The sequence below is a fragment of the Solanum dulcamara genome, chromosome 12 (genome assembly GCF_947179165.1).
Source record: "Solanum dulcamara chromosome 12, daSolDulc1.2, whole genome shotgun sequence".
NCBI classification, from domain to species: domain Eukaryota; kingdom Viridiplantae; phylum Streptophyta; class Magnoliopsida; order Solanales; family Solanaceae; genus Solanum; species Solanum dulcamara.
In genome coordinates, this window is record NC_077248.1 from 55,980,662 (window position 1) to 56,041,609 (window position 60,948).

Below are 60,948 nucleotides of genomic sequence, written 5' to 3' on the forward strand. Positions count from 1 at the left end.
AATATATGTTTGATAAAGATTTTAAGCATGATGCTTCAAAATTAATATTTGCAAGATGGCAGGCTCAGTTGGCCCCATTCGACTTTGATATTCAGTATAAAAAGGGTAGTGATAACTCCTTACCAGACTTCTTATCTAGAGAATATTTAACCAATTAACCATACATTATTTCGCAGCTTTCTTTGAAGACAAAACTCTTATAACAATCTTAAAAGTTCTCCCTTTAGGAGAAGAGATTCAAACCAAGATTTTGGACAAAATCATAGAAAACATTATAGAAGAAGAAATGGAAGCATTTCATTTCTCTATTCACTCTTATGAAGACAATGAAGGTCCCTATTATCTAGATACAGATGATTTCTTTGAATATCACTAATCAGTTTATGTTTGTGGTAAAATCTTTACCGTAGGACCATGGAATGTCCACCATCTAATAAACCAATTTGGAATTGTTCCTTCAAAAATCTTTGAACAAACCTTTATGAACCAGGTGTGTTTATGGTTATCATTATTGTAATAAAAAACTTTGTGAAAAGCTTGGATATAATCCCAATAAGTAAGGTTGATGTTCATATTATTAACCAGAACCTGCCGTTCATTCATTGTGGAGATTCCCCAATCTTCAACAGATATAATCTGTCTGATAATGACTTTTGAGAAGTTATAAACATTCTCTTCAGTGGTAAAGTGTTGGAAGTCAGCACTTCCTGTTTTGATTAAGATTGTTTCATAATAGGTTCGAGTTTTGTACGATTCTCCTGGGAAATATAATCCTCGTACCAAATATCTCTGAAAAATCTTCCAAGGTTCATCTTGCCTCTGAATATCAGAATTTTCTAAAAGAAATATAATTTCTCTTATAGGTACTTCTTCATAGTTTTTATTATCATCGATTTCCTTTGTAATCGAAGCAAAAGTATCTTTTTGCTTTTGTGATCCAAAATATGATTTTAATTGTCCATATAATGGACTGTCTTCTAGAATATCTTCCAGGTTCACTGAAGGAGTATTTTCCTTCTGACATGAAGATGATTCTCCAATCTTTGAGTTTATCAAACTCTTGTTTCCCATTCGTAAGACTGGAAAATTATTAGATGATTAGGATGAAGATCCAAGTGAAGGCCTTTGTGATGGGGCTGATCTTCCCCTGCCTCTAGTACGGTTATTATTTCGTCTTTTGATTATAGACCACGATGGGTCTGCCATATCTGCAAACATAAACTGATTAGTGATATTCAAAGAAATCATCTGTATCTAGATAATAGGGACCTTCATTGTCTTCATAAGAGTGAATAGAGAAATGAAATGCTTCCATTTCTTCTTCTATAATGTTTTCTATGATTTTGTCCAAAATCTTGGTTTGATTATCTTCTCCTAAAGGGAGAACTTTTAAGATTGTTATAAGAGTTTTGTCTTCAAAGAAAGCTGCGAAATAATGCATGGTTAATTGGTTAAATATTCTCTAGATAAGAAGTCTGGTAAGGAGTTATCACTACCCTTTTTATACTGAATATCAAAGTCGAATGGGGCCAACTGAGCCTGCCATCTTGCAAATATTAATTTTGAAGCATCATGCTTAAAATCTTTATCAAACATATATTTTACTGATTGGGCGTCTGTTTTAATCAAAATTATTTGATTATATAGATCATCTTGAAACTTTAAAACACATTTAACAATGCATAACATTTCATGGTCCACTGTTGCATATTTGCGTTGGGCCTCAGTCCATTTTCCTGAATGAAATCTTATAAGATATTCTTTTTTATCATTGGGATTTATTTGTTTAAGAATTCCTCCAAAGCCAATATTAGAAGCATTTGTTTCAATAATTTTTGGCCAAGCTGGGTTAGCCAATGTTAAACAAGGTAAAGATTTTACCCGTTGTTTAACTGATCGAACGAGTTCTGTTAGACTATTAGTCCAAGGAAGTTTATGATAATTCCCCGTTAAAAGAAAAGAAAGGGGCATATGTTTACACTGTTAGAACTGCTAGTTGCCGGATTAATAATAGTAGGTATCGGAATATCTGACAGGCCCTTTGCTCAGGTAAAAGTTTCCATACATTCATAAATTAAATAAAATTTTCTTCTATTTTGGTTTTGATCTTGCTAATTACAAACTCAACGATATAGTTTCAAGCAAGATCTGAATGACCGCGCGGACTACCGCCAGTCTTTTAGATCCTGGTTGCGATGGTATTATTAACATTATTATTATCATCATTATTATTATTATCATTATTATTATTATTATTATTATTATTATCATTATTATTATCATTATTATCATTATTATTATTATCATTATTATTGTTATTATCATTATTATCATTATCAATATCATTATTATTATTATTATTATTATTATTACTATTATTATTATTACTATTATTATTATTATTATTATTATTATTATTATTATTATTATTATTATTATTATTATTATTATTATTATTATTACTAGTACTACTACTACTACTACTACTACTATTACTATTATTATTATTATCATTACTATTATTATTATTACTAGTACTTCTACTACTATTATTATTATTATTATTACTAGTACTAGTACTAGTACTACTACTACTACTACTACTAGGACTACTACTACTACTAATACTAGTACTACTAGCCAGAGTTTCTCCCTGAGAAATCTATTCAAATTAAATTCGAATAATATTTTAATTCATTATTATATATTTTATTGACGTTAGGCAAATATTAGGCCATTTCTCATATTGTTGTTTTATTTAATTTTTTGTGTATACTTTATGTTTATACTTATGTATTATTTTTATCTATTCCTTAATTTGAAAAAAAAATGAGTTCAGAAGGAACACACAATTGTGGATTTTGAAGCGTGCTAATACCTTTCCTTCGGAATAACATGGACCCTTATCTAGAATCTATTGGGTTTTTTCGACATTTTTGTTAAATATTAATTTGTTTCCTAATTATCCTAAAATTAGGTGGCGACTCCCTAAAATTAAGTTTTTTTTCTTTAAATTCTTTTTAAAATAATTAAATGGATTTTTTCGAGTCACTACGACGTTGCTCCCTATTTTGTAAAAATAGATATGTTAACAAAATGATGACTCCACTGGGGATATAGAGGTTCTAACCATTATGGATTTATTTTTTCAAATTGAGGAGATTTTGCTTTTATTATATCATACATTGTATCTTGTATATTTTGTTGATTATTTGTATATTGTATTTATTATTTATTCATTATTTGTTTAATTATTTGTATACTTTCATTTGTATTCATGGCATATTCTGTCAATCGACTCTGATTTTTCTATATTTTAAAGGACGATTTTGCGAATCACAGCCGGTCTTTCTTATATATAACTCATTTTAAAATACGTGACAATTTATGGGTTCACCATGTTGCCAATGATTGCCATAGTTACAACCCAAGTTGTTCGCTTGGGTCCCAGTCTTTTAAAAGCTCACTCTAGTCCACCTAGCACAGAGCTGAAGTCAAATCCCTCATTTAGGTGCATTAACCTAAGATGGTCCATTACCCATGCGTACTGGATCCATTAGAAGACCAACTTGTTTCTAATTGGCCTGTGGTCAATAAAACACAATCATCCCAATTATTTATTGAATTTAATGGTTTTGTATGTCGAGTTGTATGTGCCATTGTCCCTTGGGGTTTGAAATTTTATCATAATTGGAATTGTCTGGAAGTTGCAGTAATCAACTGATAAAATTTGGTTCTCTTCGATGGTAATTGCTTTAATTATTTGAAGCAGAATGTGTTCTTTCTCTTCTCCATCTGTCCACTCGTGGATTTATGCTCTTACGAGAAAATTAAACAAAAATAGCAAAATTATTAAACTAAAATCTAACCGAACCAAATTTACAAAAGCCGAACCGAATCGAATTAATTCAGTTCAGTTTTCGGTACACATAATCTTAAAATCGAAAATCAAAAACACCGAAATAAAAAAATGAACTGAATTACCAAACGCTCATCCCTAATTAAAATTGTAAAAATGCACTTTTTAACAATTTAACATATAAAATACTTAAAAGTATGAGTTTTGAAAATATCAGGCCAAAATTTGGTGCCAACAGTCGGCTCGATCATAAGGTTACTAAAGCAATGGCTTGGGCCTTCCATTTTTTGATAGAAAAAATAATAAATTTTACTTTATTTAATGTGAGTATTGTTGTAATAATTGAGAAATTGAATAGTTTTTAGGTAATTTTAGCATTCTATTGTTATTTGACTTTCTATTTTGTTGCCTCATTTATATTTTGACGATTGATATAAATTCACATTATTGTTTCTATATTTATCTTTTTCATTCCCGTTTCACTATTTTTATTCTCTTATTATTAAATATTTTAAAATATCTCAAATGATCAAATTTTCTGCATTCCGCAAAATCTATTGTTGTATGTTTTCAAGAAGATCAAATTTACTTTTTGGTGTCTTTTCAAATTTCAAGAATGGAAACAAGTCAACACTATTTCAGTATCATTATATCAACTTATCAATTTAGCGCAACACTATTTCGATATCATTATTTCAACTTCTCAACTTCTTGAACCTGGTTTTATTATTCTAATATTGTATTATATTTTTTTAATTAAAAATTAGCATTGTTTACGTTCTCACTTCATAAGGTCTGTGTCACTTCTACACTCTCCAAACTTCACTTATAGGATTGTATTGTGTACATTATATTGTTAAATGAGAAAATTACTATTACTATTATAATTATTATTATTATTATTATTATTATAATAATAGTAGTAATAATAATAATAGTAATAATAATAATAATAATAATAATAGTAATAATAGTAATAATAATAATAATAGTAGTAGTAGTAATAATAATAATTATAATAATAATAATAATAATAATAGTAATAATAGTAATAATAATAATAGTAATAATAGTAATAATAGTAATAATAGTAATAATAGTAATAATAATAGTGATAATAGTAATAATAGTAATAATAGTAATAATAGTAATTCAAGATCCTGAAATTTCTACGATTCATAGCTTTTTCCTATGATTCATAACTCAAGATCCTGAAATTTCTGATCTGGCAGTCTATGGTAACAAGGTCATATCTTTTCACTCAGAACTCCAAATAAGGAAAACTTGGTGGAGTTGGAAAAAAGACTCAAATACCTTTAGTTTTATAGTTACAGGCCACGTAATTCTTTAAATTCTAGGAGATATGATCATTTAAAGTTGACCCAAGTAAAATCTTTGACCAAAACTCAATCGGTAATGAAGCTTTCAACTCGACTTTGTGCTAGAGGATTCTTGTGACCTTAAAACATCTCCAAATCTATTCCCACACTGAAGAATTGACCTTAAAATCTATGCACAATTAACAATCACCTAGTACGACTTTATAGATGGTCCTCTATGGATCATTATTTCCTCCACGGGACATAGACCCAAATCATAAACCAAGGTGCATGAAACATTAGCTACTAGAAAGCACCTTTGTCTTCTACGACTCACCCTTACGAGTCATCGACTCTCCTACAATTCATACAAATGACTCGTCAGCTTCCCCCTTCACTTAGTCAAAAATAAACTCAGGACCCAATCCTATGAGTCTATCTACGACTCGTCAAACTTTCTAAGACTCATCTTATTGAGTCGTTTCAAAAGTACTGAGGCTTGTTATTTTTTAGAAATCAGACATTGACCTTACGACTCATTTCTACGAGTCATCAACTCTTTTATGGGTCGTAACTAGACTTATAGACCTTTTTTACACTTAACCAAATTTTTAGTCCTCAGTGCCAATCTTATGAATCTGTCCTACGATTCATAGAATCCTCTACGAGTCATAGGTCGATTCGTGGGAATTGGCACACTCTAATGTTTTTTCCATATCTCCCTCGTTTCGACATTTCAACTCTCAGGGTTTTATAATAGACCTTAAGATGGGTCATCCTTCTAACTCGTAGGAAAAGTTCTAGGGCCTTTTAGAGAGTAGGGTGTACGAGTCCATCTCTAGGTTCCACTTGTGGACACTGGTCAGTCCATTTTTCTTATTCTGAGGTTTTCTCTTAGTTCTTGAACCTGATCTAGGCTAAAATAGTACGGGGTGTTACAATATCTCCCCCTTGGGATCATTCATTCTTTAATGATGATCAAGCTAAGAATTTACTCAAGGCACGAATACAATGCAAGGACTTAAAACACCAACTCAAGAATAACTCAGTCAATTACTAAAACTCAAGAAGGTACTAACTCAAAGATAGGAATAGGAATATTACCTTCAACATCGATACTAGGAGGAATGAATCGATCCGGGTACTTGTCTTTCATGTCCTCTTCGACTTCCTATGTAGCCTCTTCAACAAACTGTTTCCTCCATAAGACTTTGACTTAAGCGACCTCTTTGGTCCTCAACTTACGAACCTGATGATTAAAAATTTGGACAGGAATCTCCTCATAGCACAAGCTATCTTTCACTCCAATGTTTTTTATAGGAACAATGAGTTAAGGATCTCCCAAGCCTTTCATAAGCATGGAGATATGGAACACTTGACCAACAACATCGAACTCTGAGGAAAGCTCTCATATGTGACATTGCCAACTCTCTTAATATCAACTAACGACTAATATATCGAGGACTCAACTTTTCTTTCTTTCCAAATCTCATAACTCCCTTCATGGGAGAAACTTTCATATACACCCAATCATTGACCTCAACTCCAAATATCTTCTCCTAACATCAGTGTAGGATATTTGATGACTTTATGCAGTTTTTAATCTTTCTTGAATAATCTTTACCTTCTCTATATCTTGATGAACTAAGTTTGGCCCTATGAACTCAGCTTCACCAACTTCGAACCAACCAATTCGCGATCTATATCTCCTCCCATAAAGAGCCTCATATGGAGTCATTTGAATGCTCAAATGAAAGTTATTATTGTAAGCAAACTTAATAAGTGGCAAGTGGTCATCCCAATTACCTTTGAAGTCGATAACATAGTCTCTTAACAAATCTTTAAGAGTCTGAATTATATGGTTTACCTGACTATTTGTCTGCGGATGGAAAGCGACACTAAGATTTACCTTTGAACCCAAACCTTTCTAAAACAACTTTTAAAGTGAGCAGTGAATTAAGTACCTGTGTATGAGATGATTGACAAGGGATCTCCATGCAAAATTACTATCTCTCAATTATATAATCTGGCATAATCCTCTACTGAAACTGTTTTCTTAATGGGTAAGAAGTGGGCTGATTTTGTCATTCTATCCACAATTACCTAAATAGAGTCATGCTGTCTGCGAGACCATGGTAAACCTGCTTTGAAATGCATATTGTTTATCTCCCATTTCCAATTTGGAAACTCTATATTTTGAGCTACACCACAAGGCCTTTGATGCTCAACTTTGAGGTGTTGGAAATTCGGGCACTTGGATACAAACTCTGTTATATCTCTCTTCATTCCATTCCACCAATAAACTTCTCTCAAGTCATGATACATCTTTGTAGAGCTCAGATGAACTGAATATCTTGATCTAAGAGCCTCGACCATAATTCTATCTTGAAGACCATTAATACTTCTAACACATAATCTACCTTGATACCTCAACACCCTATCTCCTCCTTTGGAAAAAGACATCACTTTCTGTTTATGAACATCTTCTTTTAGTTGAAAGAGAATAAGATGTTGATCTAATTTTCCTTTAATTCAATAACTAATGAAAACTCATCCCCATTTTGAACAATCACACCTCCCTCATTAGAGTCTACAAGACGAACTCCCAATCATGCAAGTCTATGCACTTTTTTGGCCAACTCCTACTTTTCTTCATCCACATAAGCAGTACTTACCATGGATAACTTTCTACGAGCATCGAAAACAATATTAGCTTTACCTGAGTGGTAGGGAATGCTCATGTCATAGTCCATAAGGAACTCAAGCCACCTCTTCTACCTCAAGTTCAGCTCTTTCTGACTAAACACGTACTGTAATCTCTTGTGATCAATGAACACATTCACATGCATGCCGTAAAGATAATGACACTAAATCTTGAGAGCAAATACTACTGCTGCCAACTCTAGATCATGATTGGATAATTTCTCGAGTGGATCTTAAACTGTTTTGAAGCATAAGCTAATAATTTTCCTTTATTGCATCAACTGACATCCCATTCCAACTCTTGACGTATCACAACAGATTATGAAACCATATATTCCCTTGGGTAGGGACAAAACTGTTGCAGTAGTAACCTTGTTTTCAACTCTTGAAAACTTTTCTCACATGCATCAGATTATTGAAACTTAGTCTTCTTCTAAGTCAATTTAGTCAATTTAGACAATATGGAAAAAATCCTTCAACAAACCTCCTATAGTTACCAGCCAAACCCAAGAATTGCTTATATCAGTCGGAGATGTGGGTCTGGAGAAGTTCTTAAAAACTTCAATTTTCTATGAATCAACTCGAATACCATCACTAGAAATAATGTGTCCTAAGAATACCATAGATGCAAGACAAAACTTACATTTCAAAAACTTAGCATATAACTCCTTTTCGTTGAGAGTTTGGATAACAATTCTGAGATGGTTAGCATGATCCTCCTCACTTCTTGAATAGATCAGAATCTCATCGATAAACACAATAACAAACATGTCTATATACTGCTTGAACACTCTATTCATGAGGTCTATAAATGCTATAGGAACATTAGTCAAACCAAAGGACATAACTAGGAACTCATACTGACCATATCTGGTTCTGAAGGCTGTCTCTAGAATTTCACTTTTTCTCACATTCAACTTATGATAGCATGATCTGAGATCTATCTTTGAGAAACAAGTGGCAACCCGAAGTTAGTCGAATAAGTCATTGATTCTCGAAAGAGGGTACTTATTCTTTATGGTACCTTATTTAGTTTGCAATAGTCAATACACATTTTAAAGGAATCTCCAATAGTCACAACACATTCTTAAGGAATAATCTTTTTTCGCACAAATAAGACATGAGCGCCCCAAGATGATACACTCAGCCTAATGACCCTCTTATCTAGAAGATCTTTCAACTGCTCTTTCAACTCTTTTAAATCTTTGAGAGTCATTCTATATGGCATACTAGGAATAGGTTGAGTATTAGGAAGAACATCTATTCCGAATTCAACCACCCTATTAGGAGGGACTCCAGGTAAATCCTCAGGAAACATTCTTGGAAACACATTTACGATTAGAACTTACTGAAGATGTGGTGTCTACACAGTATCATCTCTAACTCAGATAATGTGATAGATACACCTCTTGGCAACTAACTTTCTAACCTTAACATATAAAATGAATCGACCCTTAGGTAAAGCTGTACTACCTTTCCACTCTATAACTAGATCATTCAGAAACTAGAACTTGACTACTTGGGTTCTAAAATCAACTGAGGCATAACCAGAATAAATCTAGTCCATGCCAAGAATGACATCAAAGTCAACCATGTCTAACTTAACTAAGTCTGCAGAAGTCTCTTTATGATAGATGAAGACTATACAATCATGCTAGATTCTCTTAGCTAGAATAGACTTGCCAGTAGGAGTCGAAACATAAATGGTTCTATGAATCATTACGGAAGAATTCCAAACTTAACGAATACATAAGGAGTCATAAAAGATAACTTAGCATCTGGATCTAGTAATGCATAAAAATTATGAGAAAAGACTCGAAGGATACCAGTGACAATATCTGGCGAGTTCTCTTGGTCTTGCCAATTAGCCATATCATACAGACGGTTTAGACATCCGCCTGTTCTTGAAGTAGCCCCTCTCTGATTACCTCTGTTGGGCGGTGTTGCCGAAGAAGATTGGGCTCTGTTTCCCCATTACTCTTCTTGTTCGATGGGTAATCTCTTATGAAGTGACCCATCTGGACACATTTATAACAACCACTAGTGCAATTTTAATACTCTCCCAAGTGGAGTCTACCACACTTACCATAAGGTGGTCTACATAAAGAAATCTAGACCATACTTCCCTAGGATTGAGAGCCTTGAGTTCTGAAATTCGTGTTACCTTAAGACCTCAGGTGATTCTTGTTATTAGATACATGTTCAATAGTTGAAGATGGTGCATTACCAGAAGAATTCTTCTGAAGGAAAGAGTGATTTTCATTCTCACCCTTCTTATGGTTGCCTTCATTACCTGCGAACTTAACTTTCTTGCTTTGGTGCTCCTCTCTGTCCTTCTTCTTATTCTCCTCAACTTGTTGGGCATACACCATGAGTCTAGAGGTGTCCATAACTGAGATCAACAAGGCTGCCTATAACTCCTTCTTCACATGTTTGTGCAAGCATGAAATAAACTTTCTCATTTTGGTTTTCACATCGTGAACCATCTCTAGAGCATGTACAGAAAATTGAATGAAAGTGAGGCTGTACTTCTTGACTGTCATACCTTCCTGCTTCAAATTCACAAACTCTTCTACCTTTGCCTACCTCATCTATCGCGAAAAGAAGTGGTTTAGGAATGCACTCTCAAACTCATCCCAGACTGTAGGCTTGGCATCCTTGCTTCTACTTTCCTCCCACTGATTGTACCAGATGTTCAAATTATCCCTTAAACTAATATAAGTCAAGTTCAACTCCCTCTATATCAGTGGCATGCATTGCCTTCAAGATTTTCCACATGTCATCAATAAAATTTTGAGGATCTTCCTCAACCTTGGACCTAATGAAGACTGGTGGGTTTATTCTCAAAAAAATCTCCAATTCGATTAGTTGTAGATGGCTTTTAAGAACTAGAGCGGGACACTAGAGTATGCTGATGTCCAGACTAGGCAACTGTGAACTGGGTGAGCATAGAGATAACTCCCCTAAATTATATTTTGAAGGTCATGGAAGGCCGAGCAGTCCGTGGAACTTTTTGAGTCCCATCCTCAACCTCATTCTCATACTCAGTAGCTCGTCCTCGGCAATGATCTTATGACTCAAGGTTTTTTTGAAAGGAATAATTTAAAATCGTGAAACACATGAATTAGAAGGAGATTTCATAGATTTAAACTCTATAAAATGATATGGAGTATGAAATAAGTAAAACAATTCTTAAAAGTATTGTAGCCTCTCTATTATAGATGTGACACTCTTCACACAGATAAGAAGGACTCTAGAAGACATGACTTCATAGACGCCCTAGGACTCTTGAAAACTTTGCTCTGATACTAAGTTTGCCACACCCCAAGTCTATACCCTAGGCATAGCTGACCCTTAAAAACCATTGCTGGTTCTCTGGTGAACCCTTGACCTAGATGACTCACTAAGCAAAAGACATCCGCTCATAGTAATACTCAGATGGGCATAATCAAAGTGAAGAATTTAACTTTCTCAATCAAATTATCAATACTCAATATATTTATATATATATTTTTATGCCCCGTACTTTTGTACTTCGGAAAGCCTTCTTAAACTTCTTAAAAGTTTCCACGTGACCCAGATTAGCTACAACTCTATCAAGTAACTCTAAGGAAAGGAGAATGAGATACCCCATAATAGAGAAGACTGGAAGTAGGGTTATAAGAATCCGGAAGGAGTTGAAGGCCAAGTAGTGAGTCGTAGGATTCGACTTACTCGCATAAGCTACCAACTTGGATATCTTACCTACTTAAGCTACTCGAGCACACGTCGAGCTTAAGTAGCAAGGAATACACCGGCTCTCAAAGTAAGACAAGATTACAAATCCACGAAAATGAATCAAGTAGGTGACAAGTAGGTGACGCACCTATTTGGGCTAAGTAGGTGACTCACCTACTTGGGGTGGACCCATGCTGCCACGTGGTAGCGTATGATTGGGTGTATACATGAGGTGGCGACCTAGGGGGATTCCACGTGTCACTCTTATATATACATATCTTGATGACTAAGGATTCATTTCCTTAGTCTTTTACTTAGAAAAAAAAGAGAGAAAAATATGAGAGCAAGAGCAAGGCAGCCACGAGTTTCTCCAATTCAAGGTAAGCCTTCGACTTTCATTCTGTGAATTAATTATTTAAGATATCCCACGGATATATGATGGTGTTTAATAGTGTAAAATTTTTATTTGGGGCAGCGAAGAAGGGACGCGAATAGCCCATCAATTCTCAGCATGTTAAGAGAACTTTTAAGGCAAGTTTTAGCGAGTTTTGGCAAGGTATGGCTTGTTTTTCTTCTCCCACATTTTGGTAAGGGTTTGGAAATGTTATAAAGGTATAAATATGGGTTGGAAACATGAAAATATTCATGTTATGACTAAAGAACGTTGCAGGTCATGTAGGGATGATTTGATGGGATTTTAACGGGTTAAAGTTTGGCTAGAGTCGTTGTTATTATGGTGTTGTGTTGGGCATTGTTTTGTAGTGTTCAGGGATGGAACATGACTAAAAATGACTTTATACTAACCTGTGATTTCAGCAGAAGGATAACATCGATAGAAGAAAGTGACTGATGATATTGAAAGTTACAAAGCACGCAGGTAAGGTATTGAAATACAATAGACTTGCAAAGTTGAAGATTGAAAGGAAACGTAGATAGGGCAGTGCAACAGGTGCAGTTCGAGTGGATATACGAGGTAATTCCATTTTCATACTGCTAATATTGGGTACCCTGTGTGGATGCGATATGATATGAATATATGTGTTGGCCCTATGAGGCATTGTTGGCATTTTCTGCGTGCAGGTTTGAGATAGTAAGAAATACAGAGGAAACTCTACCCAAATTTTCCTAAAAATAAAAGAAGAATAAGATACAGGGTTGTAATATGCCTTGCCCATAATAAGAATGAGATTTGACCAAACTACGAGTAGGGCTGACCTCAAGAAATAAGGTAGTTGCTGAAGTAATGACAATAGTAACGAGGAGGTCAATATTGGTATGGAAAACGAATCTGGAGAAGACTGGTAGATCTTGATAGGTTGAGATTTAAGGCACCGACTGAAGTGATACACAGAGGTAAGTTGTGACAAGTTATAGTTAAAAGAAGTATTATACTATGGGATTGAATGCGAACATGATACCATGTGAATATAATGAAGATCGTTATGAGAATAAGGAAAGCCTAGTAAAGAAGTAATTGAAGGATACAATGTGGTTTATGGAGAATAGAATGGCAAATAGTGAACAAATAAGAAGGACCTGCACAAATTTATAGGGAGAGTTTAGAATAAAAGGTCAAGTGGTAGCAAAAGTGAAGACGAGCAACAGGACAGGATGAATGCCATAAATGACTGGTATGCTAAGAAAAGATAGGAGTGAATAGAAGATGTTTTGAAAATGAGAAAGGGAGGTTATGTAAAACTAGTATTTTTCGAAGTACATAGGAGTAACGTGGAATTCCTTGAGAACAAAAAACAAAAAGACATAGACAAGAGGAATGAAAGGAATACTAAAGGGAGCACTTAAGATGGACATGATTAATTAAGTATGAGTACCAAAAAAAAGGGAAGGAATAGATAGCTACGAACTGAAGGTGCGGTACAATGAAAAGGTAAGAAGACAAGACCGCTATTAAAGTGAATTTGATATAATGTTGAGAAAGTAAGCATCGGGTACACAAAAAGGGTGAAAGCTCATGAGGTATAAAGAATTATTGTGTATATGTCACTCCACCTTGGAGAATAATGAGATCCTTCGAGGATAGGGAAGGTAGATTTGAAAACCAACCATTGCATTGCGAAGTTATTAGAAGAATAAATGGTATCCCTTGGGATTAATATAATATGATAACAAAGCTTGAGACACGTATCCTCAGAGTATAAGTGCTCCTCAATGGAGAATTTGAAACAATTAAAAGCACTAGCTAATTACAGATTGGGATGAGTGGAATATGGGTTTGAATAAATTGTTGCATGACTCGAGTACCAATAATTAGACTAGATTGTGTACTATATATCGAGAATTCTAAGCACCTAACGATTGTGTTAAGGTTGTGTACATGGGTAACCTAAAGTACAAGGGATATAAAGGAAGACATGGATATGGTGCAGTATACCAAATATGTGGGGAAAAAGACTCATATGCATCTGAAAAGTTGAAAATAAACAGACAATGTAATGGATACACCCTAAAGAGGGGAAGTGGATATGAGAAATACAGGCGTGAGATGAAATCAACTGACATTACAACATGTTAATGTGAATAGTTAAACTTCAAGTGAGACCCCATACTGGCATGAGCTAACAAGATCTAAAAGCCAGCAATAAATGGATAGAAGCCAAGGTGATATCTGACACAGTGTTGGGAAATTATTAGTAAAGACCTTGAACAATATGACATCATAGAATGGGTACATACAAAGGGGATGAATACGATAAGAGAATCATAATGAGAACTTAAAGACATTGTAAGGGATAGCCAGGATATACTGGACCAAAAGTTAAGATGTGGGTAACAAAGTTACTGGCTACTGATATTGTGATGTATAAGTAACAAAAAAGAAAGGATGAAAAATCTCTTTTATAGTGGAATAGGAGACAACTTAAGGGTAAGTTAGAGAAGCGAAAGCAAGTGTGACAAACTAGACTGCGAATGTGTGTCAGTACAAGGAAATATGTAAAGCAGAATAAGTTAAGAGGAAGAAAGACTATGATTAGAATGGAACGTACTTGGTACAAATTATACAAGAATAGTTCTGCAACCTATGAATGTTGGTATGTTAAAGGTGAGATCAAGTGCTTACTTGATAAAAACAATAAGAGACAATGTAGGATCTACATAAAGACTAATATGAAAATGTTAAGGCATCTTCGAAACTGACTAAGTACCTACACATGCTCGTGTAAGTATTTCAATATGACGCGGGGTAAGAGAACTAGAAAGGAAATCCGAGTAAAGGCAGATTGGAATATTCTTAGAATATTATAAGTTGGCATAAGAGAAATTGTGAAATAGCTTAAACAAGATCAAGCATCAAAAGCCTGATAATATATTATAGGAGATAGGAATCCCAACTTGGAAATGGACAGGCCCATATGTGATCCAGCAAGTTATTGATAAAGTGAAGTTTATTCGAGGAAAACCTAATAATAGCTCAGAGTCAACAAAAGTCATACACAGATAATTGACGTCGACCCGTAGAGTTTGAAGTTAGATATTGGGAGTTCATGAAAGCCTCACCAATAAAAGGAGTAGTGAGATGCGGCAAGAGAGGGAAACTTATCTCAAGATACATTGGCCCTTATTAAATTATTTATAAGGTAGGCAAGATTACTTATGAAGCGGACCTACCATCTGATTTGTAAGCGATATATCCAGGCGTTCACATGTCGGTGCTCCACAAATATATAGGCGACCCTTCAAGAATATTCCCCATGGAGGATGCCCACGTAGTAAAGGAGCAATCCTATAAGGGGAAACCTATCGCCATCATAGATCGGTAGAATAGAAGGTTGCGAACTAAGGGCGTGACTTCCATCAAAGTGTTATAGCGAAATAAGAACGGAAAAGAGGTGACCTGGGAAGAAAAAAGGGAGATAGAGAAGAAATATCCGTACGTGTCCCCTATGTCTACAGGAAGTGTAAACTCCTAGATTAGTTGAGTTGATGAATAAAAGGACTATGGATGACAACTATTACGAAGAATTCCTAAAGTCCTCTCAAGACCTTATGAGACTAGTTAACATTCGAGGACGAATGTTCTAAAGGGGGAAAGGATGTTATGCTGCGTACTTTTATACTTCGAAAAGCCTTCTTAAACTTCTTAAAAGTTACCACATGACCCAAATTAGCTACAACACTATCAAGTAACTCTAAAAAAGGAGAATGAGATACCCCATAATAGGGAAGACTAGAAGTAGGGTTATAAGAATCCAGAAGGACTTGGATGCCAAGTAGTGAGTCGTAGAATTCGACTTACTCGCGTAAGCTACCAACTTGGATATCTTACCTACTTAATCTACTGGAGCACATATCGAGCTTAAATAGCAAGGAATGCATTGGCTCTCAAAGTAAGACGAGATTAGGAACCCACAAAAATGAAGCAAGTAGGTGACAAGTAGGTGACGCACCTACTTGGGCTAAGTAGGTGACTCACCTACTTGGGGTAGACCCCATGCTCAGCGTATGATTGGGTACATGGATGAGGTGGAGCCCTAGGGGGCTGCCACATGTCACCCCTAGTGGCTTCCACATGTCACTCTCCAAGGGAGTGTATATATACATGTCTTGATGACTAAGGATTCATTTCCTTAATCTTTTACTTAGAAATAAAAGAGAGAAAAACGTGAGAGCAAAAGCAAGGCAGCCACGGGTTGCTCCAATTCAAGGTAAGCCTCCGACTTTTATTCTGTGAATTAATTATTTTAGGTATTCCACGGATACATGATAGTTTTTAATAGTGTAAAATTACTATTTGGGGCAGAGAAGAAGGGACGCGAACAACCCGTCAATTTTCAGCATATTAAGAGAACTTTTGAGGTATGTTTTAGCAAGGTATGGCTTGGTTCTCTTCTCCCACATTTTGGTAAGGGTTTGGAAATGTTATGAAGGTATAAATACGGGTTGGAAACATGAAAATATACATGTTATGACTAAAGAACATTGCAGGTCATATAGGGCTGATTTGATACAATTTTAACTGGTTAAAGTTTGGCTAGAGTTGTTGTTATTGTAGTGTTGTGTTGGGCATTGTTTTTTAGTGTTGAAGGGATGGAAAATGACTAAAAATGACTGTATATGCTTCTGGTTTCAACCACATGACACCCTAGTTCTAATCGAGTTGTTTGGACTTTGTGTTGTGTAATGTTGAAGTGGTTTACTTGTATATATGCTGCTAATTGTTGTTGTTGGTTGGATGTAGTAATTAAGGAGGTAATTAGAGGTTTGGATAGGGCGAGTTATAGAGGAGATGCTGCCCGAATTCCCTTAACTCCTTAACTAATTAATAGACTAGTCGAGAAGTGTGATCAATAAAGTAATTCCTATGGATAATGGGTGGTAGTTTTAGGAGATGAAAAGTCGAAAGTCACTAACCTTAGAATTGCTTTCGTGTCAAATAGGTTAAAGGAGTAACAAAGTGAGTCTGGATACGATTAACCCATAACAGGTATGTGACGCTATTCCTTCTTTTCTTTGGCATGTCTTAGATATAAGTTACGATTGATATGCATATGAAATGTGAGGATAATTCCACTCATAAAACTCCAAGTATGATTCATAAGTCTTATCTACTTCTTGATGTTAGAAATCCTGCAATAGCTGAGTTGTTTCCTTTAAGTCTTCTATGTGATGAAAATTAGTACATGTAAAGCCTATATCTTCTTTCCTTTAGAAAGGCTTAATTGTAAGTGAAATGATATATGATATGGGTTTAGAGGTAATTCCAATTATGACCTACAAGTATAACTCGTGACCTGTAGTCACTTCTAAACATTAAAAGCCTGAAAGTAGTTAAACTACTATTCTTGATCCTTTTATATAGTGAATAGTAAGTGAAGATGCCAACTCCTCTTCCTAAAGGCTCTACAATGATAAATGTTTCTGATTGCATAAGTTGTGTCTTTGCTTGCAAAAGCTATGCGGTATTGTCTTGATGCACATTTGTGATTCCTAAGGCCCCAATTGATATAATTCCTAGTGACATCTAAAAGGCACTTCGGATAATTACTTCCCTGGTCTTTAGGTGATGGTTCACTTGACTGTTTCATTGAGTCTCAGAGGGTGAATTAATTGCATGTGGTTTCTCACTACTCTACTCGTGCATGCTGTAACCCTTCTTTCTTTGCGTCCTACAATGGGCTGGATATTATATTGGGTGCAGTTTTACTACTTTTTTTACTGCATCCCAGGCCGGATGTGTAAAATTCCACGTGTGAGGAGACTATTTCCTTATATGAGGTATGGTATATGTTATGACGATATGATTATTCACCTTGTCTTGGGCCGACTGTAATATGATGGTATGTGTTGTAATATGATGGTACGTGTGTGATGGTATGTATGGCAAAATAAGGAAAGAATATCGAGTCCCTCACTATAGGGTTGGGTACGTATGTATATAATGCTGGTACGCTAAAGATGTACCCAACTCCCTTTATCGAGTCCTTTACTAAAGGGTTAAAAACCTTATATAGGCATGCATATGAAAATATAGTGATACATTTATGACCGCGAGCCCCGTAATGAACCGGAGGTAATATAATGACATATACGATAAGATTATACCGTATATGATGAAATGATGACGTATACGATGATATGATGAAGTAATATATATGATGATATGATGACATGTTAAGATGATGAAATGATTATGACACCGAGTTCACTAGAGGGCCGGGTACAATGTATGAGAATGTATATGACTACATGTCCTAAGATGCAGGTACAGTGAGTTGTTAAATGTTATATTAGTTTCCTACATCCCTATTTTAGTTGTTATCTCAGTTATGATGTGTTATGGTTTACATACTTAGTACATATATCGTACTTACCCCCCGTTCTTCAGGGGTTGCATTTCATGACCGCAGGTACAGATGTTCATTTTGGAGATCCTCTAGCGTAGGATTTCCTATCACGACCCAACCCCGTAGGCCATGACTAGGGTCTGACCTGGACCCCGTATACATACCTATAAGCTGTAGTCAAATCAAACTATAAACAAAGTGATACTACTCATAAAAATCCTAATAAATTAAAACTTTTTCTTGTACGTGTGGCCTCTTTCATTCATACTATATCATAAAAGGGCATGCAAGCCGACAAGGCTGCCATAACACAATAACATTTACAACATGTCGTATAGGCACAACCAAAATAAACTCACAAACAACCCACATACATATGTCTACAGACCTCTAAGAATAGTAATAGCAACATATGGAGGGACAGGGCACCCACCGTACCCCTGAATAAATAATTATGTACATTAAACGACCAGTATCAAAAGTTAGGCTCCGGAACAGTAGAACACTTCCAACATAGCTGGGTGGAAGCCCTAAGCTAGCGGATCTCCAAAATGAACGTCTTTACCTACGGACATGAAACGCAGCCCCTCGGAGAATGGAGGGTCAGTACAACATATGTACTGAGTATATAAAGCATAACGTATCACAACTGAAACAAAAACTGAAATGGGGATGCAAGAAACAAGTATGACAGTTAACAATTCACTATACTTGCACCTTATGAAAAGAGGGTATGTACATTATCCTCATATACCGTACTCGGCCCGCTTTAAGACTTAGAGTTGCAAATGTATCGACATATCATTATGTGCAAGCCTATCTATTATACCCGACCCTTTAGTGAGGGACTCGGTGAACAATCATTTTATCATTTATCATGCCCGGCCCTTCATAGGATGCGGTGAATTTATCATGCCCATCCCTTCATGGGACGCGGTGAATTTATCATGCCCGACCCTTCATGGGACGCGGTGAATAATGTATTAACAGCTTGTACGAGTAGAGTATCGAGGAACCATAGGCAATTTAACTCATCATCTGAGACTCAATAAACTAGCCAAGTGAACCGGCACTTGAAGACCAAGGTAGTACTCATTTTAAGTACCATGCGAAATATCGTTAGGGTTCATATCTACTCGAGTCTCAGGAATATTAGACATATATCAACACAAGACTAAACAGCTCATAGCACAAGAGACGTTTGTCATCGCAGAGACCTTTGGAGTAGGAGCTTATGCATTCAATTAACATTCAGCATATAGGAGACTCGAGAATTTTATGTTCAGATATGACTAAGAGTCATGGATCATGTCTTTGCATATAGAAGGCTCGAGGGTGATAGCTCAGCTGCCTTAATAGACTTAGCATTTAGAAGTGAACATGAGTCACGTGCTATATTTAGAACTTACAACTGGAACTACCTCCACACTAATATCATACCTTATTTTATTTACATTTAAGACATCCCTAAATAAAGGAGCAAAAGGCTCTACATATATTATCTTTTATCCTATAGAAGCCTTAAGAAGGCAATAGCTCAACTATTACAGGAGTTCTACCATCACGAAGTGGATAAGAATTATGAACTGTACTCAGAGCTTTAAAATGGAATTATCCCTATGTATCATATACAAACCATTCATAACTTATATCTAAGACATGCCAAAAGAAAGAAGAATGGCTTTACATACTTATGTCAAAAACATGCCAAGAGAAAACTTCACATACCTCTTATGGGTTTCTCTTTGTCACACTCACGTCGTCGTCCTCCAAAGCTATTTAACATGGAAGTAATGCAAGTATCAACAACCCTTAACTATTCATCACCATAATTTATACACGAGTGTTCACAGAACCTATTTCCTCGCTCATCTTCTTGATTAGTTCCTTAACTAGTTAACGAGTTAACGGAAATCAGACATCACCTTCCCTATAATATGCCCTATCTGAATTTCCAATCACACTCCTAATAAATACAGTCAACCAAAAATAAAAACCTATAGCACATGTATAAGCAGTTTACACCAACATAATACAACACAAATAGCAAATGACTCGCTCGAAACCACGATACCAAAATAGGGTTTCTAGTTTTCATTTTGCAAAACCCTTAACTATACAAAAAGGAGGGTCAGGTGATTGCAACCAGCAGCACCCACATCTCTTTTAGAACATTTCCCAGCACCTTAACATGCCACCACACTAACAGAAGCTTCAGCACCACATTCACAACTCACTATTCAATTTTAATTTAACTATAATGACTTCCATTTAGATTGTTTCCAACGTCGAGCATTTCTAACACATTCTCACACTTACAGAAACATAAAAGATGTATAAAAAACCCTATAACAACACCACAAACTTCAAATTGAAGGTAAAAAACTTACCTTACCCAAAAATGGCCAAAACTAGCCAAAACTCACCTCGGAAACTCTTCTAACGCGATTAAAACATCGTGTCTTCTTGCTCCTCATTTGGTACAAACAGAAAATTTACATTATTAACACCTTCATATAATTTCCAAACCCTTACCAAAATATGGAAGAAGAGAACCAAGCCACACCTTACTAAAACTTGTCTCGAAGTTCTCTTAACATGCTAAAAAGTAGCGGACTGTTTGTATCTCTTCCTTGCTTCCCCAAAATGAATTTTTATGTTATTAAAAACCACTATATCACTGTAGGGTACCTTAAATAATTAATTCATGGGATGAAATTGGGGCTTACCTTGAATTGGAGCAACCTATGGCTGCCTTTTTCTTGCTCTCACGTTTTTCTCTTAATTCTCTTAAGTTAGAAGTGCTGAAAATGAGATATAAACCAGCATATAACACATATATACACTTCCTTAGGAGATGACACATCGAATCCCCTAGGGGTGACACGTGGCGGCGCCACCTCAATTATGCCTCTAATCCTTGGCTGCCACATGGCAGCGTGGGGTCCACCCAAGCTGCTGCATCACCTGCTTGACCCTAAGTAGGTGCATCACTTACTTGTCCAAGTAGGTGCATTACCTACTTGATTTGAGTAGGCGCATTGTCTCCTTATTTCTCTTTCGTGGGGTCGTAATCTCATCTTACTCCAAGAGCCTATGTATTCCTTGCTACTTAAGCTCGATGTGTACTCAAGTTGCTTAATTACGTAAGACATCCAAGTCGGTAGCTTATGCAAGTAAGTCGAGTCCTAGACCCATTACTTGGCCTCCAACTCCTTCCGGATTCTTATAGCCCTATTTCCAATCTTTCTTATTATGGGGTATCCCATTCTCCTTTCTTTAGAGTTACTTGATAGCGTTGTAGCTAATCGGGGTCACGTGGCAACTTTTATGAAGTTTAAGAAGGCTTTCCAAAGTTGAGAAGTACAGGGCATAACATCCTTCCCCCCTTTAAAATATTCATCCTCAAATGTTAATTACTATCATAAGGTCTTACAAGGACTTTGGGAATATTTCTATAACAATTGGCATCCATAAGTCTCTTATTCATTAATACGATCATCTTAGGAGTTTATATTACTTGTAGTCGTAGGGAATGGTTACCAATATTTCTCTTTCCCTCTTTTCTTGTACTTCCCAGGTCATCTCTTCTTTATTTTTATTTCTTCACAAGACTTTAATAGGAGCCCCATCCCCAATTCGCAACCTTCTACTCTGCCGATCTATGGTGGCACTAGGTTTCTCCTCGTAGGATAACTCTTTGTTACGTGGATCTCATCCATAGTAAAGATTCTGGAGGGGTCGTCTACACACTTGCGAAACCTTGATATATGAGAGACTGGGCGTACTGCTCCCAAATCCGATGGCAGGTCCAACTCATAAGCTGCTCTTCCTATCCAACAAATGATCTGGTAAGGACCAAAATATCTCGGGCTAAATTTCTCTTTCTTGTCAAATTTTATTACACCTTCTATCAGTGACTCTTTCAAGCATGCTCAATCCATAATTTCAAACCTTAGATGTCGACATCGATTATCTGCGTAGGACTTATGTCGACTCCAAAGTCTATTGAGGCATGTTTGGTCCTGTCCATTAGTCTGGGGGTAAAATATTGTACCAAGATTCACCTATGTCCCTAATCCCTCTTGGAATGATCTCCAGAAGTTAGCTGTAAATGGAATTTCTCTATCCAATATAATAGATGTGGGAACTTCATGAAATCCTATTGTTTCCTTAATATACCCTCTCGCATAACCTGTAGCTGAATATACCTTCCTAATTGAAAGAAAACGGGTTGATTTGGTCAGCCTATCTACCATAACCCATATAAACTCATGTTTCCACAGAATGCGAGGTCAACCTGTACTATAACCCACATTAACTGCTTTTCATTCTATTTCTGAGTCGAGATTTCCATCTTCTGTAATAGGCTATCAAGCTTATAATGCTCAATATTTTTTAAGCTATTGCACAATTCCTCTTAATCCAACTTGTAACACTTTAGGCATATTATACTACACTTTTACTCAGATCTTCTCTCCAGTTCTATTGTCACCGATCATATTGTAACCTTTACACAAACATGTGTAAGTGCTTAGAGCAGTCGAGAAAATGCCTTAGAGTCACTATACTAGTGCCTTACCTCCTTCAGTCGATGTCAAGGTTCCACTATGGCTTTTATCCTTAGTACTAATTATATCTTAATAGTTCTTCCTCGAACCATCTTACATTTTTCTTTAATAGATTCTAAATATGGCAATCACATTGCTATTACCGACTTCTTTTTATTGAGTGACCACCTAATCTTACTCTTAGTATACCAATGTTCATAGGCTGCACAACTATTCTTGTGCAATTTGCATGAAGTGCATTCCATTTTTAGTCATAGCCTTTCTTGCTCTTGGCTTATTCTGCTCTACATGTGTCATTGTACTAACACGTGCTTACAGTCTCTTTTGGGTCGCACTTGTTTTGCTGCTTTTGCGTACCCTTCAAGCTCCCTCATATCCTATCATATAAGGGGCTTCTTCTCCTTCCTCTTTTGCTACTTATACATCACAATACCCATAGCTAGTAACTCTATTATGAATATCCTAACCTTTAGTTAAGTATAACCTGTCTATCTCTTACAATATCTTTAAGTTACTCATTATTATTCTCTTGTTGTATTCATCCCTTTTTGTGTGCACCCATCCTTTGGTGGCATACTGCTTAAGGTTCTTTCCAATAAGCCTTCGCACTATTTCAGATATCATCTTGGCTTCTATCTGTCTATTGCTAGCCTTTAAATCTTGCTAGCTCATTCCAGCATGGGGTTTCACTTAAAGTTTAAGTGTTCACATTAACACGTTGTAATGTCGATTGGTCTCATCTCCTACCTGTATATCTCATATCCACTTCCCCCCTTTAGGGTTTATCTATGTCATTGTCTGTTTATTTCTACTTTCCAAATGCATATGAGTCTTTTCCAACACATTTAATATACTGTGCTATATCCATATCTTCCCTTATATCACCTCTACTTTACGTTACCCATGAATGAAACCCTAATACCATCATGAGGTGCTTCAAATTCTTGGTATATCATATAAAATCTTATCTGGCAGTTGGTACTCGAGTAATGTAATTGATGTAACAATTTATCCAAAGCCACATTCTATGTATTCTGGTCAATAGTCAGTTACTACTTGTAGTCGCTTCAACCCTACTTAGGCAGCACTTATATTTCGACGATCAATGTCCACAATTCTCTGGAAGCAATATTTCTTTCCCAACCTATGTCATCTTTTTCTTTTCGAGGGATGTATGTTGCACCACTTGTTACTTAAGTCTACTGTCTTTGTCCCCTAAGGATTTCCCTTTGTGTCCGATACTCATACTTAAGTAATTACGTCTATCTTGAGTACTTTCTTCTGTAGTCCTTTCATTCCTCATTTTTAAAACATCTTTTGTTTACCTCTACTTGTTCTTAGCATACCAGTCATCTCTGGCATTCATCCTGTCTTGTTTCTCCCCTTTACTTTCGTTACCACTTGACCTTTTATTCTGAACCTTCCCTATAAATCTGTGTAAGTCTCCTTATTCATTCTCTAATTGCTTTTCTATTTTCCACGCCAATATTGACCTCCTCATTACTATTACCATCATTTCAATAATTAACTTATCTTTCAAGGTCAGCCAAACTCGTAGTTTAGTTAAATCTCATTCTTATTATGGAAAGGGTATACTACAACCCTGTATCTTATTGTCCTCCTATTTCTAGGAAAATTTGGGCAGAGTTTCCTCTATATTTCTTACTATCTCAACATCTGCACGTAGAAATTGCAAACAATGCCTCATAGGGCACGCATATATAAAGTCATATCATTTCATATTGCAGCCACACAGGGCGCCCACAATTAACAATATGAAAATGGACTTACCTCGTATGTCCACTCAAACTGCACCTGTTGCACTTTCTTATATACTTTTCCTTTCATTTTTCAACTTTATATGTCAATCGTATTGCAACACCTTACTTGACATAGGTCCTTCGTGCCTTTTCTTACTTGCGTGCCTTATAACTTCCATCATTGTCAGTCACTTCTTCTATCGATGTTGTCCTTCTGTTGAAATCACAGGTTAATATGTGGAATTTCATTCCCTATGACTCGGCTCTATCGCACGATCTTAGATCTGAAAGAAAGTAACATCCTAAAGGTCATGTAGCCTCCTGTCTATAGATGTGGTGCATAATGCACCGATAAACAAGACTGTACTAGACACGGTCTGTAGACATTCTAAGGATGAACTGCTCTGATACCACTTCTATCACGACCCAATCCCATGGACTGCGACTGGGGTCTGACTTGGACCCCCATATACATACCTATCAACTATAGTCAAATCAAACTATAAACAAAGTGTACTACTCACAAAAATCCTAATGAATTAAAATGTTTTCGTGTACGTGTGACCTCTTTCATTCATACTATATCATGAAAGGGCATGCAAGCTGACAAGGCTGCGATAACACAATAACATTTACAACATGCCGTATAGGCACAACCGAAACAAACTCACAAACAACCTACATACATATGTCTATAGACCTCTGAGAATAGTAATAGCAAAATATGGTGGGATAGGCCCCCCACTGTACCCCTGAATAAATAAGTATGTACATCAAATGACCAGTATCAAGAGTTAGGCTCTGGAACAATGGAGCACTTCCAACATAGTTGGGTGGAAGCCCTACACTGGCGGATCTCCAAAATAAACGTCTATACCGGGCATGAAATGCAGCCCCTCGGAGAATAGGGGATCAGTATGACATATGTACTGAGTATATAAAGCATAACGTATCATAACTAAAATAACAACTGAAATAGGGATGCAGGAAACACGTATGACAGTTAACAATTCACTATACTTATACCTTATGAATAGAGGGCATGTACATTATCCTCATATACCGTACTCGGCCCGCTGTGAGACTCAGAGTTGCAAATATATCGACATATCATTATGTGCAAGCCTATCTATTACACCCGACCCTTTAGTGAGGGACTCGATGAACAATCATTTCATTATTTATCATACCCGGCCCTTCATGGGATGCGGTGAATTTATTATGCCCGGCCCTTCATGGGACATGGTGAATTTATCATGCCCGGCCCTTCATGGGATGCAGTGAATTTACCATGCCCGGCCCTTCATGGGATGCGGTGAATAATGTATTAATAGTCTACACGAGTAGAGTAGCGAGGAACCATATGTAATTTAACTCATCATCTGAGACTCAATGAACTAGCCAAGTGAACCGACACTTGAAGACTAGGGTAGTACTCATTTCATGTACCCTATGAAATATCGTTAGGGGTCATATCTACTGGAGTCTCAGGAATATTAGACATATATCCAGGCAAGACTAAACAGCTCATAGCACAAGTGACGTTTGTCATCGTAGAGACCTTAAGAGTAGGAGCTTATGCATTCAATTAACATTCATCATACAGGAGACTCGAGAACTTTACGTTCAGATGTGACTAAGAGTCATGGATCATGTCTTTGCATATAGAAGGCTCGAGGGTGATAGCTCAGCTGCGTTAAGAGCCTTAGCATTTAGAAGTGAACATGAGTCACGTGCTATATTTGGAACTTACAACTCGAACTACCTCCACACTAATATCATACCTTATTTCATTTACATTTAAGACATCCCAAAAAAAAGGAGCAAAAGGCTCTACATATATTATCTTTTATCCTATAGAAGACTTAACAAGGCAATAGCTCAACTATTACAAGAGTTCTACCATCATGAAGTGGATAAGAATTATGAACTGTACTCAGAGCTTTACGAATGGAATTATCTCCATGTTTCATATACAAACCATTCATAACTTATATCTAAGACGTGCCAAAAGAAAGAAGAATAGATTTACATACTTATGCCAAAAACTTGCTAAGAGAAAACTTCACATACCTCTTATGGGTTACTCTTTGTCACACTCACGTCGTCGTACTCCAAACCTATTTAACATGAAAGTAATGTAAGTATCAACAACCCTTAGCTGTTCATAACCTTAAGTTATACATGAGTGTTCACAGAACCCATTTCCTCACTCATCTTCTCGACTAGTTCCTTAACTAGTTAATGAGTTAACGGAAATCGGGCAGCACCTCCCCTATAATATGCCCTATCCAAATTTCCAACAACACTCCTAATAACTACATCCAACTAACAACAACAACCTACAGCATATGTATAAGCAGTTCACACCAACATAATACTACACAAACTGCAAATGACTCACTCGAACGATACCATAATAGGGTTTCTAGATTCCATTTTAAAAAACCTTTAACTATATGAAATGGAGGGTAGGGTGGCTGAAACAAGAAGAACACACACCTCTATTAGAACATTTCCCAGCACCTTAACATTCCACCACACAACCAGCAGATGCAGCACCACACACACAACTCACTATTCAATTTTAATTTAACTATAATGACTTCCATTTAGATTATTTCCAACGTCGAGCATTTGTACGACATTATCACACTTCCATCAACATAAAAGATGTATAAAACACCCTATAAAAACACCACAAACATCAAATTGAAGGGAAATAACTTACCTTACCCGAAATTGCCAAAATTAGCCAAAAGTCTTCTAACGCGATTAAAATGTTGTGGCTGCTTGATACTCATTTGGTGCTGATACAAACAGCAAATTTAAATTATTAACACCTTCATATCATGTACGAACCCTTACCAAAATGTGGGAGAAGAGAACCAAGCCATACCTTGCTAAAACTTGTCTCGAAGTTCTCTTAACATGCTGAAAAGTAGCGGACTGTTTGTATCTCTTCCTTGCTTCCCCAAAATTAATTTTTATGTTATTAAACACCACTATACCACCGTAGGGTACCTTAAATAATTAATTTGTGGAATGAAATCGGGGCTTACCTTGAATTGGAGCAACCCGTGGCTGCCTCTTTCTTGCTCTCACGTTTTTCTCTCAATTCTCTTAAGTTAGAAGTGCTGAAAATGAGATATACTCCAGCATATAACACATATATACACCTCCTTAGGAGGTGATACGTGGCAGCCCCTAGGGGTGAGATGTGGTATCCCCCTAGGGCGTCACCTCAATCATGCCTCTAATCCTTGGCTGCCACATGGCAGCGTGGGGTCCACCCAAGCTGCTGCATCACCTACTTGACCCTAAGTAGGTGCATCACCTACTTGTCCAAGTAGGTGAATCACCTACTTGCTTCAAGTAGGCACGTCGTCTCCTTATTTCTCTTCCGTGGGGTCGTAATCTTGTCTCACTCCAAGAGCCTATATATTCCTTGCTACTTAAGCTCGACGTGTACTCAAGTGGCTTAATTACATAAGACATCCAAGTTGGTAGCTTATGCAAGTAAGTCGAGTCCTACGACCCGTTACTTGGCCTCCAACTCCTTTTGGATTCTTATAGCTCTATTTCCAATCTTCCTTATTATGGGGTATCCTATTCTCCTTTCTTTAGAGTTACTTGATAGCGTTGTAGATAATCGGGGTCACGTGGCAACTTTTATGAAGTTTAAGAAGGCTTTTCGAAGTTCAGAAGTATGGGGCATAACATTTCCGCTCAGCTATGTTGGAAGGGCTCCATTGTTCTAGAGCTTAGCTCTTCGTGCTAGTCATTTGATGTCGGATTTTGTTTATTCAAGGGTACGGTGGGGGTCCTGTCCCGCCATAGGTTACCGTTCATAACTCTTAAAGGTCTATAGACATATGTATGTGGATTGTTTATAAGTTTGTTTCATCTATGTCTGTATGTTGCGTTATAAATATTTTTATGTTACAACAGCCTTGTCGGCTTGCGTGCCCTTTAATAATATGGTACGAATAAAAGAGGCTATATATACCTGAAAATTTTTTGGCCTGTTGGGGTTTTTGTGTATAGTATCATATCACACACAGTTCAACTTGACTATAGCTGATAGATACATATACGGGGGTCCAGGTCGGACCCCAGTCGCAGCCTACGGAGTTGGATCGTGACATATATATGCATGTGTGTATGATAATAATACTTAATGTTTTCAAAAAATAAGTCAAATATATGAAACTAATGAAATCCAATACTATCTTACTAGTCTATAAAGTCTCTAACTACTGACACTAAAATAGGTATCGGGACAGGCTCACAGCTACCTAAAACTGAGAAATAAAGGATTGAAATAATACTCAAGAGCTTCTCTAAATTCAAAGAGGTTTTACCAAAGTTGAGCAGAAGTTGATCTTCAACGGTGCGCCTATTGAGAATCTCTATCACATGTGTCTACATCATAAAAATATGTAGCACCAAATGTCGTTAGTACATAAAATGTACGATATGTAAAATAGTAGTCGAAAGCTTATTCATGATACTCAACTCAACGAACTGAACTCTGAACATAATTCAACTTAATAAAATATGCAATATAATAAAAAATGCTTTAAAAGACACGAAACTGTAAATATAACTTAGTATATCAAAATATAATATTTTTAATCTTGGAGAGTTTCTCTAATCGAGAAACCATCAGTTATGAGCTACATAAATAAAGTGATGTCATTACCACAACCATCTAATACCTTGCCAGGGCAGGGACGCAAACTCATATCTAGATCTAATAAAAGTCCTTTTTGGGGATAATTAGGAGTCGCCCAAATGAACGGTACGATCCTATACTATATTGGCTATGTAGTTTATGAGGTTTGAGTTGTTCTATACTCTTATTCAAATCAGTGTTCAATACTACTCCCAGAATATATTTACTATGCTCATAACTCAAAAGAGTATATTTACTCAACTCATTTAGTCTCTTTTGGACTTTAGCTCAAACTCAACTCTTCTCAACTCATCTTTTCTCTTTAAAATAGATATGATCTCACATCAATGAATGAATTAAAAGTATGAATTAGCTTCTCAACCCAATCTCAATATATATATTTAAAATTATTTATACTCATACTCAAATATAATTAAGAGACTTCTCAATTCAACTCATGCTCAAAATGTTAAATAAGAGACTTCTCAAACTCAACTCATGCTCAGACTCATTTTCAATTAATTGATGAAAATAATTATTCTTTAACTCCAAGCAATGCATAAAATAATTAAATGCAAGACTCAACTAGGATTCATGTGAATGCAAACACAAATCCATAATCTCAAAACTCCACTCAATAAAGTATAATCAAACATATACTATAACTCAATAGGAAATTATATAAACAACTCAAGAATTCACGTATTGGAATGAAACTCAAAATCAAACTCAATTTGACTATAGGAATATGTAGGGCACGATGATGAACTTAGTCCAATGCTCTGATAGGCTTACATACCTGGAACGAAGATTATCTATGCGAAAATCGAAGACTTATCTTGAAATTCTTGAACCCTAGCTCTTCTTCTTATCTCCAATTCTCTCTCTCAAAAGTTTCTAATTGTTAATTACAGAAAAACCCCATCGGGTACTGATAAGGGACTAAATTTAGTCCCCAAATAGCTTGGGTTAAGTTTGGAAATAATGGGGAAAAGACCATAATACCCCTTATTAAAATGGACTAGGCCATCTACGGGTGCCTCCCTACGAAACATAGAAACTCCTAAGGACCGTAGAAGTCCACTCGTAGGAATCTTGGTCCAAAAGTTGGATATTCTAAAATTGCACTATTAGGTTTACGACCCTAAGATGGGTCATTCTGCTAACTCGTATGAAATATTTTGGGGGACTTTTAAAGGGTGGGATCTACGAGTCCATCTCTACGGTTCATACACTAGGTAATAGAAAGGACCTTTGAAGGTTGAAATTTTAGCTAAGTATAGAAGGGTTCCATGATCCACTCTTACAGCTCGTAGAACACCCTACGAATCATAAGGTAGGGTCGTAGAAATGGTCTTTGACAAATGTGAATTGAATAAGTGTGGGAGTGACCTACGAATGGAAGCCTAAGACTTATAATCACTCTTATAGATTGTAGGTACCACTCGTGGACATTGGTCAGTCCATTTTTCTTACTTTTTCTCAGGTTTTCTCTTGGTTCTCAAATTTGATCTAGGCTAGAATAGTACTGGGTATTACAGTAAGACTACCTTATTGATATCCGACATGGAAATATCCAAACACATGGTGTATTCACAACAGGTTGAAGAGGATAAGAAGAAAAATAGGAAGGAGCAATAGCATAGGAAAGCAAGGTATGTAGGTAATGAGACTAACCACCAGAAAAGTGGTAATGGAAACCGATCATTCTTTTAGAGGAGGTTTTCTTGCTATCTACCATCATCAGAAAGTGCACCGAGATCGAACAATAAAAACGACCAGAGATTATAAAGTAACCAGAACTTCAGTGCCTAGGGTTCTCATTCTTAAGGAAGCGTGGCCCTAGATTTTTTGCGTAAGCCACCTTGTGGTTAGTGTGGTAGACTGCATTTGGGAGAGTGTCTTGATGGAACAAGTGGTTTCTTCAAGTACGGTCAGATGTGTCACTAAATGACAGACTTTCCATCGGATAGGTTAGGTAATGGGGACAACAAGGCCCTATCTTCTACAACAACACCATCCAGTAGAGTTGGCTAGAGAGGTACTACTTTGAGGGCAGGCAGAGGATCAAACCATTATTATGCTATAACAAGGTATCGATACCAAAAGAACTTGCCAGATGTTATCAGTAGTAAAGTCCTTTCTTATGATGACTATGCTTACTTGATCTGAGTACAACTTTTTCCTTTATGACTCCATACATAGCTGTGAAGTTTGGGATACTTCATGAATGTCTTTTAGAGCCTTTAGTGTTTCTACTCATGTAGGTAAATCCATTCTAACTAAGACAGTCTTTAGAAATTATATATTCTCTATTTATTATAAAGACACCACAGCCGACGTAGTTGAGTTGGATATGGTAGATTTTGATGTCATTCTAAGTATGGACTTGCTTGTCAAATTTTAGTTTCCAAATGAGCCAGTTATTGAGAGTGATTCCAATATTTCATTATTTATGTCTTGAACATTGATTTTATCATATTTAAAGACTTATTTCAAATATGATGAGTTTACTTTTAACGTATTTTAAATGCTTACCCTATTTATATATTCTTTCTATTGAGTTTAGTGTTGCACTGAGTAGTTAGCCAGGCTAAGAGTTCACTTGGAAATCAATAATGGTTTCTAAGTATGGCCACGTCGAAGGTGTAGGCTGGGGCATGATAGGAATTACCCAATTTATGTTTTGGAGTTAGAGGTAGTGGTGTTTGCTTTGAAGATATGGAGACATTATCTTTATAGTGTGCATGTGGATGTGGTCACCAATCATAAAAGTTTGTAATGTGTGTGTAAACAAAAGGATTTGAATCTTCGCCAAAGAAGGTGGCTTGAATTGTTGAAGGATTAGGACATGAGTGCTCTTTACCATCCGAGTAAGGAAATTATGATTGTGCTCTCAGTATATTATCCATGAATAGTGTTGCTCATATTAAAGATGAGAAAAAGAAGTTGGTTCATGATGCTCATAGACTAGCTCATTTGGGAGTTCAAAGTGGAGTTTGGGAAGAGTAGAGTATACGCAAACCTTACCACTACATCATAGAGGTAGAGAAGTTGTTTTCAAAAGACCTCGACTCAAGTGTATCAAACCCAAGTAAAAGAAGAAGAAAATACTGGAGAGAGCATAACAGTTAAAAAGAAAAGCAGTGTAAAGTCTACAAGAGAGAAACGATAACAACATCAAAATAATATGATAATCGAAAAGCAATAAACAACATATGACAAGAACTCCAAGGCATGACTAGTCCTATGTTTGGCACTAACCTTCACAAGGCAAGACAATACTCTACCCCTACTAGCCTTCTGCCCTAGTACTCGACCTTTACTCTTTTCTATCTAAAGGAATGTGTCCTCGAAAATATGAAGTTATGTCATGTCATGTCAAATCACATCACCTCCTCAATACTTTTTTCAGCCCATCCCTACCCCTCTGTGTACCCCTTACATCCCAACTATAACTGGCAAAATGGGCCGGGCCAACCAACCCAACCCTAAAGGGCTAGCTAGTTAAATGAGTTAGGACATGTTGACCCTCTTAACTAAAGGGCCTATAAAATAGCAGCCCAACTCAGTCCTAAGCGGGCTCCGGGTTGGGATGGGTTGACCCTTCAATCAAAAGATGGACAACATTGGCCTCTTAGAAATATTATCGAATATTGATGAGCACAATAACAATATGTCAAAAATTCACATGTTTATGAGTTGCACACACTTTAGTGGAACACTTACAAAATAACAGAATAGGCAAAGATACAACAGTCAACATTCATATGATTCATCAAAACAACATACATTACATGATCATTTGTTTTTCATAAATTTGACAAGAAAGGAGAAATGAAAAATTAGGCATAAACATAAAAGTAAAGGATGTCAGATTCATAGTTATATTACCTTCAATTGCCTAGTTGGTGTAGATTTCACAAAATAAAACACTACTTAAAATATATATAATAAATATTTTAAAAATTCACGACCCACGGGTTGGCCTCTGAAGCTCGCGGGTTAGGCCTATTAGTCTGGCGGGTCAAATGAGGCTAGGTTAAAAAGCCTCTTCTTAATTGGGTTGAAAAAATTTAGCCCAACCCCTCTTAATTCAAGGGTTGGGTTGGGCCGGCCTCATGGGCCAAGCCTTTTTGACAGCTCTAGTCCCTACTATAAGATCTACTACATGTAGCTCAAGTCACCAAGATGCAAACAAGACTGATTCAACACATAGCTAAAGTAAAAAGAGTAAAGACAAAGCTTCACAAACCTAACTATACTCCTTGAATAGCTTGAATTTGCAAAGAACTTGGTGAAAATCTTCTCTCTAACATGTGGTGCTCCTTCTCTAGGGAAAGAGTCAAATTCCCCTTCAAAATGTTTAAATGTTCTAATTATACCTTGAGAGTTTTCCCTAAAAGTGGTATTTAGAAGACCTATTCTCATTCATGGCCTCGGCTACTGCTAAAAGTAGAGTGCTTCTCCATAATTCAAGTTTTGTTTGACCTCCTTGCTGGTTTTGTGATTAGCATTGACAGCAAATAGCATACACCAAAGGACCTCTTCTTGTTTTGTGCATTAGCTTACCCATAGTTACCATAAGCAAATACGTGCAAACCCACAGTCCTTTGTATCTCCCACTTCTATTTTTACAGTAGTAACGGCTACTTCATGGAAGTCCTTTATGAATGTTTAACATGAATTCCTTTCTTGTCCAACGCCTACCAAACAACCTTTCTAGGGACTCTAATCATATGCTTTTTCCGGATCAACGGTTACCATGTGCATATCTTTCTTTCTCGCCATAAATTTTCAATTATCTTCTTAACAAGAATATAGCTTACATTGTAGGTCCATTGGGAAACAACAACATATCTGGTGTAGTCCCACAAAGTGGGTCTGGGGAGGGTAGAGTGTAAGTAGACCTTACCGCTATCTCAGAGATAGAAAGATTATATTCGATGGACTCTCATCTCAAAGAAAAATAGTCCATAGCAGGCCAAAAATAGAAAAAAAATGGAAGTCAAAGCATAATTCATAAGCCTAATGCCATGATAGTTCGGACAACTTCGAATATCTTATTTATTCTTATTAATTAGCATCAGGATCCTGCTGCACGCATTGGAAATCCTACCATTTCATAAGTGTTATATTGGATAGCTTGGTATGGCATCCTACTCCAGCCTCTCCATACTTCTATGATGATTTCATCTGTACAAGAAAGCTTTTCTAATATTTATATTTTCTGTTGCATCCTGTATCTCTTCTGATCTATTTCTACAACTATAGCTTGAGTTTTTATTGTGCAAGAATGCATGTAGATCCCAATTATTGTTCCTGTGGTTCGAGTTGAAGAATTGCTCAATTGTTTTACCTCAGTTGCCAATATAACTAATATTTTTATCTAGGTATTTTAATTTCTAATGTGATAATATGCCCTAACGTTCATATTTTGACCTTGGCAACATGGAACTAGGTTCTCTAAAGTATGGAGGGAGTAGTTTCCCTGTTTTGAGTTATATTTTTGGCCCTTGAGGTCTGAGTAACAACAGACTAGGTTCTAGTGACCCTATTCAAGAGGAGGAAGCATCACAATTCCTAAAAAGTTTGTACTAGGGAATCTAGGAGATTCATTTATTTAAGAAGGTGGAGGAACTTCTTAGTATTTGGGAGGCTTCCCAAGGAGTATAATGTGCTCACAATGATGATTAAAAGTGAAGACTGGAGGGTTTGACCAAGGTTGACCATTGACTAAGGCCCTAGTGGACTAAAGTTAGAAGTAGCAGGATGCCTTGCTTATATGCCCAAGACCATGATATGTTTATTTGGCCATAGATCCATCTTTAACTTCATTTAATCATTTGGACTGTCTTGATATATTTTGGGTTGTACTTGATGAGCTTTCCCCATATTAGTGTAAATGGTTTTAGGTTAAGAGTCCAACATTTTGGAAGACATTGAACATTTTTGTGGAATAGGTTTGCGTTTTGTTTGCTTGTCTAAATTTTATGTATCAATCTGCTTCCATAGCTGCTTGTCAAATGTCTATCCATTTTGCATGTTGAAAACATTCCCTGCGTCTCTTTCTTGTTAATCATTTGACCTGCAACACTTTTGAGTTCTTGACTTGTAACACTTTTGTATCCACTGACATGTTACCTTATTGAGATGTAGCAGCTGGGATATTCTTTCCTTACACCTTTTGCATCCTCTTTCCAGTTGAGGTGATAAGGATGGTAGAAGCTGATTTTTTAAGTTGATTTTCTGTGTTGGCTTAACAATAATACTCAAATCTTTTCTAATGCTATTCTTTCCTTGCTTAAAATAACCTTTTGTCTTCATATTGGTCAGAGGCATGCATTTGTGGATAGGTTATATGGTTTCTTGGATTTTTTTGATCAATTTTTTTTTCTAGTACTTGTTAAATTTATTTTTTTTTGTGATATATCCTACAAGTTTGGAGCGACATTGTGAGTGAGGATTCATATAGTTGACCTAACTTGTTTAGAATTGAGACTTATTTGTTGTTTACCTATATTTTGCAGTTTACGTTCTTGCTTCAAGCGTCAGATTCTTTCGAGTAAAACCCTTGTTTTTGGATCTCTTGCCGCCTTGTTGTGTGTTAGTGGTTACTTACATTTCATTTGTGTGATGTAGGTAGAGGACAGGGAAAGAGAGAGGGAGAAAATATGCCTTGTGAAAGAAGATATGGATCCAAATGCCTCAAAGAGGCGTAAACTTAAAAGAGAGCATATGGCTTCAGAACCTGGCGAGTATTCACCCGCTGCTCATCCTCCTCCTCTTTCTAATAATATGTCGCAGCCCTGTGATGGAAGAGATAGGGGAGAGCGAAAGGGTATTATTGTTCAGCAGCGTCTAGGTTACGTGGACGAGCCAGGTCTTAGGATTCATGGAAAAGAAAGTGCCAGCAAAACACCCCGTCGTGATGCGGACTCGTATCCTTATTGATACATGTGCATACAATTCCTTATAGCGTTTTCTTTTGACCATCTGCTGCATAAACCAACATATGCAATTTTTTTTGTTTGAATTGAAGATTTGTTTCTTTTATCAGCAATGCCTTGTCATCCAAAATACCAGTCTGGCTGTAACTGTACAATGCTACCAATCTATATGGCCTTTTTAGTGGTTGTCATTTGATAGAAATGTTTTTTGTGTCATTGTTTTATCCAACTCCTCTACTATTGCATACTGACTACTATTGAAAAAAAAATACAATTATAATTAGATAAATTTTATGCACTTTTACTATTTCATATGGTCTACCCAAAATTTGTTGCCCATATTTCACTATCAGGGGTTTGTGAGTTTGTTCAAAGTCAATTTTTGTATATAGGTTTACAAATCAGTTATGATTCCATAAATTGATATATTACATGAAAAGTACAATGATTTAGTGTAATTAATCTTTTTTTTAACTCAACTTGGGCAGTGTTGGTATAAAGGTAGTGTCATGGCTTGCCATTGAAGTCTGTTTATATTTGATGCCTTAACTATGCACCGCAGTATGTATGACAGAGAGTGGGATGACGACAAGAGGCAAAGAGCTGAGCCCAAGAGGCGGCATCGGAAGTAATTGCTAAACCACTAGACAACTGAAGTTTCTGTCGAAGTAAAATTTACTTAGTGGGGTTTTTGGCTTGTGTCATATATGTTCCCAGACCAATTTTTTTTAGTCAATTGTTTTATTAGGCCCTCGATGGGGTTTGAATTATTATATGCATGTAAGTAGGCAAGAAGATTGTGTTTCTTTGTGCAAAATGCTTCGGAACTCTATATTTACATTATTACATGGCAGTATGAACACTGCTTACAGTTTTGGAAAAATAAATTTAGGTTGGATAATTATTTCTTGCACTGTTTATTTAGCCATTGTTTGAAATGTAAAAAATAAATTGTCACTTTTGACACAAGTATTTGTACTAAATCCCCCCTAATAAAAAATATGGAAGAACTCCAGGAACTAGCACTAGTACTTATAGTTCCAACTTTATAAATCGTGCTATAGTTTGATATGTGCATGCAGATAATTCGAATTCTAAGAACAGTTCATGTAGTACAATTAAACTATCCAGTTAGTCTGGTGCTTGAAGTTTTTATCCAAGAAGATTATTTTCATCCAGTTATAAAACTTATTGGGTAATGTCATGAGCTTACTGGATATGCCAGAGCCCTGGTATTGTCACTTACCCCGGTGGGCTTGGTATTTCTCATTGTTAGTGCTCGGATTGAAAGAGTCCTTTTGATATGCACTTGCATCGAATAAAACATCTAAGCTTACGGTAAGACGATCATCTAGTGGATATTGAGAATAAACTTGAGTTAGATGCCACTATTTTTCAATCTTTTCAACTTTCTCCTATTAAACAATAGATTTCTATTCAATTTCTTGTAATAGAATAGTTAGCATTTATGAACTGCATTCTCGTTATTATGGTTATGGTGATTGGTAGTGTCAATGGTCAATTGTGGTGATTGTAATAAATGTTGATTGTGATAATTAATAATCATTGCAAGTGATGATATTGGTAGCTGAAAATAGTAGGCAACCATATGTTGCAATGATGGTGAATGTAATGATGAACCATTATTTCTGTGGAAATTTGTGAAGTCGTTTGAATCGTATCCGATTCCAATATGAATGGGGACAAGCTGGAAACAAAACAAAAAAGAGATACTCAAGGTGTACAGATCACTGAAGACTTTTTTCAATTGACTACATGTTTCATTAATCTCTAATTCTCTTCTAATTCAACTTTAATGTATGTGTAATACATTTTAGTTCAAAATTTAATTCATTTTTGTAGTGTATAGATCACTTAAGACTTTTTTTCATTAGCTACAAGTTTCATTCGTCTCTAATTCTCTTCTAATTCAATTTTAATGTGTGTGTCTATAGATCACTGAAGTATAATAAACTTGAGCAAATAAATTTAGACTATAATAAAAGTAGCAAATACATACATTTTTCTTCAACATCTAGCACACAAGTTCAAAACAACAAACTAAGAAAAAATACACATAAACAAATTGAAAATGCTATCAGTTAAATAATGTGTTGGTAGAATCACATACTTAATTCTAGACTCCCCGACAGAGCCGTATTTTTGCATAATCGATTTCGACTTTTTGGATTCTTCTCCTGAGCAATTATATGTCTCACTTTCTTTGACTGAAATTGAGGAGATAAATCCTTGAGGAGATAAATCCTCAAAATCATCTGTCAACAACTTTCTTAGATGTCGATGCAACATCAACTTGTTTTCTTTTTGATTTAGATTTAGAACTCAACTCAGTGATTTTTTTTTCTAACTTCTATTGCCCTTTTTCTTCACATACATTGCTTGAAAATTTTGATTAACCTCACCACCACCTTCTTCTGGAGATTGATTTGCAGAAATTCTCAAACTAAAAGTAAGACCGACATTCATTTCACCACCGTCTGCTGAATCAACAATTCAAATTCGTGGGCTTTTTCTAAAAGATTTTTGACCTTCCATTACAATCGTGCACCTAAAACCTATGAGTTTCGTTTGAAACAAACAAAAAGATAAAGGAATAAAGAAAGAATGATGAGTTAGAAAAATGAAGAAAAAGCCCTAAGAAAAAGAGAGGGATAATGACGCTAGAAAAAATGAAGAAAAAGCCCTAAAAGAAAGAGAAATAATGACGCGCCCTTTTTCTTTTCCCCAAATAAAAAAATAATATATTATCTTATTTAATTAAAATATTATTAAAATAAAAATATATTTAAAAATAATAAATATTTTTTAAAACACGTTCAATTCAACTAAGTAATTTACCTTTACTTTATCCTATATATTTAAAATTTGCCCATAATTAATAAAAAAAGAAGGATGACAAATTTGTCGTACAGAGGCATTCATTTTCCTTGAAGCTCCGAAACCCTAAAAAAAGCTTGATATCTGTAGTGACCCATGGAAAATTCCCCAATTTAGGATTTGGTGTTTCTCTATCTTAATTCTTAAGAAGCAAGTGAAGAAACCCTAGCTCGCAGGGTTTGTCATTTCCCGACAACAAAAATGTCTCTTTCACCTTTGGAGTATTTGTACTTTACAGAGGACTCCATCAAAGAGTTGAAAAATGGAAACACTAGCTTCAAGTTCTCTCAACCACTTCCCACTCTTCGCTTTCTCTATGAGCTCTGCTGGGTTATGGTATTCATTCATTTATTTATTTATGTTTCATTTTAGATACTTAGGATTATTTGCAAGTTCCATGCTTATATTTATATAATTGAGTAAAATCCATTCATTTTGTTGAAATATTACTTCCTTATTTCCTATGTCTGATTATGTAGAAAAACAATTATTAGATAATTCACTAGTAACTTTTTGAACTAATAGTTGGCTATCTGCAAAAAAAGGGACAACTTTGATAATTTAAAAAATCCATTATTACATAACTGATAGAAAAGCTTATTCCATTTATTTAAAAATTTGGTTAGTTGCTAAAAAAAGGTGATTTTCTGACAAGTTTGATTATTTGGAAAGTCAATAAATAGCTAATTGATAAATTATTGATCGTTTTGGATGAGATTAGTTGGTTATTTGCTGCAAAACACTACTTTCTGTTTGTAAATTTATTGAATTTAAAACAACATACTGATTAGATCATATAAAAGAATTCAAACAAAACACCCTGAACGGATATTTTCGTTAGCGTTGATTTTCATTGGTTTGTTGCTTTAAGGTCTGTGAATTGATTGTTTTGGGTTGTTTTTAAGGTTCGAGGTGAATTGCCCTTTCAGAAATGTAAAATGGCATTAGAGTGTGTGGAGTTTGTGGATTATGCATCCCAGGAGGAGCTAGGGTCGAGTTTGGCTGATATTGTTACCCAATTGGCTCAGGATGTGAGTTTTCGTATTCCCATTTCTTCTTATTGTCAACTATTAATCCTGAAATTATTGTCCATATTTGTTTACTTTTTGACTCTTAATATGTGAAAATAGACATAAATAGAAGGATACAGGGGTATCTTTATTTGTTTTCATTCACTTGATGCTTTAGATATCAAACAAACACCACTTGATTTTGGCTTATAAACCTCCATCCTGAAACATCAAATTTCTTTGTTGGAGTTCTGTGAATACTATTTCTTAGCATTAGCTTAGTTTAATGAATTGATGAGTATATTTAGTCGAGTATCGACTTGTAAAAGCTCAATTCAGAAGGCCAAACTTGACTATATGTTGTTAGCACTAGCATTAGTGGCACTAGGTATAGGTGGAAAATAGGAGTGATTTCTCAGGGTTTCTTTGGTTATTATCAGGACAGATGTGTGAGTTACAATAGGATGCAGGGGACATATACTGTCCGGATTTTTCTTATCTAAAACCAATTATTCCAGAATTATTTGCTGTTAACATGTATTATTTTCCAAGGGAATCAATTATTCCAAAATCAATCCAGATCCCAGAGAAAAATACCAACCTAAGCGAGACTTTTGTTGATATCGCTTATATAGTTGTTTTGGTTTCACATATTAAATAAGACACCATGTTGGGAGAAGAATACTCTCTCACAAAGATGCTTGGTCGGCATATTCATTGGAGGAGAAGCCCCCACTCGTAATGACGTCAGGAGATGGGCATCTCAGACTTGGAAGGGGGTCCCAAACCTTCAAGTTTTCGACATGAATGGATTCCAATTCCTCTTTGAATTTCCATCAAGAAGGGCAGCGGAACATATCCTCATGGGAGAATGGGAGAGAAAAGGACAAGCTCTGAATCTCGAGTGGTGGAGTCCAACTTCCAATGCAATACCGAAGTCCACCAAGTACGACTGGTTCTGGGGTAGGGTTTTGGGTCTGCCCCTACATCTTTGGGATGAGAAGACAATGAGGAAATTGGAGCAGAGTATGGCGGTTGGCTGGAAAATGAGGAGACAGAGCTCAAAAATCACCTGAGGTGGGCAAGAATTAGAGTGAAAGGGCCCAGGGAAAAAATTCCAGTTTCCATTGAAGTCTCAGATGAAAATCTGACCTCCTCACTACCAATCTGGTGTGAAGAACCGGCATCTTACCGAAAAAGGGAGCCGGAGAAGGAGGAGGTAGGGTCTAGCTGTGAAATAAGGTCTTTTTAGACCTTTGCATGGAAAAGGTAAGGAAAAAGTAGGGAAAGGTGTCTCATCTTTTGATACTTACATGGAAGAAGTACTTATGGGGAAAGATAAACATGTGGAGGATATGGGGCTAGCCCAAAATTTGAATAGTGCAGTGGGGACCTGTGGAGTACAGCTGTCAATAGATGGAAGGGTTTCAAGAGACAAAGGTCTTAGTGGGCTTTTAAATAGTGGACTCTCAACCAAAAAGGCCAATCCCTCCTACATTACGGCTGATGCTGATTTAATTCACTTAAGCCCAAACCAAAACAAAAGGCTTTTTTGTGAGTCTTTCACAGAACTTATCACACCTCAAAGAAAAGAAGAAGTTCATGAGAATTTTGTTCTTTTTGAAAGCGAGACGGAGCTAAGTGATAAAAGAGCCGAAAGTGAAGACACAATGGTTAAGGAACCGAGGAAAAAGAGCAATACACCATACAAAAATATGGGGGCCAAGAGCACGATAAGTAGACCAGTTTGGTCCGTGATGATGATGCTACAGAGACTGATTTTTCAGATTCTCTTCTGGTCATGTATGCAGACCCAGAGCCTTTACAAGTTTACAATGGTGATGAAGAAGAAAATTATGCAGCTAATGCTAATGCATGGGTACAGGACAACATGTTCAAACTTGGCCAACAATTTGGAGTGGACTTCAAAGGCTGTAAGAAGGAAGCCTTTTTATTATTGTCAAAATTGGATAAAAGAAGGGGAGAAGGTAACGGGAACTGCTTGAAGGCAGTGACTTCAGTTACAAAGAGCACTGTCCCAAAAGAGGCGAGGAACTTGTTTTTCGATGTAAACTTCAAAGATTGAGAATCAAGATCCAGAGGGAGAATTCTATCCCTAACTAACTAATGAAAGTCAAGCTGGTCACATGGAATGTAAGGGAGCTCCTTTAGTTGATGAGCCTTTCATAGAAAGAGTTCATTTAACTCTTGGAAATGTCGCGGAGGAGAGAGTTTTCTCAAGTGCCAGTTATGGTGATGAAACGGAGATCTTATCATCAAAGGAAGCTCTGAAATACACATGAAGAAGGGGGAGGTGAATTTTGTGGTGGGGGCGACCTTAGCCTCAGAGATTCTGATCTCAGAGTTGGACATGGCTGACACAGGTGGAAACAAGGAGAACACAGGGGACCTCTCGCAAAGCCAAATAATTCTTTTGGAGTAACCAACACCAATTCAATATGATTCCAGTGAGTGTATCAAGGAAGTGGAGGCTGGTGCCTCTACCTGGGTACAAGATAACATCATCAAATTGAGCAAGCAATGCAGACTGTTTGATGGTTTGGAGAAGGATGCAGAAGTACTATTCCAGAAGCTTTATCAAAGGAGGGGGATACCAATGGTTAGCAACAGAACTCAACTAGTTCCAAATGAAGTTAGAAATTTAATCTTTGATGTAATGTATAAGGGAGGGGAACCAAGAAGTGAATTGAGGAAGGGGAGAAGGCCATCAATTGGTGATCAATGAGAACCTAAATTATTTCTTGGAATGTTAGGGAATTAAATGAGGGTAATTAGAGAAAGTTGGTGAAGAAGCTAGTACACCAGTGGAATTGGGTAGCAAATTAGGAGATGTTAAATGTCTGTTAAGGGAGTTATGGGCTTCCTATTAAACATCAAAAATAATTGTTTCTTTATATTTGCCATTTGTCCTTCCTATTAATCTTGCTGGCTGATACTTCTATTTTCATTCATGTGATCAGGCTCATTGAAAAATCAATATCTGAACCGAATGACCTTGTTTGCAAGATGCAACTTTTGGGTTCACTTCCTGGAGTTGTCACTGACAACTCTATGGAAGTGGCAAATTCATCAAGCAATAGATCTTATATCAATCTTCGAAAAGAGCTTTTTGAGATGCTTTCTTCTGTGGGACCTCATCTTTATCGAGATACATTATTGCTACAGAAGGTTTGGTGCCCCTGATTTGATGATAATATGACTTCTTGTTTATGCTATGACTTAACTTTTGCTTATTTACCAGGACTCTAATGTAAGTATTTGAAATATTTCCTAAGATTAATATTTCTGATTTTGGGATAATCAGGTATGCAGAGTATTGAGAGGTTACTACATTTGTGCACATGAGCTTGTCACTAGTGGTGAGGCAGGCTTTATCTCCCAAACTGTTACCATTGGAGATCGAACTCCTCGAATGCACCTGAAGGATGCTAGGTCAAGAATTGAAGAAGCATTAGGAGGATGCCTGCTTCCTTCCTTACAGTTGATACCAGCAAATCCTGCAGTTGGACTAGAGATCTGGGAACTAATGAATCTCCTTCCGTATGAGGTTGGTTTAAGATTTTAACCTTCATGTTACAGCCTTTGCTGCTATTTGGTCTGATAAAAAATTAGTTGCTTTAGGTGCGTTATCGTTTGTATGGTGAATGGGAGAAAGATGATGACCAATTTCCAATGCTTTTGGCTGCAAGGCAAACAGCAAAGGTGTAATTCTGATGTCTAGAAATAGTGCATTTTATTTTGTTGTCATGTCTCTGTGTTAATTGCAATATTACTTTGTGTGACAGTTGGACACTAGGAGGATCCTGAAGCGCCTTGCAAAAGAAAATCTAAAGCAGCTTGGTCGAATGGTTGCCAAACTTGCTCATGCCAACCCAATGACAGTCTTGCGAACAATTGTTCACCAGGTATCATTTAATTGGTGCCTATCGGCCTGTGTTTTTCAAGTCCTGCAAGATTTAAGGTTGTAACTTTAGGTATATAACATGCAATTCATCTGTGCAGATTGAGGCTTACAGAGATATGATTACACCTGTTGTAGACGCTTTTAAGTATCTGACTCAGGTCTAGTCGTTGTTTCTTCTCCCATTTCTGCTCCTACTTCTCTTTATGTATCTCTTTCTCATGTGTGCTTGGTCATTGCATGTTCCGAGGGTCTATCGGAAACAACCTCTCTACCTCGACAAGGTAGGGGCAAGGCTGTATACACATCACCCTCCCCAGACCCCACTTTTGGGATTACACTGGGCATATTGTTGCTGCTGCTGCTTGGTCATTGCATGTCTTCTGTCTGTTAGAAGATCTTAAATGTTATGTTAAGCAGTATGATAATTAAGTTGGGTGTTGTCAGCAGTTTTGTAGCTAGTTAATCTTTCTTATGTTTTTGACATTGATCAAAATCCTAAGTTTAAAGAGGACTACTGTTATTGACTATGATGTTTTAACTAATTCATATCTGGTGGGCTTTGGTGGTTGCGTGGAGGCCCTGAACTTCAAAATCTTACATCCATGCATTCTCGTATCTTTGTTCGTCCAGGCCGGCGTTGAATTCTCTGTAAAAGGAAAGATGTGTATCATACCAGGGTGATATTCCAGTTACCAAGATGGCGAAGGTGGTGTATGGTTGGAAATGAAAAGGAGGGGAAAATCGTATCCTGTATTGGTTCCTCTATGGAAAGGTCTGCTAATATCATAAATGAAGAAGGAAAGAGGAAATAGAGGTTTGGGAAAATAGGGAGAGGCAATATAGACTAGGGTAGGGCCATATTTTTTTTGGGATGGGGGTGGGGGTAGGCAGGGGGGTGGGGGTAGGCAGGGGGGTGGGGGGAGGTTGGGAGACTAGGTTTAGGAAATAAGGTTTTGCTTTGATGAGATTTTTTTATATAAAAGGATAGGGAAACGCGGGCCATTGAATGGGATTTGATGGATGGCTGAGATTCAGCTGGGTTTGAATTGGTCTAGCAGATCTTCGAGTCGTATGGATGGGTTTGGTGATAGTTTTGGGCTGACTGGTTAGTTTGGTTGGGCCAGAGTGAGGTGGTATTTGGGTTTTCCGGATAGGTCAAATGGGAAGTGGGTTTGGTCTGGTGATATAAATAAAATGGGCGCCTAGTGGTGTTAGTATAAATGGACTGGTCTTTTATCTACTTCTCAATTTATTTGATTTGGGCTTTTATAAAATGATTAATAAATAACTAAAGTAACAAATTAATTCAAAGAGAGTAAATAGGAAATAAGTAGATCATTAATTAATAAGTCGGTGCAAAATAAAATAAATGTATGAACTAAACTAAAGAAACAACTTAAATATGAGATAAATATTTAGGTGTTATGAGGCTCTTCAGGTGTCAGAGAAATTCAGATGTCTTTTGGCCTTCAGATAGTGATGAAGCAGTGAGTGCAGCCAATGCTGAAAAGGAGTCTGAAAGATCAGACTCATCTGCTTGCTTACTCCTTGATCTTGGTTCTTCTTGGAAACCTATCTCGTAATACTTTCTGAACTCCATGCTCGAGTAGTTAGAGAATGTCTTTATATAAGTGTTTTGCATGTAATTATGTCTGTTGCACAGAATCTTCTTTTCTTGCTTCTACGATCAATTTAAGTATTATTCAGCCTTCCTTATCTTTTGTGTAGATGGACAGACCTTCTTGATACCATCAAAACAATGTTGCCTTCAAAAGCCTGGAATAGCTTGTCCCCAGACTTGTATGCCACCTTTTGGGGTCTTACACTCTATGATCTTCATGTTCCTAGATCCCGTTATGAGTCTGAAATTGGTAAGCAGCATGCTGCTCTTAAAGCTCTGGAAGAACTTTCTGATAATTCAAGTTCTGCAATCACAAAAAGGAAAAAAGATAAAGAAAGAATTCAAGAGTCTCTAGATCGGTTAACTATGGAGCTTCAGAGGCATGAAGAGCATGTAACATCTGTTCGGAGACGCCTGACTCGTGAGAAGGATACATGGCTGAGTTCCTGTCCTGATACTTTAAAGATCAACATGGAATTCCTTCAGCGGTGTATATTTCCACGCTGTACATTCAGTATGCCGGACGCTGTGTATTGCGCCGTGTTTGTTAATACTCTTCATTCCCTTGGAACGCCTTTCTTCAACACTGTGAATCACATAGACGTTTTGATATGTAAGACATTACAACCCATGATCTGTTGTTGCACCGAGTATGAAGTAGGTCGACTAGGAAGATTTTTGTATGAGACATTGAAGATGGCTTATTATTGGAAGGTACAATTCAGTACATCACTGTTGCATAATACCTTCAATGGACAGAAATAGTCGTTTGACTGGCAGTTTCTAACAATGTGCAGCTATACTAGCTACCGTTTTTAACTTTTTAAATTTCAAATTGAAGGGTGATGAATCAATTTATGAACGTGAGTGTGGAAACATGCCTGGATTTGCCGTCTATTATAGATATCCAAACAGCCAGCGTGTTACGTATGGCCAGTTTATTAAGGTTAGTCTGTGACATTTCATATGCATACAATGGGAAAACATGAGTGCAGTTTAAATTGCGGGGAACAAACTGCTCAGTTCCTTATTTACCCTTATTGTGATAATTTGGCAAGTCACTTCACTTCCAAAGATTTTCTCCTTAGGAGCATTTCTCAGCAGCAGAAAATGAGGGGTCTACAAACAGTGGATTATCATCCTAACACGTAAATTTGTGATTGAATTTTACTTCACAACACTAAATTTCTTCAAAAAGTGTATATAAGGTGTCCTCTTTTTCATGAGGTGGTCCTCCTTTAGTCTCTCTTTCTTCTACTTCTCTTTTTCATAATTTTTTTTTTGTTCTTATTTATATATTATATATTCTATGTGATTTCCTCCTTTATCTCCTATTGTGTGATAAAAAAAAGTTATGATGCTTGATTTCTTTTATTCCACCTATCATTCTTGTTTCCTTAGTGCTAAATACTCTTTGTTTACCTTATTACTTAATAGTTGCAATTCTGGTTAAGGTACACTGGAAGTGGAGTCAGAGAATCACGAGGTTGCTCATACAGTGTCTGGAATCAACTGAGTACATGGAAATCAGAAATGCTCTTATTTTATTGACAAAGATCTCCAGTGTCTTTCCAGTTACTCGGAAGAGTGGAATAAACCTTGAGAAGAGGGTACACCTGATTGCAAATTCAAATTTGTATCTTTAGAGCTCTAAAAGATCAAGCTCTTAGGTTTTTCTTTTATTCTTTGGTCTTCTTCTAGGTTGCCAAAATTAAATCTGATGAAAGAGAGGATCTCAAAGTATTGTCTACAGGGGTTGCTGCAGCTTTGGCATCTAGAAAGGTAAATTTTGAGTAAAGCTTTATCGTAGTTTTTAACTGATTATGAGCAATACCTTACCTGATTACAACAATCAAAAACCATATTATATGGCTTCTTAAGAGTTTCTACTTCTGTAAGCATGAGTTTTCTTTGCTCTTCTATTTCACCTGATGTTGTGGTATTTGTTCTTTCTTTGTTATCTTCCTGTTGAGGGCAGGATGACATTGGCTGGTGAAAGCCTGATATGAAATATTGCTTATTTCGTCCCAATTTTTGCCAAAAAATTAGCACTTCTTATCTTTATACCCTGCCCACTTTTACGCTTTTTTGCTTTTAGTGACATGCTATTGTTAGGACCTGATGTGACTTCATGGAGATAAAGATTATGTCAGGCAGTCTTCTTTTATTTCTTAAATTCCATTAAGCTCCATGTTCAGTGAAACATCAAAAGGAAAAAATTGGGGCAGTGAGATTATTTCTGTTTTGACGTTAAAATTACTTTGTATTGTTAGATTTGATTCAGGGACTTAATTAATTGATATTTGCAATTTGCTTGCCTTCTTTTCCCCCCAGCCATCATGGGTGACAGATGAAGAGTTTGGAATGGGTTACCTAGAACTAAAACTTGCAGCAGCACCTGCTTCTAAGTCTTCGGCTGTTAATTCAGTGGCCATACCAAACGGGAGCGGCGCTAGTGTTTCTCAAGGTGAGCCTTCTATTGGAAGAACTGTGCTGGCAGGAAGAGTAGCTGATGGCAAGTTGGATAGGCCAGACAGTTCTATGCCAAAACCTGATTTAGGTCAGGTAAAACAGAAAGGCAGTCAATCAATTAATGGACTGGATGTGCAATCTATGCCATCTACTGCCCTGCATTCTGATAGTCCAAGTCAAAAACACGTAGATGACTCTATGTGTAGGGAAGAGAGTACCATAAAAGCTGCTTCTAAGATGTCTGGCGAGCAGGAGGTATGTTCCATACAGTATTGACCGTCCAAATACAATCTAATAGATGTTAATTTAGCAGCCATTTTTGTGGATGTGTGGTGGCTTTGGTTTTTGAATTTAACTGTGTGATTGTTGTCAAATTATGTTCACATCGATCATCGTATTTGATAGTTGAAAGAGCCTAGAGTAGTTTGTCTAAATGTAGTTGTATTGAACTTCACTTTTTTATTATATCATAGCATCTTAAATAACCACCTCTATTGTTTAACTACAGACTATGATATTGAGATGGTCGTGTAAACCATGCCTAGTTTAGTTAGTAACATAAGCTTTGTTCCTTTATGGAACTCCTTTGTTGAAAAGCCTGTATTCTGATGGAGCATCTATGTTTCAGTCATGATGGATCTGTTCTTTCACAATCTTCACTAATATAGCATCACTTAGCTCGACAGTTATTCCTACACGAATTATCAGTCTTAACTAAATTTTTGATGTGCTGTTTTTGCATAACTAATTAATAGTTTATTGTCTTGTAGGCTTGTAGTTGACTCTCTTGATAGCTCTCATTTGCTGATTTTATTCCAGAACTTTTGACCCGGAAGGCTTTATTATGGAACAAAATTTTGGTGACTCTTAGTTCCTTCATATAATGTCACATCCCAATTTTCAGGCCTACCTGACTGGCACATAACACTCTACTCGCATCGAGAGAACGGACCCTATTTACCGTTTTGACACTCATATCCATAATAAGCAATAAAAGACAACAATAACAAAAGAATGATCATAGTCTGGGTCTTTCAACCCAATTATGCAAAAGAATGAAACTAAGACACCTCCACTGGATCTATAATAGGGTTCACTAAAAGGTGATACCTAACTTGTAATACCGTCACCTAGAACACTTTTCTCTTATAGGAAGGAAATAGAAAACAGATGTGAGTACGACTATGTACTGTGTAAGTGTCGTCAACCTCCCTTCAAAAGATGGGATGAGATTTATGAAAAACATGCATAATTATACCACATTATACAAAAAAAAGTGTCACATCCCAAACTACACCCACACGTGACTGTCACCCGCTAACACCACCTGCCAAGCAAATCAGTTCTCCATTCACTTAACCACTTATGTAAGTACTGAGAGGTAATAAGTGCAAGTCCAAACACATAATGGTCATTAGATACGAAATAATTATCCAACCAAAATTATATATCAACTTATGAAGTCCAACGATCACTCAAATAATAAATCTCTAGCCCAAATCCCACACTAAGACTATGGAGCATCTAATAGAATAACATGAGTTCTAATTGAGGGCATGCAAACCTCAAGAAAAGAAAATAAACGATACAAAATATATATAGTTAAAACGGCAGCCTCCATGAACAATGCAAAGTCTCACCTCAGACACTAATATGTTGAGGGTCCTCAGAATAGGCTTGCAACATGAGCTCACTGCATAGCTTGGATTGTTCCTCGACTCACCTTACCTTGTGGCGCGAGACCATCACAAGGCTGGGTGGTCAGCTGAAGAATCCTTCTCGTGATGTGCTAGTGGCATGAGCCCTGATATTAGTGCCTGGGAATGAGTATGTGATGAGCTTGCATGGGGGGCTAACGTTACTGTCCCCGCCAGGCACTCTCCCTCAAAAACTTTTAAGTTCTTCACATTAGGCATGCAACGTGACGCCATGGCACTGCATTGGACTTGATTCCATCTTTCCATTTTGAAACTTTTAGCCACTTCAGCACTTCAATACATTTTCCATCTTGCACCATGCACATATGTTAACATGTCCTAATGGTCCCACCCACCATGTGTGGGTCCAAACATACATCGGGGTTATTTTAATCACGTAATTGGGTTCATAATTAACCCGAATCAGCGTCACCAGGGCTTTACAGATAAACTATTTTCAATATCATGCCAAGATTTTGGCCAAAGGGTGAAATGTGGATTTCAACCTATATTTAACCCATACTAGTATAGGTAAAAATGGGCTTGCCATGTGTGTGTTTATTTTGCTAGTTCCAGACACGGTATATGGATTCCATGTAGCCAATTTCAGTAATCCCTCGAGTTGCTGCTACTTCAACATTTCGAAATCATCATTGAAGATGCTTCAATAGTTCAACCCATCTGATCCTCTCAATCTCATCATAGTGATTCGCTGCATCTACTCGGAGTAATTTTTTTTTATTTTTTGGGGATTTTTTTTTTGAAACCAATGTACTTGGAGTAATGTTCGTTTAACTTATATCAGTGTTATCAGAAAACGAAACGTGCAAAAAAGCTCCAAGATCCTCTGGGGATTAAGTGTAAATAAAATATGGGCTTAATTGAAAAAAGCACAAATGGAGGAAAACTGCAAATATGTATCTGTAGTCCAAGATTAATAATCGTAAGCATGAATAATAAATATAGACAAAGAAATTTTAAAAAATCATTATAATACTGCGAAATATCAATTATTTAGTGTCACATCTTCAGGATTGCACTCATTAGCAAGGAAAATTATGCCTCAGAGCTTTGATGATGACACTGAAGCGCCCATAAAGCGTGTGGCAAAGCGCTCAATACAACCCAATCCGCCCATTTGCCACCCTAATTGTTAGTGTGTGATATGTATCATGAAGTAACCACTTTGCTTTCCTTTTCGATGAATCTTATGCATATGGATGGATTCTTCATTATTCAGTTGAGCAGTTCTCTTTTGTCAACTTGTTTGAACTTAAAAAATATTCACTCTTTTCTGCAGGGAAGAGCTACAGGCAAGCGAGCTACTCCTGCTGGATCTTTCTCAAAGCAACAAAAGCATGATGTTGCAAAAGATGACAAGTCTGGGAAAGCTGTTGGAAGAGCATCTGGAGCTGTTTCTGGTGATGTTGTTTATCCATCTGAGAGCAGAGCAAGTGGGAGTGTTAATGTTTCTACTACCGTTTCAGGGAATGGTAGCATGTTTTCTACTGTACCTAGAGGTGCAGCTTCATTAACGAGATTGTTAGATCTTTCAAATGAATCTAATGCTGAACTTACAGCTACTAAGTCTGCTGATCTGAGGGTTTCTGCTGGAAAAGATGATGTCATTGAAAGTTTTGATGTGCATAAGGAGTCCACATCGCGTCTGGTTCATTCGCCTAGACAGGATGCTTCTAAAGCTAATGATAAAGTACAGAAGAGATCTATTCCTGCAGAAGAGCTTGATAGACTGAATAAACGCCGGAAAGGTGAAATTGACGGTAGAGATATTGATTGTGGTGATACCCGTTCATCGGAGAAAGAGCGGTTGATAGATGCACGAGCTGCAGATAAACTTCATCCAGCAGATTATGATAAACATGGTTCTGATGATCAAATATTGAACCGAGCCTCTAAAAGCCTCTTGATAGATCAAAAGATAAGGGTGGTGAAAGACTTGAGAGAGACCCCAGAGAACGAGGGGACCGTCCTGATAGGTCTCGCGAGGATGATGCATTTGAAAAATCTAGAGATAGGTCAACGGAGCGGCATGGAAGAGAACGTTCAATTGAGAGAGTGCATGAAAGAGTTGCTGATAGGAACTTTGATAGGTTGAGTAAGGATGAAAGAATCAAAGATGATAGGAGCAAGCTGCGACATAATGAAGCATCTGTAGAAAAATCTCATACAGATGATCGGTTTCACAATCAAAATTTGCCTCCACCTCCACCATTGCCTCCTCACATGGTCCCACAATCCATTAATGCAGGCAGGAGAGATGACGATGCTGATAGACGTTTTGGAATTGCCAGGCATAGTCAAAGACTTTCTCCAAGGCATGATGAGAGAGAGAGACGGCGGTCAGAAGAGAATAACACATTGTTGCAGGATGATTTGAAGAGAAGGAGAGAAGAAGATTTTCGAGATAGAAAGCGGGAAGAGAGAGAACTTTCAATGAAGGTAAGCTTGATTTACATTTCATGCATAATTGTTCAAGATACAGCAGATTCCTATTTGCTCGTACATTTTTTAATCTTTCATCGTAATTCAATGTTAGTTTTGGCTATCAAAATGGATTAATGGAAGTGAAGCCCCGTGAAAGAAACAATATGCTTTATTGTCAGGTTATCTCCCTTTCTAGGGGCCAGTTACTTATTTTTTAATCCTTTGACCTTTGTTCTTAAATTGAAGAAGCTTTCCGTTTCCAAGAGCACATCTCATTTCTGGTTTCATATTTAATTTGACCCAGTTGCCAGAAACTACGACTCTGTCCCAAATATCAGTTGATACCAGATGTTATAGCCCAAGAAAACACACTTTATGCCTTAGGGTCCAACTGGTAATAGATGGTCGAACATAACATGTTCTTTCAGACACCTTAGGTTCCACCGGAAATATTGACATGTTTGAAAAAGGAACATTACCAACAAGAACAGTCATTGGTGTGTGATTAATCAGAAAGCAAGCGGTAGAGACTATATCCCTTCAAAATTGTTTAGGAACCTTCAATTTGACCAAAAGTGCTCGAGTTGTCTGAAGTCCTACTCTTCCTTTTTGCAACTCCATTTTCAGAGATGGTATCAACATATGAAGATTGATGAAGAATACAATACTAACATATACTTGTTAGCATTATCAGTCCTTAGAATATGCACTGAAGCACTGGATTGAGTTTTGGATTCCACACAAAAGGCACATAAGTTGGTACACTTTAGAGCGACTTCTCATAAAATAAATGGAAAAGGGTAAAAAAATGCCGTTAAACTATGTGAAATTGAACAAAAATGCCACCAGTTAATAGTTTGGTCCAAAAATGCCCATGCTATTAATAAATTGGTCCAAAAATGGTTCTACTAATAGTTTGTTCTAGAAATGCCTTTATTGTTAGAGCCTGTTTGGATTGACTTTTGACGTAGAAATTCTAACTTATGATTTTTGTCTTCTTTTTAAAAGCATTTCAACTTAAAATCACGTGCGTATAAGCACTTTATTAATTTATCCAAACAATTTAAAAGTGCTTAAAAGCTATTTTGGCTTAAAAGTACTTTAAAAAAGCCATTCCAAACAGACTCTTAATGGGTCAAAAACGCCCTTTTCCTGATAAATACATTAGTATTTTTGTTCCTTTAAAAATCTATTCTATTCCTGACAAACATATTACTTTTAAAGAACCCTATTCTTGTTTTTTTTTAAAAAAAAAATCATTTTAACTGATAAATAAGTAGGAAATAATCGTTTTTTCTTGTTAATCTCATTTTAACAATAAAAATAGAATAACTCCATGTACCTTTTTAACTGATACTATAGGTTATATATAAGATCATATTAACCCCATCATTGATTTTCATTTGCGTAGCGATTAAAAAATTCCTAATAAAATAAAAAACATTTTCCACCGCATCACAGAGAGGCATCGCAACAATCTTTCCCACTGCATCACAGAGTCTCAGCTCAATAATCATCTCCAAGTTTCTAGCTGAAGAAGAGTACCGGATGTGTTCTGATTCTAGCTTAGATGAGGAAGAGGAAGACTAACCTCCTCACTTTCCTTTTCATGTTTAATTTCTAGATTTTTCTTCAGATTTGTTCTTAGTTTTTAGTTTATTTCCTTTTGCGTTTTCGGTCGGGTCGTGATGGCTTGGGCCTAAGCTATTTTGTACATAGACAGTTTCTTTGTTATAACTCACGTCTCTTGGCCTTTTTATTCAATTTTTTTATTTCTTAATCTTTTATGAATTGAAGTAGGATTAACTTTTTCTAATGAAAAAGTCATCATTGGGAAAAGAATGTGTTTAAAAAGAAAAGAAATAATATATTTATTTGGAAAAGGGCATTTTGACCCATTAAGTAACAATAAGAACATTCTTGATCAAACTATTGATGACAAGGGCATTTTATACCAAACTATTAAATGAGGGCATTTTTTATCCTTTTCCGTAAGATAAATCCAAGTCATTCAAGAGAAATCATCCACAAAAGTGAAATATTTATGTCTAGTTTTGGCAACAACATGACATAGTCCTCAAACATTAGAATGAACCAACTCTCAATTCGCTTAAAACCCCTTGGTCCAAATGATATGTGGTGATTTCTCGCAAATTGACATGACTCAGTGTGAACTTCTAGAGAAGACAATTAGTGTGAGCTTCCATCATCAAGGATGAAGAGATCATCAAATAAATGTTGTTTCTCACAAAGTAGACAATGATTGTGAAAGAACGAGATATAACAATTAAGGTCTCTGATGAGTTCACTAATAGAAATCAAATTAAGGGCGACTTTGATAGACTTAATACAAATGATAAGGTAATAAGAGGAGGTTGGTTTTACAGTCTTATATTGACAATTGTTACAAGTTGATTTATCAACTACAATCACTGGATAGGGTGCTTTGAAAAATATTCAGTCAGCTTGGTGAGTTATTCATATTTATGATCCCCAAAATTGTCTTATGCAAGTTGTCTTTCACATTTTCCGATCTTAAGTTTGCTCCAAGGAAAGGCTTGCGTGTCTCTAAACATGGCTGCCTTCAATTAAAGTTTTTACAGACGCGAAAGTGAGTCTATCTTTAGATGACATAAGATCTACATCTGATTACTGTAGAGGGAACCTAGTTACTTGTAGAAGTAAGAAGCAGTGGGTAGTTGCATGATCAAGTGCAGAAACAGAATGTAGATCTTTGCCTCGGTATTTATGAGCATCTTTGGCTACAATAGTTATTGGAAGAATTGAGATTGTCTGGTAAAAGGAAATATCTTGTACTGCAACTACAAAGCTCTGACCAGTATAGCTCAGATTCCTGTTCAACATAACTAACCATACATTGAAATTGATCGGTACTGAATCAATGAGAAAGTTACTAGTAGCACCTTGAGTTTGCTTCATGTACTGCCAGAAAAAACAACTAATGAACATGCTTACGAAAGACATCTGCAAAATGACTTTATATTTAGGATTGCAAGCTAGGCATGTGTGACATCTTTGCTCTAACTTAGGGGGGGGGGGGGTATTGATTGTGTTTATTAATTAACATGGTTTTAGGAGACTTTATTTTCCTTTTCCAACGTAATTATAGAATTTTTCTTTTATTGTAATTGATTGTCTCTCCTCAATTAGTTTGACTTCACTTATTTACCCTTTCTCATTGGATGTAAATACATACTCAAATATAAAAAAATGTCTTTTCTTTCTCAAATTCTAACAATCACATGGGTGTAGGATTAGAAAGATTAAACTTAAATTAGTATACCAAGTCCCATCCATATACAACATACCCAGTGAAATCCCACAAAGTGGAGTTTGGGAAGAGTAGAGTATACGCAAACCTTACCACTACATCATAGAGGTAGAGAAGTTGTTTTCGAAAGACCTCGACTCAAGTGTATCAAACCCAAGTAAAAGAAGAAGAAAATACTGGAGAGAGCATAACAGTTAAAAAGAAAAGCAGTGTAAAGTCTACAAGAGAGAAACGATAACAACATCAAAATAATATGATAATCGAAAAGCAATAAACAACATATGACAAGAACTCCAAGGCATGACTAGTCCTATGTTTGGCACTAACCTTCACAAGGCAAGACAATACTCTACCCCTACTAGCCTTCTGCCCTAGTACTCGACCTTTACTCTTTTCTATCTAAAGGAATGTGTCCTCGAAAATATGAAGTTATGTCATGTCATGTCAAATCACATCACCTCCTCAATACTTTTTTCAGCCCATCCCTACCCCTCTGTGTACCCCTTACATCCCAACTATAACTGGCAAAATGGGCCGGGCCAACCAACCCAACCCTAAAGGGCTAGCTAGTTAAATGAGTTAGGACATGTTGACCCTCTTAACTAAAGGGCCTATAAAATAGCAGCCCAACTCAGTCCTAAGCGGGCTCCGGGTTGGGATGGGTTGACCCTTCAATCAAAAGATGGACAACATTGGCCTCTTAGAAATATTATCGAATATTGATGAGCACAATAACAATATGTCAAAAATTCACATGTTTATGAGTTGCACACACTTTAGTGGAACACTTACAAAATAACAGAATAGGCAAAGATACAACAGTCAACATTCATATGATTCATCAAAACAACATACATTACATGATCATTTGTTTTTCATAAATTTGACAAGAAAGGAGAAATGAAAAATTAGGCATAAACATAAAAGTAAAGGATGTCAGATTCATAGTTATATTATCTTCAATTGCCTAGTTGGTGTAGATTTCACAAAATAAAACACTACTTAAAATATATATAATAAATATTTTAAAAATTCACGACCCACGGGTTGGCCTCTGAAGCTCGCGGGTTAGGCCTATTAGTCTGGCGGGTCAAATGAGGCTAGGTTAAAAAGCCTCTTCTTAATTGGGTTGAAAAAATTTAGCCCAACCCCTCTTAATTCAAGGGTTGGGTTGGGCCGGCCTCATGGGCCAAGCCTTTTTGACAGCTCTAGTCCCTACTATAAGATCTACTACATGTAGCTCAAGTCACCAAGATGCAAACAAGACTGATTCAACACATAGCTAAAGTAAAAAGAGTAAAGACAAAGCTTCACAAACCTAACTATACTCCTTGAATAGCTTGAATTTGCAAAGAACTTGGTGAAAATCTTCTCTCTAACATGTGGTGCTCCTTCTCTAGGGAAAGAGTCAAATTCCCCTTCAAAATGTTTAAATGTTCTAATTATACCTTGAGAGTTTTCCCTAAAAGTGGTATTTAGAAGACCTATTCTCATTCATGGCCTCGGCTACTGCTAAAAGTAGAGTGCTTCTCCATAATTCAAGTTTTGTTTGACCTCCTTGCTGGTTTTGTGATTAGCATTGACAGCAAATAGCATACACCAAAGGACCTCTTCTTGTTTTGTGCATTAGCTTACCCATAGTTACCATAAGCAAATACGTGCAAACCCACAGTCCTTTGTATCTCCCACTTCTATTTTTACAGTAGTAACGGCTACTTCATGGAAGTCCTTTATGAATGTTTAACATGAATTCCTTTCTTGTCCAACGCCTACCAAACAACCTTTCTAGGGACTCTAATCATATGCTTTTTCCGGATCAACGGTTACCATGTGCATATCTTTCTTTCTCGCCATAAATTTTCAATTATCTTCTTAACAAGAATATAGCTTACATTGTAGGTCCATTGGGAAACAACAACATATCTGGTGTAGTCCCACAAAGTGGGTCTGGGGAGGGTAGAGTGTAAGTAGACCTTACCGCTATCTCAGAGATAGAAAGATTATATTCGATGGACTCTCATCTCAAAGAAAAATAGTCCATAGCAGGCCAAAAATAGAAAAAAAATGGAAGTCAAAGCATAATTCATAAGCCTAATGCCATGATAGTTCGGACAACTTCGAATATCTTATTTATTCTTATTAATTAGCATCAGGATCCTGCTGCACGCATTGGAAATCCTACCATTTCATAAGTGTTATATTGGATAGCTTGGTATGGCATCCTACTCCAGCCTCTCCATACTTCTATGATGATTTCATCTGTACAAGAAAGCTTTTCTAATATTTATATTTTCCGTTGCATCCTGTACCTCTTCTGATCTATTTCTACAACTATAGCTTGAGTTTTTATTGTGCAAGAATGCATGTAGATCCCAATTATTGTTCCTGTGGTTCGAGTTGAAGAATTGCTCAATTGTTTTACCTCAGTTGCCAATGTAACTAATATTTTTCTCTAGGTATTTTAATTTCTAATGTGATAATATGCCCTAACGTTCATATTTTGACCTTGGCAACATGGAACTAGGTTCTCTAAAGTATGGAGGGAGTAGTTTCCCTGTTTTGAGTTATATTTTTGGCCCTTGAGGTCTGAGTAACAACAGACTAGGTTCTAGTGACCCTATTCAAGAGGAGGAAGCATCACAATTCCTAAAAAGTTTGTACTAGGGAATCTAGGAGATTCATTTATTTAAGAAGGTGGAGGAACTTCTTAGTATTTGGGAGGCTTCCCAAGGAGTATAATGTGCTCACAATGATGATTAAAAGTGAAGACTGGAGGGTTTGACCAAGGTTGACCATTGACTAAGGCCCTAGTGGACTAAAGTTAGAAGTAGCAGGATGCCTTGCTTATATGCCCAAGACCATGATATGTTTATTTGGCCATAGATCCATCTTTAACTTCATTTAATCATTTGGACTGTCTTGATATATTTTGGGTTGTACTTGATGAGCTTTCCCCATATTAGTGTAAATGGTTTTAGGTTAAGAGTCCAACATTTTGGAAGACATTGAACATTTTTGTGGAATAGGTTTGCGTTTTGTTTGCTTGTCTAAATTTTATGTATCAATCTGCTTCCATAGCTGCTTGTCAAATGTTTATCCATTTTGCATGTTGAAAACATTCCCTGCGTCTCTTTCTTGTTAATCATTTGACCTGCAACACTTTTGAGTTCTTGACTTGTAACACTTTTGTATCCACTGACATGTTACCTTATTGAGATGTAGCAGCTGGGATATTCTTTCCTTACACCTTTTGCATCCTCTTTCCAGTTGAGGTGATAAGGATGGTAGAAGCTGATTTTTTAAGTTGATTTTCTGTGTTGGCTTAACAATAATACTCAAATCTTTTCTAATGCTATTCTTTCCTTGCTTAAAATAACCTTTTGTCTTCATATTGGTCAGAGGCATGCATTTGTGGATAGGTTATATGGTTTCTTGGATTTTTTTGATCAATTTTTTTTTCTAGTACTTGTTAAATTTATTTTTTTGTGTGATATATCCTACAAGTTTGGAGCGACATTGTGAGTGAGGATTCATATAGTTGACCTAACTTGTTTAGAATTGAGACTTATTTGTTCTTTACCTACATTTTGCAGTTTACGTTCTTGCTTCAAGCGTCAGATTCTTTCGAGTAAAACCCTTGTTTTTGGATCTCTTGCCGCCTTGTTGTATGTTAGTGGTTACTTACATTTCATTTGTGTGATGTAGGTAGAGGAGAGGGAAAGAGAGAGGGAGAAAATATGCCTTGTGAAAGAAGATATGGATCCAAATGCCTCAAAGAGGCGTAAACTTAAAAGAGAGCATATGGCTTCAGAACCTGGCGAGTATTCACCCGCTGCTCATCCTCCTCCTCTTTCTAATAATATGTCGCAGCCCTGTGATGGAAGAGATAGGGGAGAGCGAAAGGGTATTATTGTTCAGCAGCGTCCAGGTTACGTGGACGAGCCAGGTCTTAGGATTCATGGAAAAGAAAGTGCCAGCAAAGCACCCCATCGTGATGCGGACTCGTATCCTTATTGATACATGTGCATACAATTCCTTATAGCGTTTTCTTTTGACCATCTGCTGCATAAACCAACATATGCAATTTTTTTTGTTTGAATTGAAGATTTGTTTCTTTTATCAGCAATGCCTTGTCATCCAAAATACCAGTCTGGCTGTAACTGTACAATGCTACCAATCTATATGGCCTTTTTAGTGGTTGTCATTTGATAGAAATGTTTTTTGTGTCATTGTTTTATCCAACTCCTCTACTATTGCATACTGACTACTATTGAAAAAAAAATACAATTATAATTAGATAAATTTTATGCACTTTTACTATTTCATATGGTCTACCCAAAATTTGTTGCCCATATTTCACTATCAGGGGTTTGTGAGTTTGTTCAAAGTCAATTTTTGTATATAGGTTTACAAATCAGTTATGATTCCATAAATTGATATATTACATGAAAAGTACAATGATTTAGTGTAATTAATCTTTTTTTTAACTCAACTTGGGCAGTGTTGGTATAAAGGTAGTGTCATGGCTTGCCATTGAAGTCTGTTTATATTTGATGCCTTAACTATGCACCGCAGTATGTATGACAGAGAGTGGGATGACGACAAGAGGCAAAGAGCTGAGCCCAAGAGGCGGCATCGGAAGTAATTGCTAAACCACTAGACAACTGAAGTTTCTGTCGAAGTAAAATTTACTTAGTGGGGTTTTTGGCTTGTGTCATATATGTTCCCAGACCAATTTTGTTTAGTCAATTGTTTTATTAGGCCCTCGATGGGGTTTGAATTATTATATGCATGTAAGTAGGCAAGAAGATTGTGTTTCTTTGTGCAAAATGCTTCGGAACTCTATATTTACATTATTACATGGCAGTATGAATACTGCTTACAGTTTTGGAAAAATAAATTTAGGTTGGATAATTATTTCTTGCACTGTTTATTTAGCCATTGTTTGAAATGTAAAAAAATAAATTGTCACTTTTGACACAAGTATTTGTACTAAATCCCCCCTAATAAAAAATATGGAAGAACTCCAGGAACTAGCACTAGTACTTATAGTTCCAACTTTATAAATCGTGCTATAGTTTGATATGTGCATGTAGATAATTCGAATTCTAAGAACAGTTCATGTAGTACAATTAAACTATCCAGTTAGTTTGGTGCTTGAAGTTTTTATCCAAGAAGATTATTTTCATCCAGTTATAAAACTTATTGGGTAATGTCATGAGCTTACT

At 36.5% G+C, this 60,948-nt stretch overlaps 2 protein-coding genes and 1 pseudogene across 2 annotated transcripts; 2 read left to right on the forward strand and 1 right to left on the reverse strand.

Annotated features, from left to right (window-relative positions):
• Nucleotides 1–7,820: 7,820 nt before the first annotated feature.
• LOC129875776 (uncharacterized) lies at nucleotides 7,821–10,253 on the reverse strand. Its single transcript, XM_055951018.1, has 4 exons — nucleotides 10,080–10,253; nucleotides 9,810–9,899; nucleotides 8,525–8,825; nucleotides 7,821–7,897 (listed from the first exon to the last, which is right to left on the reverse strand). The coding sequence occupies exons 1-4, from the start codon at nucleotides 10,251–10,253 to the stop codon at nucleotides 7,821–7,823; spliced, it is 642 nt and encodes a 213-aa protein (XP_055806993.1).
• A 25,799-nt stretch (nucleotides 10,254–36,052) lies between these two features.
• On the forward strand, nucleotides 36,053–37,208 carry LOC129876847 (THO complex subunit 2-like). The gene is made up of 2 exons (XM_055952328.1): nucleotides 36,053–36,351; nucleotides 36,923–37,208. The coding sequence occupies exons 1-2, from the start codon at nucleotides 36,104–36,106 to the stop codon at nucleotides 36,990–36,992; spliced, it is 318 nt and encodes a 105-aa protein (XP_055808303.1). The 5' UTR covers nucleotides 36,053–36,103; the 3' UTR covers nucleotides 36,993–37,208.
• Nucleotides 37,209–39,358: 2,150 nt separating this feature from the next.
• Nucleotides 39,359–60,606, forward strand: LOC129875777 (THO complex subunit 2-like; annotated as a pseudogene).
• Nucleotides 60,607–60,948: the final 342 nt, after the last annotated feature.

Excerpts from the sequence above, each read along its gene's own strand:
- LOC129876847 (XM_055952328.1), top strand. The coding sequence starts at position 36,104 with ATGGATCCAAATGCCTCAAAGAGGCGTAAACTTAAAAGAGAGCATATG. Across the intron at positions 36,352-36,922 it reads CCCCGTCGTGATGCGGACTC|TATGTATGACAGAGAGTGGG; the intron begins GTATCCTTATTG and ends TATGCACCGCAG.
- LOC129875776 (XM_055951018.1), bottom strand. The coding sequence starts at position 10,253 with ATGGTGTATGCCCAACAAGTTGAGGAGAATAAGAAGAAGGACAGAGAG. Across the intron at positions 8,826-9,809 it reads GGCAACACCGCCCAACAGAG|ATAGATCTCAGATCATGCTA; the intron begins GTAATCAGAGAG and ends TGTTTCTCAAAG. Across the intron at positions 7,898-8,524 it reads ATATGCTAAGTTTTTGAAAT|GTAAAGCTAATATTGTTTTC; the intron begins GTAAGTTTTGTC and ends CCTACCACTCAG.